Raw genomic sequence first — 72,089 nt, forward strand, 5'->3', positions numbered from 1 at the left:
GGCGTAATGAAACACTCGTCATTACTCCCGTCCCGTGCAGTCTGCTTCTTGTTTATTCGGCAGGTCGCTCTGCGCTGCGGTCCAACATGTCTGCTGTGAGTTAGCGGCTGCTTGCAAGCAGCAGTGGGCGGTTTTTCTATACAACCTATCTGTGTAATGAGCTGGTGGGCCGGAGCAGCGTGACTACACTTCTTTTTTTTGAGGGGTGGGGGGGCATAGTGGTGTCGAAGTTTCCAAAGATTGTGGAGATTATCAAATTGCTTATTGCAGTCAGGGTGGCCTTTTCATCGGGTTTCAGCGCAAGGTGGCTGTCATCTAATCCTCTTCACCGCAAACAATAGCACCAGCCGGCGTCGGGTAACGCCGATACACAGGAAACACTGTTACAAAAGTAGGTTTTTTTTATTATTAAAAACATACACAGACATAAATAAAAAAAGGACATAAAAAAACACTGAATGGAAAAAGGAGTCTATCAGATGAAGGTCTTACAGGTATGCTACAATCTTGTAGAAGAAACAATATATCCATATTGCTTTTGGCTAGGCAAGTGCACACAGAATTGTCAAAATCAAGATACATAAATATGGAATTTAAAATGAAGCCCCTGTGTTTTTATTACAAAAAAAAGCGTGTCTACTATTTCCTCTAAGTGCTGCATAATGAATGTCACACAGACATAAAATATAAATGTTTTTTCATACAGCCGAAAGGTCACTTTAACAATAACCCGTCTCTGTACTTCTATAGCTAATAAATAAATATTTAGTGCATATTCCCATTTACCTCACTGAAGAGCCAAATGAAAAACAAAATTTAAGTTAAAAGACGAACCAAACTCAATTCGGTTCCTCTAGTTAAAGAAGACAAGCGTCTATTCGTGTAATTTATGGTCAGACAGTCCAGCTATCTGCATCGTTTTGTTGATCGTCATAAACATAACAAACAGATGTCATTCCCTCTCTCGGTTTTGAAATGACATCGTCGCGTAGTCGCCTTCAGTGACGCGGGCCGCTCTCAGGTTTCGGTGAGTTGAGTTTTTGGAGCACACACACACACACATACACACACACAACCTTCTTCTTAAGCGGCTTTTGTTGCTTTAAGAAACAACGTCGGAGTCAAAGTGAATCTTGAGTTATGTACTGGTGAGGCTGCCTCGTTCACGCCCTCGAAACCTTTCAGGAAAACATTTGTGCGTTCACCGCCGTGGGTCAGAGGCAGACCTGGGAGTTATTTTTATTCTGTGATAATCTGCTAAACACAAGCAGATGCTTCTCTGTGGACCCGACATTGATAAATCCCTCCTCACTGCACTTCTTGCACAACACACTTGCTTCCTAAGTTGCTCCCTTGTGATTTGTTTAATTATTGCAACACATGTCTGTGCTTAAGTCGAAATGTTGTAATATGAACTGAAGTGTATTGACGCAATACTTAAAAAAATAATTAGAAACATTATTTTTCCTCATATATGAATCGGCAATTTGGTGAAGAGCGATGTAAAAAACAAACAACAAAAAAACACGTGAACAAGACAGAACAAAACTTTTTTGGTAAGTCGCTAACAGTGGTTGTTTGGCGTATCGAATGTTCAGTAGCAATGTCCGCTCCCCCACGTGTTTCATTTTTCAGTTACCCAACTTTATGGCGCCAAAATACGTCCCTTCTCCCTCCGGGTCCAGCATCCACGCATTGGACACTTTGACGGACAAGGCGTCCCCCTTGTCCAGCCGGACCCCTCGGCCCTGCTGGGCGCAGTACATGTTATAGGTCGTGATGTTCCAGCGCATGGTGCTGCCCGTCTTCATCAGCACCGCCGCCTTGCTGTTCTGTTTGATGCTCTCGTGGTAGACGTACTGGATGAGCTGGGTGTTGCTCACGTCCACCGGCGGGAGCCCGGCCGAACTGCTCTCCTCCGGTCTGTAGTAGCGGAAGCAGGTCTTGGCGTAAATGTAGTAGAAGCCCGACTCCATCACCATCAGTTTCCCCCTCTGGTAGCCCATCCTGTTGCGGTATCCGTGCACCTCGTCCCAGTCGATGGTGATGGCCTTCGTTAGACCTGGCAACAAAGAGCAGCAAGTTTTGGTGGATCTCTTCATTATTTTTTGTGTGGTTTATCATACACCAAAAGAACATATTTGTAGCGCTGTCCAGTCAAGAAGCAAACAGGAAGTAGCTGTAGCATCACAAGCTAGTAAATAACATCCATAAGTATCAGTTAGAGGTGGTCAAATGTGGCCTTTAACCTTATAAATATAACTATTTTGTTTATAAGTGAATTCATGGCGAGTTAATATTCATGCAGTCTAGGATGAGTGAGTGTCACATTATGTGAGCCTAGCTGAGGTTAATAAATAATTAATAAGCAGCTTTTAATCATGTGTTAGTTAGCGAGGTCACGTTGGTTCAGTTCGATGCAGCTTACTGCTTATGAATATGTATTCTGAATTCTGAATAATATGCACTGGTATTGTTTCCAGTGCAATAGCGCGTGGACTCACTCTTTGAGTACTCCTTGGTCTCTCCGATCGGTAGATGAGCCGACGGCAGGCTCTCTTTGGAGCTTTTGCACCGCTCTTTTTTCCTCGTGTCTCTCAGCGCGTTCAGCACCGGCTCCGTCTGTACTTCCTGGAGAAGAGGAACACCGAAAGAAAACTGTTGAACAAACACTGAAGAACAAAAAACATTAAAAAAAAACATCACTTTCTTTTCACGTGTGTGGTATCCTTCTCTGAAACTTACACCCACAATTAAAAATCAAGCTGTGCACGGTACCCACAAACAACTTTATGTTTTACCACAGTTTTTCCCCCCCAGCTGTCTCTTTGGATATCCATGGGTTTGTGTGGGATCTTGTGAAGGGATGCTCGTCCGCTCACTGCCTGCCTGTGTGTATCATCCATCCTGCTAACTTCTCATTACGGCCGCGGTTGTACTCGGGGGGTGAGTGTAACCTTTCAGATAGATTGCGCTTCTCACGGATTTGGCACAAATAGTATCTGGACTGCGTTCAGCTGATTCTATTCAAGGCCGCTGATGCCGCCATGCGCAGCCTGAGCTGGGCTGTCCTCCTCGGAGCGTATACACACACACACACACACACACACTCAAGGAAAACATGGTTTCCTAGCAAGTAAACAGTTACTGCAGCGGAGCTGCCAACTCTCTCACACATCTGGCGTGAGATTAAAATGTCAGGTCGTTTTGTTTTCTGCCTCCACGTATAATCGTTCACTCACATAAGTGACATGATCTCTTTAAAGTTGTACGGCTTTGGGAGGAAAAAAAAGGCCTTGCAATATTTCAAGTAAGACACAATTTTGGATGCAACTAGTACGTCTTTAATTTAAGTGCGCATGCATACGTACAGCAGAGGCAAATACATATGTTGTGGATATGACTTTTATGGTTTCATACATTTCCTCTGATCCAATAATCTCAGGCATTCTGGCAATATCATCTCACCCTAACTCTGAGCCAACACCGACAAAAAAGAAAGAGACAGGAGAAATGGAAAGTGTTGTTTAAAACACTTTAAAAAAAAAAAAAAACCACACACACCCACACGGTGCCCTTGAGCTGAAGCTGCTGCAACAAACTGCACTGCAGGGCCAGTCCCACCAAAAGCATCAACAGGGTTTTGCCACGCTGCACCTGCGCTGTGCTAATAATACGACTGTGTGTGAAGTATGCATTCGCAGGCCAAGTCCAGACAAATCTGCACGCCTCTCAGACTAAGATTAGCACCGTCGATCCTCCAAAAACAATTTGCTGCACAAACACGTTTATAGCGCCGCGTCCTGGAACGAGACGCGGGTAAACATCGCCCTGCCAAGGGCTGCAAAGTGATTGTGATCGCGCTCCCAATTGGGCCCTACATTGTGGGATCTATCTTGATTTGTGGCGAGACCGCGTCAGACCTCCTCCGCCAGAGAGACGAGATTATTTAGACAAAGTCGCTGCAGCTTGGCAGCTTCCTGGTCTAAGTGTGATCTAGAATTAAATTGTGACAACCGCCCCGCACCAGACGGAGCTGCTGCACGAAGGACATCTGTGTGTGTGTGTGTGTGTGTGTGTGTGTGTGTGTGTGTGTGTGTGACTTGTCTTCACATGCTCGCCCCGTGAACACCACAGGCCTCGGTGCAGGCCTTTAACTACCGTACCGCACCGCATGCATCCTTCAACATCTCCATTATGTTGATGAGTGGTTTCTGAGAGGAGAACACACACAAAAAAAAGGCCCTCTCACCACTCGAGGCTCGGCCACCAAAGCAGATCGTCCCTTTGTGCTCAGCCGAGACCTCCTTCTGACGCGGACCTGGACCCCGCGTTCTCGTAGGCCAGGCACCGGCACATTCTGTCTCACATCAAAGCCGGACTGCAGAGCTGACAGCTGACCACTGAGGCCCTGCTATCTAGCAAAAAAAACCCTGAACCGCCGGCGGTCTCCGGGCTGACCCTAACACAACACAGCGGCGTGCCAAGTGGGCCTGTCGCCCCGACACCTCGTAAAAGATCCCAGCAAGTCTCCCTGCGCTCCATGGGAAACAGCCGGAGGGAGGGGGAGGGGGGGGGGGGGTAACGACACAATGAGATCCTCAGTCCAGGACCCGGCTGGGTGGTTTGTGGAAGCGCCTCCATCAGGGATACCCGGAGCAAACACAAATGCATAATATGAGAAGGGGATTAAAGCATTATGGGAAACCAAACACCAGCGGAGCACAGCAGTCCCGTTGTTTCACTTCCTGGTTCCATGGTTGTTGTTGTTTTTTTTGCATTAGCTCGGCAAAACCTGTGCCAAAAAATGGGCGGCAACTTCCAAAAAAGGGATTGGAAACAAACTACATGCCTCCAACGATCAAGCATTCCTGTTTTATAACTCCTGATCCTCGAAGGAAGGAACACTCTGCAGCCGCTGTCGCCAATGGGTGACTCACCAATAGCGGATGCAGTAAACTACTTTCTGTGCACAGTGTCAGGAAGCGATGAGGCTCGTTTTGGCAAAGGAGCTAATTGCCTCCATAACAAAAAGGCAGAAAGGTGTTTTTTTCTGCTGTGGTCGGACCTCTTTCCCAGCCTGTGTGACCACCACCTGGGGTTTTGGTGCTCTGCAGAAGCTGCGGTGTGTGTGTGCTGCAAAGGCACCCGCGGGGAAATCAAGGCTTCTGTCAGATGATTATGTTGTTTATTTTATGATGTTTCGACGCTTCTCTTTCCGAAAAACAAAGCCGCGTTGTTGCACGAACTGTACTTTCCCCTCGCCAGAGGAAATACCTGTACGTTTCAAAACATCCATAAAGCAGATTGCTGTCGGCCTCCGAGATGTTTAGTTTGGCTCCGCGACTTTGTTTAGTTTCAGGGACGCGTCAGCGACTCCATCAATCAAAAGGCTGCTCGCATCGAGTTTGTCCTGCTATTAATATCAAAGACCTCAGGTGTGTGTGTGTGTGTGTGTGTGTGTGTGTGTGTGTGTGTGTCATAGCAGGAAGAGAAAACTTTTAAAATGTAATCTATCTGAGTGGACTGTGTGTCAGAGGGCGTGTTGTGCTGCGGTGTTGCCTGGGGTCAACCAGAGGTCACACTCACCTCTATTGGCCGATGTGGGGCTGAGGACAAATCCACCTGGAGACAGAAACACACAGGAGCCCAGGTTAGAGAGGTCCATGTGGAGAATAACACCATCAAGACATCCCAAACCAGCACTGTCCCCTCCTGACAGGTGTGGGTGGGAGGGAGGAATATTTAACAACATTTATAGAAAGACATTTCAGTTTGGATGTGTGTGCGTGTGTGTGTGTGTGTGTGTGTGTGTGTGTGTGTGTGTGTGTGTGTGTGGGGGAGGGAGGCTAAGTTATTTTCCACATGCATTCGACCGCAGCAGATTTGGAAGCCGAGCACTGGTTCTCATTTGCCGGTCTGTTATCTCTGCGTAATTTAACAGCTGATTTGATTTGAGAAAGAAAGAAAAAAAATGGCCGCGTTATTTGTTTTAAACCCGATCAGCACATTCCTATGAAGACGAGGCGCTGTGCCGATTCCAGCTCTCTCCTCCACCATCTCCAGGAAGTTCTACAGGTGGTGAAGGGGGGGCAGATGAGGGTCCGGTGCCAAGCACAAACACACATTGACACACACACACACACACACAACCACTGACTCATGCTGAAAGTGCTGCCACATGCAAGGGCTACCAGTTAATCCGGGTATTCGAAGAACACTTTGATCGCATCCCTCTCATCGCTCGATCAGATAAAACTCACATGTTATGACACAAATACAAATAGAGCCATGACATGTCTCTCTTTACGGTTTTACTCTTTTGCCTCCCCTCCCTTTTTGCTTCGTTTCCCCCCCTGCTCTGGCTCACATCCAGGACATAACTCGCCACTACCACACTTGCAGGGTGTTTATACCAAAGACAAGCCAAAGAAATTCAACACACTGGGAGAGAGACAGAAAGTGAGAGAGATGCTCCCCAGGTGAACCTCCAGCATCCAGACAGAGCAAAAGATGTGGTCTGCTCTCTCGGCTTGTTGAAACACGACAATGATTCAACTCCGGCCCGCCATAAAAGTAACACAAACATTTGTGGCAGAACATAGGTTTTATTTTGCCTAAAAGATGGCAAAAGATGAGCTGAGGGGAAGGAGGATCGTTTGTATTTCTGCGTTGGCTCCTTGAGCTTTGCCAGACAGCCTCTGCCTCCAAACTCCTTGGAAACAGCTCTGCTTACGCTCGAAAGTTTACAACTTGTGACAAGTATAAATTACAAATACACGTCCCCGATGGCATGTAAACATGCGGGAGAAGCAGCTTCAAGTGAAAACATCTGCATTTCTGCAAACATGACATCTCGCAGAGGAGATGTTATCGATGCTTTGACTCCGAGCTCTCTTGCTGAAATAAGTAATCTTTGGAACATGTCACGCGGGCTTTTGGAGATGTTATCTGGAGGTGTTTGGAGACGTGTGTTCACTGCCTGCGTCTTCAAAGAGACGCCAAAAAAAAAGTTGTGCGCGGAATCTTGGCGCACAAAATCTGCAGAAGTGGCTCATGGCTTCTTCTTGTTTTTTTTTCTTCTTTTCTTTTCTCCTCTTTCACTTTGTGCACATTACACCTTCTTTACTTCTAAAGGCGCACGCCGCCAACTTTACATAGAGATAAGGAAACGTACTTTATGGCATTGTAAAAAAAATAAAAAATTGCGCAAGTGTCGCTGCACTGTTTCAACTCGCTCGTAGCCCAGCAGATAACTGTTGACAGCGTTTTGCAGATCAATATTTACACGCGGAACCAAAGCTTAAGTAAAAAAAAAAAAGCTCAAAGCGCACGCGTGGGAAACCCAGCATGCAAACCCGGCCAACGCAGTGCCACATGGAGCCTACCTCTTGCAGGTAACCCGTCAGGTGCAATAAGATCGCCACGCTGGAAGCCACCTGAAGCAATCCCATAACAGCGAGGGTCCCGAATAGCAGCGGCCGGTACGTGTGCTCCGAGCTCTGCCCCGGGTGGAAGCGGTGCTGCCCCGCCTCGATGTCCACGGTGTTCCGCAGGTAGCCTCTGTACTCGCTGTGGGTAGCTGCCATGGTGCTGTGTGTGTGTATGTGTGTGTGTATGTGTGCGCGCGCGCCGATCAGCCCCGGGGCCAGGTCCCAGACTCAATGCAAAGGCAGGAAAGAGAGAAGTCTGCAAGAGTCCCTATAATCAGCGGTGGGTGGGCTGGAGAGAGCGCGTTCTCCTGCGTGCAGCCAATCAGAGGGCTCCTGGAGAGAGAGAGAGTGAGAGAGTGAGAGAGCGAGAGAGCGCGAGAGAGAGAGAGAGCGACTGGAACGAGACGAGACTGGCAACCGGGCCGACCTGAGCGCACGACAGGTAAAGCGGGCCCTTTATGGCAAATCACGGGGCCCTGCAGGAGCGCGCGACACGTGATCCACCCCTTCTGCCCCCTCCCCTGGTGACACACTCCCTGGAGTAAGGCGGCATAACTGGGATGCATTGTGTTTAATACCTCTTATCAGTATTTCATTTACAGCCTATGAACATTATAACAAGTTTACAACCTTGAAAAAAAGAAAGTGCTATAATTATTAACCAGGTATTATTTTCATAAACAACTTAAATAATAAGCTTATTCTTTTCCCCCTCACAAACACAAAATAAACCGATGAACTTCAAACATTTAAAAATCAACTTTGCTCAGTGCAAAATACAGATTGTATGAATATGGAAATATTGTTCATGACAGCAGTAAAACTCTCCATCCAAGTGAAAACACATTTTAGAGCAGAGGGGGACTTCAAGCATAAGTTAGACACATAAAGCTTTGCAATGTAAACGCGTGCATCTCAATAACATTGAATATGGATTCCGTCACACTGGCAGTTGGTCGCATACCTATCATTGTTTGCTCCTCCTTGCTATCATTGTTTTTGGATGGCTAACTCATTCCACGTGCTGGTGTGGCAGCTTGGAGCTCCAGAGGCGATGCTACGTTGTTCCCTGTGAAGCTGTGAGTCAAACAGACAAAACCGGAATTCTGATCAATTAAAGTGCAATTTCACTGATTGTAAGCATATTTTTCCATTAGCCTCTATTGTTTGTCATGTCATTTAAGAAAGCATGTTGTGTTTTAATGGCTGCCTCAGTCCAGACCAGCACAGCTACATCAAACCCCTCCTATCTACTAATAGCTGGAAAGAGGTAATTATGCACTTTTCACATCGTAATGTTCTCTAAACTGGACTTGGCAGAAAAAAAGTCCCTGGCAGCCGTCCAGTGGAGCTGCAGACACGGAAGCTTATCATTCCACACCTCACACTCCTCCCATCACTTCTTGTAAATGTTGGGATGGACTACATTTTTTGGGATTACATCTCTGCTAGTCAGGGGATTTTTTTTTTTTGACAGAGATGGAAAATAATATTCATGTTTTCATTTGTGCGTAATCACCTGAAGCTAAGAATATGTGTGCTTTCCTTAGCTTCAGTTTATATCTTCGGGAGCGGGTCCTCTTCGTGAAGTCCGCCATGCATGTTGCACCACCGTGTTCCTACTGTAGCCCAGAGCGGACAAAATAAAACACTGGCTCCAGGAGAGACTTTGAGTTGTTACGTTACCTGAAGGCCACTGTAGTTCTCCAACACACTTGTGAAGGGAGAGATGAGCTCAGATCAAAATGTGAATTTAGCCCTTTATAGTCTACTTAAAATATATTCAGATGTGTCTTATTTATAGTTTTGCTATTAAATATATGAACATTGATACAGTTTTTTTCTCCTGTTCCCTTCTTGACACGCTCTTAACATGAAGCTTCAGTCATCTCAATTAGTCAAATGTCAAGCTTACAAGTCTGTAAAAACCTTTATTTGATTTCCATTTCAACAAAAGTGTGTATCTTTTAACTTAATAATAATAATAATACAATAACTTGTGCTAAAAATGGCTCAAATAGAATTACAAATGCAACTCCTTTTTACACACAGTCCCCATAACAGGCCAATCTTAAAAGTATGAACCCGACCTGCATATGAACCCGTCCTCTGTCAGTCTCTTTGCACATCAGTGATGCTCTCCAAAGTGGAAATCATCATTCTCAGTGGTAAAGTGGTTGAAAAAACCCCACCCCTATAGAGTAGTAGTTTCAACTTTAGCCTAACCAAGTGCATGAAATAGCATCTGCCAAAGACATTAAGCACATTACTTAATTTCTGATTTTAATTTCTGATTTTAAGATACTGAAAAAAAAGTCCACTATTAACAAAAAGTGAAGAAACCGTAACAGACCCTGAGAACACAAAACGTCATGCTGAGTCATTATTGTGTGCGCGTCCGTCTGACCACAAATTTCCCATGAACACACATGTTATTTCCTCTCACCTTCAGTAATTCATTCATGATGTGAAGCTGCATCTTACCTCAGTGTTCTGCATACATATAAGCCCATTGTTAAGCGAGGTTACATCTTTTAGTTGCGTTATACAGTATTGACCTCGATTGCCCAAAGTGTTGCGCAATAAAAAAAACTTTCTTCCACCATGATAACAAGTTTCAGTGTTGTAAGATCTCAATGTATGACTGCTGTTTGTTTGATGACGTCAATTAATCCGTGTTCATTGTTGAGTGCATTTACGGAGTTCTGAAAATGTTCCCTATCTACTAGTTCTCCTGTATGTAATTGCAGTGTTTTATCCTTTAATATGATTTCTATCTTACTTTTTGCACATTTATTTTTATTTCTTTTTAAGAATTGTTGGGCCGGGAAAATCGCACAAAACTCGCACAAAAGCGAAACAACGCAGCGAAACAACGCAGCGAAACAACGCTGCGAAACAACGTAGCGAAACAACGTAGCGAAACAACGTAGCGAAACAACGTAGCGAAACAACGTAGCGAAACAACGTAGCGAAACAACGTAGCGAAACAACGTAGCGAAACAACGTAGCGAAACAATGTTGCGAAACAACATAGCGAAACAATGTTGCGAAACAATGTTGCGAAACAATGTTGCGAAACAATGTTGCGAAACAATGTTGCGAAACAACGTCAGAATCAGAATCAGAAACCGTTTATTTACCAGGAATGTTTACACAAACAAGTAATTTTTCTAGGCGGAAGGTGCATACATTAGATATGAGACGTTAGACGAGACAAACAATGATCAACAACAATAACAACAGTGCAATAGGTATTAAATTAAGTATAATTTAATAAGTATAACGTAGCATGACAACGTAGCGTGACAGCATAGCGTGACAGCATAGCGTGACAGCGTAGCGTGACAACGTAGCGTGACAACGTAGCGTGACAACGTAGCGTGACAACGTAGCGTGACAATGTAGCGTGACAACGTAGCGTGACAACGTAGCGTGACAACGTAGCGGGACAACGTAGCGGGACAATGTAGCGTGACAACGTAGCGTGACAACGTAGCGTGACAACGTAGCGTGACAACGTAGCGTGACAACGTAGCGTGACAATGTAGCGTGACAACGTCAGAACAGCTTCGGCCACGTCCCTAAAAATAGTAAAGACAACAACAACATGATGCTATTAATTCCTTCACATCTCCTATTATAATCCACTTACACTTGTGTTTTTCCAAAACAGGCGGTCCAGCGGTCACACATCGCGGCTGTTGCAGCATCTAAACATGGCTCCTGTTAGCCCAGAGAGTGACCTCCCTAACCTCTGCATTTTTCCCCGCTGCCAGCAGAACAACAGTGTAGTATTTGTAAACTCCAGCAGAAAAGCAGCCCCCTTTAGGAACGGGAGTTATTTTAGGCAGAAGCAGTGACAATGGAAAGGAGGGGTGGATGTAGTAGGTTAAGTGAGTTTGCGAAATCCAATCGAAATTTCTGGGTGCCAGAGGAGTTCATGGGAGAAAGCTGGCCCTCTAAATATGCCCCTCCCCCTGCCTAAAACCATCAAACCTCATGGCGCTACAATCATTTAATACTCCGTCATTATGGGCATTCTAACTTCATAAAACCACACATATGATTTTGGTTACGTTGTACAACCACATTCCCCTAACCCCCTAACCCTCTTACTATTACTCGTGTTTTTACCACGCTCGTTTAGAGCAGCCTCTGTTGATGTTTTGCTTCTGAGACATAGCACAAGGACCGGAGTCTGTGCCCGGCCAGAAGCTTCTCCTGACGATGTTTCGGAGCGAATATTTCCTCCGGCCCTGGCTCCGGCCCTGGCTCCGGCCCTGGCTCCGGCCCTGGCTCCGGCTCTGGATGTGGTGCTAAGAAGTGCTCTTCTCTCGGTCAGAGGTTGTTAATACACCATGAGAAACTGTGTTTGGCTGCGGGTTTCCTGGCCCCTCAGCAGTTTCCTCAAGGAGTCAGGAGTGCGGCGCTGCGGCAGGGAAGAGCGGAGAGCGGAGGCCTGGTTTGGGCTGATATTCAGGTTAACGCTTTTTTGTTTTGTTTGGGTTGTATATCGCACACACTCACAAAGTGTGCATGTGTGTGCGTGTATGAGGGTGTGAGAGAGGAAGGGTGTTTTGGACGGTCTCCATGCCCCTTTTGTTTTGCTTTGGTCCGCCTGCCAGGGAGTGGAACCCGATGCTCCCTCGGATGATGACAGACAGCCAAAAGCCCTGTAGCTGTAGTGAGATGAAGAAGAGGAAAGAAATTGAGATGAAGCATGAATGAGAGAGAAAGGGTGAAAAGAGGTAAAGTGAGAGGGGGAGAGATAGCGGCGTGCAGAGATAGCACTTGAGACAGGGCGTGTACACCTTTGCCACTGGTCAACTCCTGCATTGTTACGAGCATTATCTCTGGTTTTTAAGAGCATTCCTAGCTAACCACGCCCTCGCACTCACCCCGCCGCTAAACTCAGCAACCTCTCGCTCATCCGGTGGACTCTGACATCGGCAGTTTGCGCCGACTGAGGTATCGGGGGGTCCGGGGTGAAGGTTCAGGGTTCACAGGCAGACTGTGGAGTCACAGTCTGGCTCTGCCCGTGGGCTATTTCAGGCTTCAAAGCAAACCAGAATGATTCCACTGGATTCAGCCTGTTTTAGAAAACCAGAAAAGGGGTCGAGATGCATGAATTTCGAGAAGCCAAATATGAGGAAATGGTCGAGCTGCTGCCCGGCATGAGCACGCGATGGCACGGATCCTGGGCACCGCTGTTGTGTTCGCAATTTGGTTAAGTGAGCGCTTTGAAAAACGATAGCAGGCCTTCTCCAGATTCCTCCAGCGTGAGAAGGACATCGAACACCGATGGTATAGCATGCCCGGATCTTGCCACTGTTTATTATTGCACTCTTTTATCTGATTGAAAGGCTGCTGTTAAGACTCGCGGCGTGAGGAGCAGAGGATTGTCTCTCTCTCCTCACTCCCACATCCTCTGCGGTGAGAAGGTCACTCAAAGTCTGCAAAACACACACACACACACAGACACACACACACGCTGCCTTTTCTTGCCCCTCGTTCAAAACTTCTTTCGCTGCCGCCTCCATAGCAACTCCAATGTTTACACCCGACTCCCCTCCTCCTCCTCCTCCTCCTCCTCTCCTGTCACATCACACCGGCCCTGCGGTTTTATCAAGACTGCGCATTTGAAAAGAAAATTGGGATGATGATCGGCCCAAACAGGGATATTCCAGACCATTAGGCAGATCTCATTTCAGTTGATGTGTGGGAGAGTCAGGCTGAACACTGAGCAGACTGTCTGTAGCTGTGTGGAGGGACGACGACAAGTGGCACTGCTTTCTTGTTTATCTTCAAGTAATTAGCCGGCTGTTGCTCTGGAGCGGCGGCACGTGGTTGACGGGGTCACATGACCACGAGCGGAGAGGAAGAGGATGCCCTCGGAGCGGCAGAAAGCGGTGATGCAAGGTCAAGACCACCTAACTAGAGTGTAGTGAGGCCGAGGCTTTGAGGGGGTTGAGACGGAGTCAAGGCCAGAGCGGGGCGAGCCCCACACTGCAGGATGCACTGAGGAAATGTGGAACATGCAAAGCATGGTCACTCCTCAAACTGATCTGAGAGATCCTCATTCCCACAAAAAAACACCCACAGAGTGAAGGATAGAATTCTCTTCACTCACCTCTTTTTGTTGGCCTTTTATACTGCATATATGTGTGTGAATCTAAGTGTACAAAGAGGAAAAGACATTGCAAAGGTTCCTTTGCTTGAGCAGTCAAAGTTCAGAGATCCCCGCTTCAGCTGTGGTCTTGACCGGTCTTGAGATCAAATCCACGATTCGCGGTCTGAGGCCGAGACCTTCAGAAGGTGCTCTCGAGACCAAACCCGATCACGACTACGACAACACTGGTAGAAGGTAGTTTATGTAAAAGGATCAATAAAATATGGCAGTTTCAAGGAAATAAAGTGAAGAGAACTACACATAATGCAAATAGATTTAAACCGTAAGACTGCTTAAAATCAGTTTACACAGGAAACAAAGGGTTTTATTCACATAGAATACATTTATAACAATGATGAACGCCTCATGAAGATAAACATGCTGGTGGCTCTGTGAGGCTTTACTTGGGATTCTTGTGATGAGGCTCAAGATAAAAAAGTGTTCAATTCATCCTGAATGTGGAATCTGAACTACATTTCACACAAAACCTCATGGCGGCGCCAGCAGGTGTGAAGTCAAAGGGGAACGCCACAGTCATGAGGCTCGGGAAACATGGGAACCTTTTCCAAATTTTGAACGTCAATCCGCTCCAATCGTTGTTGAGCTGTCTCGGTCTGGACCAAAGTGATCGACCCCATGCCCCGACGGCTACAGAGATGCAGAAAAAGACTCAAAAGAATGACGGTCTTTTGCCAGTTTAAACACACATGTCGCTCTCCCACTCGGCGCCCTAAACACTCGATCTGTCAGCGCTCCCCCCCCCGGTGCGCCGACTTCCCCCTCGCCCTCGGCTCCTTCCTCTTCGCTCCCTCGTTTCCTTTCCTCCTCTCGCCTCTCCATCTTACATCACATTGCAAACTGTGTTTTCTGACCAAAACAAGCGGTCCTTAACATTTCACCCGGAGAGAGGAAAGAGCTTCCAGTGACACAGCAAAATAGCTGGAAGAATCCCACGCTCTATTTTGTATTTTTTTTTTTGGGATGGTAACCTGGAATTAGGGTCTCACGGACTCTTTAAAACCATCAGTGAAGACGTTGGAGCATCTTTAGCTAAGTTAAGCTAAATATATGAGTGCTACACAGTGACAAGAGCGGTTTAAATCCATTTTAGCACACACAATTGGATGGATATCATGATATTATTGACCACTTTTTGAAAAAAAGATGATTGGATTTTGACATTAGAAGACACTTTTTTTCTTTTCTTGTGCACATTGGTGAACTAAAAAGGTTAAAGCGTCATCTTTTCCCTTTCTTCTCGACTTTAATACTGACGCCTTAAAGGGCCGGGTGTGGTTTTGTCCAGCTGGACGCACGTGAGCAGATCAGTGAAGCATGCTGTGTAAATTCGACGGCTTGGACGACCTCTCGCTCTTAAGTTCGTCTCTGAAACCGCATCTCTCTCGTGAAGCATTCATTCCTCCAACAGGGAATCCATTGCCAGGTCGACTGCCATCGAACCGGTGTGGGAAGACGAGGAGGCGGATGAAGATGGAGGAGGAAAAGGAAAAAACCCCAGGGGCAGGACCGACCATGACATCAGCAGATATCTCTTATTCAGTTAGCCGTGTCAGGATCTCCCGGGCTTCGACCTCTGCTTCCTCTCTGCGGTCGCATCAAAGCGGCCGGGCCCCTCGGGGGCCCCCGAAGACACAGGCCGCGCTGTCATCGTCCGAGGTGGGCGTGAGCGCGGAGGAAGCGCCCCTGAGGTCATCGAGAATCACCATTTGTCAAGATGTTTCCTCATCCATGGGCCGCCCGAAGCTAACGCACGCACCTGAGTCAATAGAGCCGTGGGTGGAAGCCGACTGGCGGCGAGCGGAGACACAAACAGTGGATGGAGCGAACGGTGAAAGCGCGGCCCTCCGCTGTGGTCTCGGCCCCTCCGGGGTGGGAGCAGCGGAGCGAGGTGTGCTAGCTGGTTGCTTTTGTGAGTCAGACAGGCTCACGACTCATTTTCACAGATAACACCTCGTGTTATTTACCGCGTTGCGGAGCTCCGTCTGCTGCTTTTAATCACCAGAGAGTCAAAACAGAGTCGTCACCAGCAGCCCCTCTTGACCAGGATGTTCCCCCTCCGCCCACGGCCTTCTCTCTCTCTCTCTCTCTCTCTCTCTCTCTCTCTCTCTTTCTGCTCCCTTACAATCCTTTTCAGACAAACTCTCGTAATTGCATCGTGATTCAGCCGTTCCCCGCTCATCTCCATCTATTCTCCCTCGACCTTTCACCGCCGTCTCCCACGCCGATAGATTTCATTGTGCCGAGGTCTGAGTGTCCCTGGAAGGTTACACACACACACACACACACACACACACACGATGTGGTCACTCCTGGAAACAAGCAGACAATAGCAGGGAAATGTCACTGGTCACCTCACGTTTTGAAAGTGTTTCCAGCTCAGCCGGTGACTCCGTGGGACCTTTCATTAGTCGTGACCTCACTCGGGGAAATAAACAGGATTAAGGAAGTCCGCCATCATTTCTGTTGCCATGACATCAGATAAAGCATCACAGAAGGGTATGTTTGGTTTGCATCGTGTACTACCTTGTCATTTGCAAATGACTTCATCATTTCAAATGTTGATTGTAGAAATGTACTTGGTCTGGGATCCAGGATCTTTCTTTCTTCTTTCTTCTCTTCATTTGTGAGCCTGAAGACTCGACATGTCTTGTGAGTCGCTTCATAGATAAGGACGACAGCTCCAGGCAATGAAAACAATTCTATATTTTTTAAGCAAACCCCATCGTTTCTTTAAATATGGGCCTCTACCAAACGGAATGAAAACTGTGAAATTGGTAATATTACAAATACTAGTATTTATTTAGTATTTAATGTGTTTATTCTAGATATTTATATATTTACATGGCTTTGAAAACATCTCTGAAATGGTGAAACATCTTACAGATTTTTTCATCAAATACATAATAGAATAACAGTAAATGTATGATAGCCTATTAATAACAGTGAATGTTTATAATCTACATTATATATATATATATATATATTAACTTCTTTAATGAGCTTCTCGTGTCATATATATTTATATATATATTTTTTTATATATGTAAATATATAAAACAGGTTGAAAGCTGCGTTCTCGACACGAGAAGCTAATTCAAGAAGTTTAGAATAAACAAAGTCACAAAACATTTTAAATCCCTTTCAAGATGCAGGTGGTGTCATTGCAAAACGTAAAACTTAAACACTCCCTTCTTCCATTAAGCCAGTGGGTAAAAACACATTTAAACTGACTCCATCCACCTTTTCACAATTACTGTTGGATCTGGAAGTTTTTGGACTGCAACCTAAAAACAATTTATCACCACAAGTTCCAGGAGAAACCTAATTTCCGAATGAGCTTGTATTTCAAAACCTCTGGAAGTGCCTCACTGCTGTGCATGCTGCAGTACAGTAGGTCATCCAGAGTGACCTCAGACCCACCTCCGTGAGTCAGTCCCTCGGCCCATTAACCGCTCACACCTTTGACTTCATGGTGATGAAACAAAGAGCAGATACAGATACAAAACCCCAAAACAAAGAATATGTTCTTCAAGCTGCAGTAAACAAAAGCCTTAGCAGAGATGATGTAGCTGGTTTTCCCCTTCCCAACACAAAGCCCAGTACAGTAGAACATGGATTCCATGGGCTTGACTCAACCCCCCCCCCCCCTTATCCAGTGGACTCTCCCAACAACCCGACCGTTTGTTGCTGTTGGGAGGGAAGTGATGTCAGTGACTCACACATCGACACGGCGGGGGGATGCACCAACAGAGCCAGGACCCAGCCTATCTGATGTCAGAGTGTGTGTGTGTGTGTGTGTGTGTGTGTGTGTGTGTGTAACAGACTGATGGTGGTATGCTATTGGGCTCCTGTCTGTCTCTCCATATCGCTGACTGATCATTTTCCGCACAAAAGCAGCTATACATCGCCTGCTGTGCCGACTGTGCGTCTGCTGTGTCCGTGCACACACACACACACACACACACACACACACACACACAGCTTTTGGTAATCTGCCCGTCAGAGCAGATTACCAAATGCATCCGATGCCCCTGCAGCCTGATGTTGCGTCTGACTGACGTTCCTGTGGCTTCACTTCTGTGAAGCTGTTGCAATCTCCCATTAGGGTTTCTGTGGTCGTGTTTCAGTGTCATCCCGGCTACTCACATCCACAGTAACGCGCTGGCTCTGTGTCACTCGTATCGCTTTATCGCAGAGATTAACATTCCTACTGCTTACGCTGCCAAGAAGAGAAAGAAAGGGTTTTACATGTCAGAATAATAATAATAATCATCTTAAATCATCAATATGAAGATATCGTGAGCCGATTGGAAACCGGTTTTCAATGGAGAGGCCTTCATGGCTTTCAAAATGGAGTCAATGTCCATTGTTATCATCACTATGTATTTTTTCTTGTTAAATGAATTTAGACTCAACCTGTATTATCAGACTTGATCAGCACAATCAACGCAAGTTTATTTTATTTGTGTGATTCGGCTGAAAGCTCTGGAAAAAAACTAGTAAGTGGGTCTTTAGTTGGGGTTGTTGAGTCAAAAAAACTCCCACGGTCAAGAATAAAAACCGTTAAGCCGATCCTAAAAGTGGATGAAACCCTAATTGCATGTGAACAAATCCATCTTCGTGAAAACTGGGCAAACTCGATGGGTTCATGAAGACGGCCAGAAGAAGGAAAGCGAGTAAGTGGACCTTGAGTTGGGATTGTTAGTTCCTAAAACCTCTATATCTGTAGAACAGAGGACTTCTGTAAAACGGCCTTATTATACTTCCACTTTGTAGCCATATATCAATAAGAAAAAACAAATCACACCCATAATTGTTTAATCTAATTTAATCATGACGTTTATTTTGTTCAATAAACTGGGAAATAGTACACGCTGACATGTTTGTTTTCGGTCCGTTGGTGACGGGACTTTCCCCAATTTATTTGTATTTTTTTCTATGCTGGACTCACTTGCCCAGATAGAACCGACCCAGCCATTAAAATATAGGCGTTGTAAACAATATGCACAAAGAATGAAACATCACAAACTCATCGCGCTGGTTTTTAATATGTGGTTTTATTATACGTTCCTTATGTCTTCCTGGCTTCTTCTGTGCTGTGTGATTAAAACTGTGCGGCGGCATTGAACTTTGAACTTTGCCGCAGGAACGAACGTCCCAAAAATGGCGGAATATCGACTTGACTTGGAACAGGAAATGCGCTCCAATCTTGTCCGTTTTCTGCGTTGCTTTTCCTCCCCAAGAGGGGACAGCAATTTGCAGAGATTCACATCTCCGTCCCCCCCACCCCCGCCAACGCCCCCGCCCTAATTTGAGGCCTGCTGTCGATGACTTCACTCAGCCAGGTCGCCCACATGCCGAGCCAAACCATACCCTTGTATGGCCTCTCGCTTCCCGCCGCTCAAAAGATCAGAGGTGTGCTCGTCATGACACATTCCTCGCCTCCCGTATCACTGCACATCCTGCAATTAGCTACTCCCACCTTCTCTCTTTTCTGCCTTTCTTCTTTTCTCCCCCTCCGTGTCAGACAGACAACCCCATTCATCCTCTGCACTGGGAGCCGTCCCTGACAGGTACTGTCCATTGTAGCGAGCGTTACCTAATTATACATGTTGTGTGTGTGTGTGTGTGTGTGTGTGTGTGTGTGTGGCACGGTCTAATCACAGAGCAACAATGGCTGGTGTTGTGCAGCTGTATCCAGGCAAAGCCCGAGAAGTGCAGCGCTGTCATTGAGACCCGCTCTGACAGACACACATCCCTCCTGTTTCTCTTGGCACCTGCAGCATGCTAACCGTAAGGAGGCGGGGCAGTAAAGGAGGCAGCCGTGTAGTAAATATAGGTGTGTGTGTGTGGAGGACACACACCAGGAATAAGTGTTCTTCATGATGGAGGGTTAACAAGCAGAGACGAGAGACTGGCTGACGTCAAAGGGTTGAAGCTGCTTCAGACAGAATAAATGCTTCGACGGGGTTGTTGCTGATGCGGTGCATCATTTACTGTCACGTTGAGTTATGTCTGACCCAACTGGAGCATTTCTTTTTGGATGTAATGTTTATTAACATTTTTAAAGTGTGAGGATACCAAAGGGGGAAGAAGCACTTGGATCCTTTACTTAGTAGTAAAAGTAGCGATTACACAGCGCAGAAATACTTAGTCCCATGTTGAAAGTTTGACTTAGTACAGAAATATTAAAAGCTAAATTGACTGTGTTTGATTATTATCAAAATACTGCAGTGTGTAAGCAGCATTTTGATGTTGCAGTGCATAGGAGGAAAATATTGACTATTAGAATAGATTAATATCAAAAATGAGATTGTGTTAAATCTTAACCTGCAAAGTAGCTTCAGCTGTCAAGTACAATAAGGTACATTATACTACTATATTCCCTTTTCACATGCAGTGGAGTTAAAGTATAGATTCAAATGATTTATTAGTTAATTGCTGATTCACTTTCTGTTTATCTAAACTAATCTATTTCCCCCTTTAACACTAATTATTGGATTTTCCTTCATCGAGCAAAAGGCTTGAACTAAATGAATGTTTCCGTGTTTGGAACATGATAAACTTTATCAGCAATGCTACGCTTTGTAAACAACAATATCACAACGACAAAGACAATAAATATGAGCACATGAAAAAAAGCTTTATTGTCACACCAAGCTTCAAACAAACACATTTAGAGTTTTTGACTTCAAGCTTAGCATGTGCAAACTATTCATCAATGACTCTAGGAGAACAAGTAGTGAACTCACTGATATATAACTTACATAATTTATTAAATATCTTCATTTGGCAGGGTTTTACAAGGAAGCAGGACAAATACAGAGGTGAGTGGAGGTGAGGTACATCTCTCTTTTTTTATTTGATATTTTATTGTTTTTCCATTTTCCTGCCGGTGGTCAGAAAGTAACACTGGGAACGACGGGAGCAAAACAGAGTCACGGCATCGGCTTCTAAATAAGGAGTCTTTTTGCAAATACACATTCAGCTTTCACAAACACAACAGTATAGAGCGACGGGTCATGTGGGATGCACAGGAATGTAAAGTAGATCAAAGAAAGCATCCAAAAAAAAAAAAAAAAAAAAAAGGGCTGAACAATGACAATGAAATGAAAAAACCTGGGAAAGTCCTACTTCAATAACTACACATTCACACTGGGAGAGGATTTGTACACTGATGCGCTCTCTCTCTTCGTGAGTGATGACTTAATACATTCCTTTAATGTAAACCAAGATATATAAGCACTCTTGCTTCTCAGGTTAATACTTGACAGTCTTCTTTTCCACTATCATCATCATATAAATAGTAGGTATCACTTTGGGTTTGAATCTTTTAAAAAATAGTGGATTTTGTGATGTAAACAAATCATACAGGACGAACACCTTTAAGATTATACGACCATTTGGCAGCCTGCAGATCACGCAGTAACAGCCCGAAGCGGAGCGCCAAGGCAGTGTGGACACGAGTCAGGAATCACTGCAGCTCCATTAGTGTGAGCCAATACATCAAGAACGCTCAGCAGAAAAAAAGGCCAAAGAAGACTCAGCCATGCAGGTCGAGCACCAACAACACTTATAGTTTAGAATTAATAAGAGATGGGAGCCTGTGGTATAGTACAGTGTTTCAAACTCAAGAGGGGAGAGTCCTGATATCGCGTTCTCGGGTCCTTCGTTAAAGAATAAATAAACAGCAACCGTATTATTGATGTATCCCAACTATCTCTTCTGTGCATGTACGTTAACCAGGAGAGGTCTGAGGGCGGGGCAGGAAATGACCAGTCTCTCATCGGACAAATCCCGAAAAATGTAAAAAGTGCATCTCAGCTAGTAGTGCTGTGCGTGTGGACGCACACGTATGGGGGAGGCTGGTGAGTAACAAGTGTGTGTGTGTGTGCGTGCGTGGAAGTTTTGGTACCCGAGTTCCTCATTCCAAGCTCGAGTTACGCACACGCTGCTAGTTTGTGGTTTCGGAGGTGCAGACCAGAGGAATGTCTTTAATTACTAAAAGATCCATCATCTGCGTCACTGGATCTTCCCCTGGAGCTGGACCGGACCACAGATGACCGGGGGATCGGTCAGTAGGGGAGGAGAGAGGCGCGTCTCCTTGTAAGCTACGTGTGGCAACGTTAAGCTCAATATCATGGCTTTTTTTTTTTTTTCCTTTCTTTCTTCATAGCTTTGAGCAGCATTTCACGTTTACACTCTTACATTCAAAAAATACATACTTTTTGATTCCAACCGTCACAGTAAACATCATCCACTCCAAGACTTTTATCTTTTTTTTTTTTTTTTACTAAGTTTGACAACCAAGGAGATTGAGGCTCGGCAAGCAGCGCTACAGTTATTAGATACAGCAGGAACACCGGTAATGGCAAGAGGCAACTTCATCAAGTGCTAAATGTCTGGCCCATTTGATCATCAACGCAGAATGACACTTTACTAAAGATATGGGGTTTTACAAATGTTAACAATGACTTGTCAATCTGTATGTGTGGCAGCATTGTCCGTCAAATGTGACGAGTCATTCGATCCAAATCTAATTTAACCAGAACTTCGGAAAAGAAAAACATCACGAAAGCAACTGAATGACTGGATCAATACAACAATGGAATACTACTGAGGGATATCTGTGTTGTTTTATCAGAGGGAACCCAAGATACACCAAGGGTGTGGTGTGTGTGTGTGTGTGTGTGCAGCTGGTCTCTAACATGTGGAAACACCACAGAGGTGAGCTGTGGCTGTGATGACATCATCCGACCAGCAGCTATGGGGATTCCCTAACAAAAAAATAATACATTCTCTTTCTCTCAACTCACTTTTCTGTCTGGAACAGATGGGATGTGTCTCACTCTCTTTTGCGTCTTATTTTGTGTAGCTCAAGCACTATGGCAGCAAGGTGTGTGAAGGCTTCAATTCAGACGTGAAGGTGGGCGGGAGAGACAGCTCATTGAATCAACACGAAACCCGATAAATAATACATCTGAAACAACAAAAACAGAGGGCGGAAAGGAAAATAAAACACGACAAGAGCTTGGTCACTGCATGCAAATGCAAAAACGCACGCCGCCCACATTCATCGGAGTAAGATAGATTAGTTGATTTTGTATGGCGCCCTCTAGGGGCCGCGGAGTTTGCAAAGCCCTGTTTGGAAACCGGGGAGAGGGGAGAGGGAAGAGGAGAGGAGAGGGGAGAGGGAAGAGGAGAGGAGAGGGGAGAGGGAAGAGGAGAGGAGAGGGGAGAGGGAAGAGGAGAGGAGAGGGGAGAGGGAAGAGGAGAGGAGAGGGGAGAGGAGAGAGGAGGGGAGAGGGCAGAGGGGAGAGGAGAGAGGGGAGAGGAGGGGAGAGGGGAGAGGAGGGTAGAGGAGAGGAGAGGAGAGGGGAGAGGAGGGGAGAGGAGAGAGGGGAGAGGAGAGTGAGGAGTAGAGGGTAGAGAGAAGAGAGGAGAGAAGGTAGAGGAGAGAAGGTAGAGAGTAAAGGAGAGAAGGTAGAGAGTAAAGAAGAGAAGGTAGAGGAGAGAAGGTAGAGAGTAAAGGAGAGAAGGTAGAGAGTAAAGGAGAGAAGGTAGAGAGTAAAGGAGAGAAGGTAGAGGAGAGAAGGTAGAGAGTAAAGGAGAGAAGGTAGAGAGTAAAGGAGAGAAGGTAGAGGAGAGAAGGTAGAGGTAGAGGAGAGAAGGTAGAGAGTAAAGGAGAGAAGGTAGAAGAGAGAAGGTAGAGGTAGAGGAGAAAAGGTAGAGGGTAGAGGAGAGTTGAGAGGGGGAGAGAAGAGAGGGTAGAGGAGAGAGAGGGTAGAGGAGAGGAGACGAGGACCTAGGCGTGCTCCAGCAGCCACTGGAAGAGGGGGATGCGGTGCGGCTCCCAGCCCGCCTGCAGAGCCTCCTCCCTGGCTTGGGGCTGGCTGTGCGCCTGGCCCTCCTCGCAGTAGCGCAGCAGCGTGTGCAGCAGCTCTCCCGCCCTCCACTTCTTCTCCCGAAGCCTTTGGACCACCGCCGGGAGCTGAAAGGGCACACGGTTATCGTTCACTCCGATGATCAAAAGGGAGGCCGCGTCGGACTTATCAATTCTAGGCATTGAGTCACGTCTCATAAAGCAGAGATGGGAGAGAGCAGTGTAGCCGCCGGAAAGGCTAATGATCTTTAATCGGGACAGAGCACAATTGTCCTTTGTCAAGAGAGGTTTCGGCTATGTGTTCTCTATCCGATTAAATATAAATATGGCCAAACAAAGACGTCTATAGAGTCAAAAGGAGGTTTGGAATAAGCCAGAGCTCAGAAACAACATGTGTATGTTAAATGTAATGCAGAGAGGGCAGAGGTCCCTGTGTGCTCACCTAGGAACTGGCAGCTTGGTATATTTGAGATATAAAAAGGTATTTCTGAAGAGCAGCTTTTATGTTTTTTTACTTTTTTTTTTACTTTCTGTGTTGTTAAAGATGAATTTAATTGTGTGTTCAATGCCCGGACAAAATGGAGTGAAGTACCGGCATAAAAGCACCCTGAAGGTTATATGTCGAGTTGGCCTGAAGATGTTTGAAATTGAGACACTATGCGTCATATTGAAACATTTCTGTAATTGAAATTAAATTCAATATTTCCTCTTTTTGTATTAGTGAAACTGTATATTATGATTTGTCATGGCAGTAATTAAAGGTGTAGACTAGCAGGTAATTGACTGCAGTTGCCAAAAAGTAAATGACAACTAGTTTGATAAATACAATGTAAGAAACTGGATTATGACACATTATATAACTTGTTTTACTTAATCAAAGCTAGCTGAAGAGGAAACCAGGACACCACTACACAAGATTGCTAACCTTTCAAACCCAACATCAACAACCACAGAACGAGTCTTTCATCGGAGCGGTGTGACTCGGGAGGAAAGTGCCGATGTTTGCTAACAAACACCGGTACGGGGCGAGGGGGCAATCACCTGCTGCAGCTCTCTGTCGGGACACAGCTGGATCTGGGGGACGTCGGCCATGGATGCCGCCACCCACTGCAGCATGCTCCTCAGCTGGGGGTCGAGGCTCGCGTGTTGGGGGCCGCGCCCCAACTCCCTGACGTCCGAGTTCAAGACGACCAGTGCGGCCCTGGGAGCCTGCGCCTGAGTCTTGTCCGCGCACAGAGTCCCTGCAGCGCAGACAAAAAGGGGGTCAATTCAAGACGAGTCATCGCTGCATTTCTTCCTACAGAGAGTTTTAGTTTTTTTTTTTTAGAGACCGCCTCACTGAAGCACATTAGTCTACTGTACTTTAGTGTGTTCTGCTCTTCTGCAGGACACCTCAAAGACAGACGGATACACTGAGTCTTATATGTAGCGTCCCTTTGCTCTCTTAGCCCCCTCACTGGAGGCTTCTCTGGTTTCTCACACAGACACACACACACACAGACACACACACAGACATAACGTAGAACGTCTGAGAGGAGTGGCTGAATGAGCATTAGTGTGTCTGAATACGGGGGTGGTAAAATCCCCGGCTACAACACACTCAGACAGGCAGACAGACGCACACAGCCGGCCGGAATCAACGCCAACTGTTCTGAATCTCAGAGAGTGGAAAGAGCGAGACCTCAAATTAGGAAAGAAGGGGTGGGTTGTCTTTCCCCTATATCCATCTGCTCTCCAAAAAGCTACGTAAACATATTCCATCTGCATTTTAAGGAGCATCTTGTTCACGATGGCTGTTGTTGAATTAGAAAAGCCAGCGTTTAACGGCTGAGGTCGCAGCAGCAAAACATCCTTACCGCTGGATTCCTCTTTGACCTCAGTGTCCTTGTCCTCTGTGTGGTCACTGTAGGATGGGGGAAAGGTCACACAGGTTAGGGAGGAGAAAGAAGAGGCCGGGGACATGAGGGTCGCATGCAAGGAGGCACAAATGTCAACAAGCGTAATGTGATATAAGCAGAGCAGGGTATGGGAACATGTGCTGCAGTCAAAGCAATCTTGATCAAGAGACTTCTTACACACGCTGTCAATGTTTGTTTGTTTTTCTTCTTCTGCATTCACAGTGACTAAGAGCACTTGTGAAAGTAGATCCCACCCCCCCCCCACCCCACCCCATTCTGTATTCTCAATATCTATCTGTTAATTGAGCAAATGTTTGCTTTGGTGACGTCCGACAGGTAAACAGTCATTGCTCTACTTTTATAAGATGGGTAATCGCGGTGCTGTTGACACAGCCCACGGCTACAGACATGCGGACTCTATGCTCCTTCCAGGAGGAAGACGCCTGCGGAGGCTTTTCTCTGTTTTTATTAATTGGATCATAAAAGGAGCCGGACTGAAAACTAAGAGACATGGCAGCCACTACAAAGTCATGCAATAAAGGACACTAGCAGAGTCGTATATATCATTTATGGCCATTCATGGCAGGGCCTGAAGAGTGCAAGCCCAGTAGTGTATTTGATGCAACTGGAAACTAACAGCAAATGTTTTGTTGTTCTAATCAAAGTTAAATAAAACCAGCTCACGGTGACATACTAGAGCCTTAACTAGCACAACCCCTTTTATACAGAACAATTTTTTGTCCCGTTCTCAATATATTTTGAATTCCCATGTTTAGTAATTAAATAATGTGAGAAACCTGCCCCCTATTGGCAGGCTCTGACCTGACCGACTGTTTCTGATCCTATAGGACGCTCTCCTGTGATTGGAGGCTTGTGATACAGTACTTTATGTATTAAATCCTCTGCTACTAACTTACTATACTGTATTTTTTGTGTGAAATGATTATGCAGTTGTACGGCACTGATTGCCTCGTTGGTGCGTTCAGGTGTCCAGAGGAAGCGCCGACATCCGAGAACTGAATTCACCGGTAATCAAAAATAAAGCCCAGAACACATTGCTGCTTAATAAGTTGCGTAATGGCGTGTAATGCCGAGCCAACCGCTCCAAAAGGACTAGGGGGCAGCGTTTCACCTCTACAACTGGGAACTAACTTTTCAAGATCTTGCACATTGCACCTTTAAAAAAGGCTCACGCTACTGTGGAAGCTCTTTGCATTGAAAAGATTGCCGTTCAGTGGCGTCCTCTCAAACTCAAACGGTTTCCTACAAACACACGTGGATGAACATGCCGATTCAAAGTCCTGCGCTGCCATGAGCCCAAACAAGCGGCTGCACGGATGGAAGCAAAAAACACACCGACAGCCTGAGAAGACAATGGGATTTGTATAAATGTATAAATGGCTGGCAGTGAGGATTCCTGTGTCAATGTTGCAGCAGCTCTCCAAGTATGTTTTATTATAATTACATTGAAGCCTATTAGTGGGTTTGAACAGTTGAATCGAATTAATGTAAAAGAGGACACGGCCCCAGAAATAAAAAAAAATAAAAAAAAAGCACTACAAATTATTCCATTAAGCGACAACAATGACAGGAAAAGCAAAAGCAGAACCGGCAACACAATGCATGCGGACACTAGCGTCAACAAGCACATGCCGTGTCAAGCCTATTTATGTTTACAGCTTTGTGCGGTCATGCAAGTGGCTGGTGGTTCCTAGAATGAGACAAAGTAGAAATCACAATGCCATCGTTCAATCTTCTAAATCATTTTCATATGATGAAGCGATTCCCTGGTTCCGATTCGGTTTTTCCCACTGATGATGGATTAGGTTAAATTGGCTTCACAGTAAATGCGATGACTCGGCCATCTCTTTTGTCCCATTCTCGGTGAACCCTCAGGTCTTTTTTTTTTATTTTATTTATTTTCTTAAAAAAAAAAGGTTGCTGACCAACCTGTCAGAGGGAGAGAAGGAAATGCGCTCCTCACACGCCTCCCCCTCCAGGCCCAGACTGCTCCAGCTACTGCTGTTCCCATTGCTGCTGGAGAGAGAAGGCAGGTAACGCACCACTGCAACAGCACCGGCTCATGAGCGCTACCCCAAAATGGAGCAAATATGAGGACGTTAGACATTGCAGCAGTTTCATCCCGTTAGCTAGAAGTGAACACATCTACCCCGGGGCTTCAACAAACAATACTCAGGTTGACGACATTCATTTGAATCCTTTTCAAACCCAATATGACAGGTGAGGTGCAGATTTCCACACATTCTTGTCCTCGCGTATTACGGTTAATCCTGCGGGTTCTGCCAGGACAACCAGCTGGCAACAGAAGCACAACAACAACATACACACCATCTGTAATTAGTCAATGATCAGCCTGCTGGCTGAGACCTGCACACTGTGGCGTGCGGCGCTCTTCAGTGAGGAACATCTCTGACACCTAAAAATACCTTCTGCTAATTTGCATTACCTCACCGACCGCTTTCTCTCTGCGGTTTGAGTGAATGACACGTGGTGAGCGTTTGTTCATTTAGTCAATCATCGTGCTCCGTGTCTGGATAAGACCTTCTAGGTGTTTGTTTTTGAAGTGGGCCTTTGAAGAGTCTAATGAACTGCATATTGGGTACTTTGTTCCTGTAGAGAAACGCTGCCTGAAGTGATGCGAGCACTCAAAGACACACCTTGAGAAAACATTATGATGTATTCACTTAAAATAACTACATGCTCACACATTGTGCTCCTGGGAAAGAATCTCAAATGTTTGCTTCCATAGAGATATCAAACCTTTCCCAGAAATGGCGTCAGACCTGTATGATTATCAAGTCCCTCACTCTGTCTCGCTCACATCCACACAAATAGTGACAACGTCCATAAAGAAAACACAAGGCCCATTCTGTCACAACTGCTCCTTGGTGCTGATCCCTGTGGTGTATTTCACAAACATTCTGAGGACAACTTGGCGGCAGAGACCGCTGCATTAAATCTTCAACAACATATCCGCTAGGGCTCACATAAAATGCAACAATTGCACAAATTAGAGAGAATTTGCGTTTTGGCAGTGCAGTCCAGATGAGGTTCGCTAACAATACACCGTGTCCCGCGCTGACCTTGGCAAGCCTCCCATGGAGACGCGACCACAGGAGACTCCTGCTGGCCAACAGCAGCGAGAATGGAGCGTTTCTGTCCTGAGATGAACAGCACAGCGCGACTGAAGTGATAACCTCGTCCTTTAAGTCCCGAGTCCATGACCGCACAGGAATACATTCTACTGCCTCTGAAATGTTTAGCCCACGTCTGCATTTTCCCCACAAAGAATTTCAACTTTGCCATAACCACAGCTTGTGGCTTGTATTTACCATATAACCTATGTTATCTTATCTTACTGCATCTTAGTGTAAACCTTGTTTATAGAGCCCACGATTTAAATAAAGAACCAAATGAAGAAAAACAATAGTGGCTGAGACATGTTGGGAAAAGCTACCTTATTGCCAACGAAACAACGGGAAGACACAACTGCACCCAGTCCACAGAGGGGCTTTCAATAACTCCCACTTTGCTCATGTATTAGTACTCGTGTTAAACCACATTGTGGATGGCTTATTGTCACCAATAAAAGTGCAAGAGGGAAGGACTGCGAGAGCTAAAAATGAATCAAGAATCAATTTCTCCTGTCATCTAACTGACAGTCAGCACACAGGCCATTACTAGTCGATAACCATTTCATAAATAAAAAATGACATGCATTTAACATTATGGTATGCATTAAATAAGTTATTATTACTGCAAACCAGAAGTGTAATAGAAGTCATATCACAGCATTTGCTCTGCCCACACACGTATACATTTTTATCAGATGCATGGTTCAGTGTCTGGTAATCGGCAAAGTGTATTCATTATGTATTACTACAGTGGAATATTGACAGAAGATAACAGCAGCGTGCTCTACAGTTAACCGGATATTGGGTACGCTATGTATGAGAAGGCCAGCGCTCGTATACCTGTCACTGAGGTGGAGGAAGCTGCTGTTGTCGTCCGGGTGCTCGTCCTCAAAGCTCAGGTTGGACCAGCTGCCCAGACTGTCGTCTCCTACACTCAGCTGCTGGGACACGGAGGACTCGGTAGCTTCCCTCCCTGGGAAGCTGAACGCACGGACAGATGAAAGGAGACAAAAAGCAGAGGGCTTCAAAAAAAATGCTCTCAGTGTATTAAAATCACGGGTTAGAAGTAGTAGCAGCTTTAAAGTACCATCCAAAGGCATTTAAACCAAGTTGCATACATGCTACAATAAGTGTGCATGGAATATGACTACTACTACTAATGTGAATCTGGGTGTGGTTACCTGATGTTTCCGGTCTGGCAGACGTTGGACAGGGCCGACGTCATGATTTCAGCAGTTAGGCTATCGGCGTAGCTGGTTCCATCGTGGCCGATGCCGCTGTCGGCGTTGAGGCTGGCGTTGCTCAGCTCGCGTTTAGCCGTGTCCATGGCCATGGACACCATCTCCTGTGCGAACACCGCCCTGTGGTCCAGGTCGATGTGGATCTTGGGAATCTCCAGGCTGGAGAGCCGCTCGGCCTTTGCCTGGCCTTCTGGCCCCCGTTTGCCCCTCTGTAACACGGGCTGGTGTTGGTGCCTGCTGTGTTTGGTGCAGTACGGGCACTCCTGGACCTGACAGTAACGGCACGTCCTCTCCGCCATTGCTTGGCCCAGCGTCGGCCCCTCAGACAACCTCTGGGTGCGAGGGTGTCGGTCCTGGCCTTGGGCCCTCTGGTGCTCCCGGGATGAATGGCCGACCGACGCCAGGCTCATCTTCAGAGTGTCGTCAACTATTTTCCTGGCATAATGCTCGATGACCTGCATCACCTGACCCCTGTAGCCTCCGTCACACAGGCTTCCTGTACTGTGGTAATAATGCCTGCTCTTACCCTCCTTGGTCAACAGGGGGCAAGAGAAGGAGTTCCTGATGAGATTCTCTGCCATGTCTTCCAGTTTGGATTTCTGATACAGGCAGGAGTCAGTGAGAGACTTGGGCAGTCGCGCAGAGGACAGATGCAGCTTGCGTGTCACGTCACAGGTGATGTTGTAGGCCAAAGACTCTGCGAAGTTGAGCAGATCTATGTACTCCCTCTGACTCTGCTCTTCAGAGTCCTTGCAACTGCACTGAGCGTCCTTGCCTGAGGGACACCCCACCGACGCTTCGCAACCGGAGGCTTTCCATTCGTCTGGCAGCGACTTGGACGAGTGGAGGCGGGTGCTGGAGGATCTCTGCTTGATCTTGCGACTGGCGTGAGCCAAGCCCAGTTTTATGGAGCGGTAGGCCAACCGGCTCGCATACTGGTCCAGGACCAACTCCCTACTGCCGCCCTCCTTTTTCAGCACCCTGATGAGGTAGCCAGCATACTCGTCTGTCACACTCTCACAGCTGGGGTACTCAGAGGACATGCCAGAGCTGGTGCTGGTGCTCGAAATGGAGGTGGAGGCGGGGGACCGGAAGACGGAGGCCATCAGGTCATTAGACCATTGCTCAGCCGACCTCCCTACCCTGCAGTCTCTGTTCTGGTCCGTACCGGGTTGAGACTGGTGATGGTGGTGGTGGTGGTGGTGCAAACATTCAGAACTAGATCTGTCAAAGCTTCGTCTTCTGAGATCTCTGTGATGTGGACACTGCTGTGCAGAGCTCACCATCCTCTTCACATCATTGATGACCTCTCCCGCCACCTCCCCGGCATAGACCCACAAGGTGTTCAGGGTCTGCTCCGAGAACTGAGCCACGCTGTCTCTCCTCCCGCCGCCGCCCTTGCTCACCTCTCCCTCCTCCTCCGCAACTCCCAGGGTGTCCATCTCTGTTGCCATGGAGACAATGTGGCAAGCCAGCCGCTCGGCATAGTGGAGCGCTTCCTTGTTGGACATCCTGCGAGCGGACATCTGGTTCAGCTCGTGCCGGCCACCCCCCGACTCTGAACATCTGTTGGTGCCGCCGACGCGTCCCTCTTCTGCCAACTCTTCCTCCTCTTCATCCTCATTGCCATCTGCCTCCTCAGAGAGAGACCTCATCAGTTTCAGCATAAACTCAGCCTTGTCGGCCTCGGGGGTTACGTCTTTTGGGCCCGGGCCGGGCTCGGGCTGATAGTGAGGAGTGGGTGGCGGGGTAGCGGGGGAAAACTCCTTCGCCAGCTTGCTTTTCAGCTTCTTGGAGAACCGTTTGATCTGCTTCTCCTTGGACACCTCACTGGGCTGCTGAGGCGTAGAAGGGGGAGTGCCAGGAGTCCCACCGGATTTTTGCCCGGAGCTTGGGGCCGAGTCATCCCCAGAAACAGAGATCCTCCTTTGCCCACCCATCTCGGTACCCGGCACATCGAGAGTATCCATCATCACCGGATGCATTTCAGCCACACCTCTGGTCCTGAGGTCTACCTCACAGCTGGGTCTCCCCTGGCTTTGAGAGCCTGCCTGAAAAGAGACGTGAGGAATGCTATGCTCCGTTGCTGCGTCAACAGGTGCGCCCATCCGGACATAGCCAGAATCTCTACAGTCATATCTGAAGCCAGCTGCCTGCTTTGAAGGGGAATCTGGAGCCTCATAATTACCCGTCTCTTGCTGAGAAGAAGAGTCCCTTCTGCTTCGGATTGATTTGGTAAAGAAATCTGCACAGTCGCCAAAACTCTTCTTCATCTTCGATGCAGTCATTAGCTCACAGGCCTCCGTTACGATCATGTCCACCATGTTGCCAGAGAAGTTTTGGAATGGAGACTTTCCTTGGGAGGGGTCTTCTCCAGGAGTGGGGGTCTGCGTTCCCTGACTGTCAAGGTACGTTTGGGTAGACGTGGTGGTGTCGGAGGAGGATACAGTTACTTTTTGGGGGCTGGCCTGTGGGATATCTGACAAGCTAGACACAGACTGACCGGTCTCCTCAGAATCCTGGAGGTGGGACAGGGCTTGGCCTGCTTGGGGCACAGGAATACAGCTGGCCATGCCTGATACTGTAAACAGGGCTTTCTTTACCGTGCAGGTAGCATCCTCTCCTGACGGCCCAGGAACTGCTGCAGCTGAGCTGGCACTTAAAACCTGCTGGTTAGCAAAGGTACTGCAGGTTTGAGCGCTACTGTTCTCTGCACTGACATAACAGATGTTGTCCAGAGACACACTAATAGCCGCTTGGCTAGTGAAGGCAACATCAGCCTGAGACAGCTCTATGAAGGCCTCTTGGATAACAGACTCAGACAAGTCTGAAGCATAGGAGGAAACCACCTCCTCCTCTTCCTCCTCATCATCATCCTCCACTTGCCCGTGGCCAAAGGACCAATCACTCGGGGTGAGAGGGGTTGAGGGGTGGGAGAACTGACACACTTCCATAATGCCTTCAAACACGAGCTCTTCAGCCAGATCAGCAGCAAAACATGTCACAGTGTTGTGGAACATCTGCTTTTTCACCGTCAGGAAATCCTTCAGCGCCCCAGACACAGCCTCTCCGACCAGGAAGCCAGCTAATCCATTGATTGCTCGTTCTTTTAACACGAAGGCGTGGCGCATGCCGATCTCATGGAAGGCCATTTGAAACACCGAGGAGGTGAGCCTGGCAGCGAGGTGACACAAGGTGGTGGTGCAGGAGGACACACCTTTTTGGAGGTCTCGCAAGGCGCTTCCCAAGCTCATCTCCACCAGGTCAGTGGCAAACCTCTGAATGCCATCCTTCAGAGACTGGGACTTCTTCTGCAGCGTGGCCACTGTTACAGTCTCTTGTATTTCGGAGAGCTTCATCAGGTAGCCCGATGGGTTCTGAAACTCCTTGTGGCAGACGCAGCTGAGATTCTTGTTGTCACTGATGTCAACAGCGGACTGGTAGCCACACACAGATCCCAGAATTTCTTTGGAGAGACTGCTCGCAAAGTCCGAGTATGTCTTATACAGAGAGCAGAGATCCTGGGGTTTGCGTAGCTCTGAGCTGTCCTGTCCCTCCTCATCTGCCTTCCAGAAGTATTCCAGCGTCCCACTCGAGTCCACCAGGGGGCTGAAGGCGGAGGAGCTGACGGGACTAAAGAGTGGGCCGCCGTTCTCCTCAGAGGGGGTCTGCACTGGTCGAGGGGAGTCAGGCACCTCAGAGTGAAGTGAGTAGGGAGAGCCTGGCTTCAGAGGTGTGGGTTTTTTCACATTGGCGGGGAGAGTGGGATGGTCAAAGCGGTGAGGATTCATTCCCTTGGTTGAGCAGCCCCTAGAAACATATTTGGATGCTGACCAACCGGCCTGCTTCTGCGTGTTTGGGGCAGTGATGGCGTCCAGAGGCAGCGCCAGAGAGCAGTTGTCTGAGCTCAGCTCCTCCAGGTCATCAAACTGGTCAAAGCTGTCAAAGAATTCGCTGACTTCGGAGTCAGAGTCTTCCACTCGCTCTCTGGGCCCCCCTGGAACCTGGGGGATGTCCAGCTTGGCCAGCAGGCTCTTCTGGTAGCCCACCTCATCCAGGAAAATGATGGGGCTGGGGCTGGAGCCGTCCGACTCTTCCGAGTCACTGACATTATTCAAAGGCGAGGGGACACGCGCTCTGGGACTGCAGTAAGTCCATTGAGATTCTATGCCCGATGACTTCTGCACTGTGACAGACACATCCGGACCAGACCCCGGTTTGACTAAATTCTTCTTCGAAGATGAGCTTATGATAATGCGGGCGCCTGCCAAATCCTTTTTTCTCTTGTGGGCTGGGACGGTCTGTGACGCCACATCACGCCTCTTAGAATGGCGATATGAAATTGCAGCTGTGGAGTAAACAAATAAATAAAAAAAGTGAACAACAAAAGAAAGCCGACTGAAGACATGCTCATCCATTGTGCCTTTATATATTATATTTTAAAAAAAAGTATAAAGTGCATCCCAACGAGAAAAAAACTAGCAATCTAGCACTGAACTGAATTTTTAAAACAATATCATCTATGGATTATGGTGGTATAAAAAGTAGCCGGTTTAAAATGTACATCTCCATTTTGGATTTTGCCGAAGTATCTATATTCGGTTGATGGCTAACAAGATATTCTACATAGGAGACTTGAGCCGACTAAATTACACCAAGCATTAGATGTTTAACCTACAGGGATGGTTTCCTGTGTCATCCTCCTCCAGATGCTCGAGGGCTGTGACAAAGTCGTCCTCGATTGACGAGACCGACTGGTTGGTGTCGTCCTCCTCTGGCTGACTGGGCTCAGCTGTGCCCCTCTGCAGAGCCTGGAGCTCCAAAGCATAGCGTACGCCTGCCATGTAACACCCGAGCAAGCCCACCAGAGACGCTACGCTGGCTTGGGGGTAGACACTCGTGCTGGGGTTATGCCTCAGCACACACACGGCCTTTAACCAACACTAAAGGAGGAGGGAAACGGCACAGTAAGAGATAAAAGAGGGAAAGAAAGGAGGACAAGGGAGAGAGAAATACGGAAAAGTTAAGCCTGGTGATTTAAATCAAATCACAATGTACACACAGCACCGCACACAAAGGGACATTAAGCCTCTGCATTTAACCCATCCTAGCATGAGGAGCAGTGGGCAGCTGCTACTATACAGCGTCCGGGGAGCAGTTGGGGGTTTAGTGCCCAGGAGGTGAAATGAAACCTTTAAATCAGCTGATTTAGAGAAAACGGACCATCAGGCAGACAGTCTATAAACAGTCAAAGCGGTCATGTCCTGCAATCGGCAGCTGCAGCTGATAATGCGAAAGATTTTGGGGCAAATTAAACTAAATTCACATGGGAATTTCCTGATCCTAATCTGACAGGAGGGTGGAGAAGGACCGGCGGTGTATTGTTATGTCTGTACTCTGATTGCGAGTTGATCTGTTGCATGTGCAGAATGAGTTAGTGCAAGTCCCCTCTTCACTGCAGATAGGTGGGAGGTCTCACGGTCTCAAACGGACGACGACAACACCACAGAGTGAGCTGCAGGGCCCAAACACTGCACACAAGGCCGGGAGGAACGAGGCTGGAAAAAAACAACAACATCTTTGTCCGTCCATCCCACCTGCACTTCTTCAAAAGCCTGAGAACAACTCAGTGTGTCCGTTTACATGAAGGGACAGACAAGGCCATAAATATGGGGAAACCGTTTCGTCAACAAATGCACGAATTTTAGGAAGATACAACAAAAATGCCACAACTAAAAAAAAAGTGATTACGTTTTACTGATGAACGTCAAAAGTAAAATTTGCACAATAAACATCTGCCAAGATTCCTGTCAGATATCTGTCATGTATGTTCTCAAATGTGCATGTTTCTAGTGTAAATAAACGTTTTTTTTCCCAAATAAACTGGCGTTAGCACTTGTTAAGTAATCTAGCTTTAGGGTAAGGCTAATTTTTTAAGATGAATTATCAAAACTGGACCCGAAATCTAGTATTCTCTCTCACAGTCAGAGCTGTTTTAAAAAACAAACAACTTATTGTTAGGATAGATGAGTAGAGTAGCTTATTCTTGCTTCCTCTTAATCTCTCCTCTCACTTCCCCTTTATTCAACATGCTGACTGGGCATGAAGGATCTGTCGCCTACCTGCGGCCCGGCGTCCCTGTGCTCTGCCAGCCTTCGGGAGTCTTTGAGCAGCAGAACCTCGTCATTTTTTAAGCTGTGAACGTGGAGGGACCTCAGAAGCTCACACAGCCCAGCTGGCATGGAAAACAGAGCCTGGGGAGGAGGAGGAGGAGGAAGAAGACACAAAATCACAATTGTACTTCACAAGTGAATGTCTCTGAGCGGGACTTTCCTTCAATGCTTTCTCATAACTCATGAGTCATTATGAAAACGTACCTGTTGGGTGACATCGTCCCCTTCACATTGGCCAGGCAGACACACAAAATGAATCTGAAAGAGCACAGTTGACGGTCAGTGTTACTGCGCCTCGTGTTTGACTTTGTCTGTGCTTTGCATACGTCTGCGCTGCCGTTTGTGTGACAAACCTCCGTCAGCCGCGTGACGTCTCTGGATGGCAGCTCGAGGCCAACGCTGCACAGCTCCTTCTTGTTCCTAAAGAGGCTCTTCGCACACTGCGGCCCGCCGTCACGCACAGTCTGCAAACACGTGCAGCGTTAATAAGCCAGAGTATATGGTGACCCAACAGAAACAATGAAAGATCAATGTGTAACGTGTATCACTGTAGGACGCACAAAGGAGGACAGCACGTTGTGCATCTTTGAGCTTTTACACGACATCAAGATAAGAGCCTGGCTAATCAGATTATACTCAAATTCTCAAAAGCCTATGTCAGATGTCGGGGCTTGAGATCCCCCATTCAACACATGCAGTGCACAACAGAGAGTTTCAGAATAAAATGCAGTGTCCCGGCAGACCGACCTCTTTCCGGGCTGAGGCCCTGGACCTGAAGGGGACTCCTCTAATACGTGCACAGGCATCCATGGCAACAGAGCGCTGCACCTGGCTGGCTGGACTGGCCGCTCACCTGTAAGGAGAAAGGCGCCAAGGGAGATATAATCAGCAAATCCTCAGCAAGCAAAAGAAAACAGCAACGTTGAACGTGAGATCTCGATCGCCGTAGCCCCTCTCGACCCCACAAATCACATGACACAGCAATGACAAGTCCTGGGCTACGAGTGGACAAAGAGACATAGATGGAGAGGCACTGTGTCTCCATCTACTGTGTCTCCATCTACTGTTGCACACCCACGTGCCAAAACAGGACGCATGGTGTGAAAAAGTCCCTGGTTTACATGCAACACAGAGCTACGTCACCGCATCTGAGCCAGTCACTAATTCACTGAACCAACAGCCATCAATGGGATCAAGCCTGTGAGAGGGATTACGAGACATTCCGCCAAAGGAGGCAAGACAGTTAACCTCGCGGTTTGTCTGTCGAATTTTTTGGGGAGATTATACAGCCGACCGTGTAGACCGCATTGTCTTGAAACCTGTGTGAAAATAACCTGAATAAAGCTCTTCAAAGTAGGCCTCGACTTGTCCTGCTGGCGAGGATAAGCTGTAGTAGGCCTCGCTTCTTTCATATTCTTTAAAAACAGTCAGGCCTGCGTCAAAGATCAAACAGCACGGCAAGAGAACAGGGGTGTGTGCTCTGGCTGAGCGGGGGAAACACACTCGGTAAGCAGCATGAGAGAGCGGGTAAAGGAGGCAAAATATTTACAGTGTACAAGAAGCAAAAGTTTCCCAAGAAATCCAAGCCTCTCCTTTGAGGTACGGTCCAAAGCAGCCAGAGGAGTCTAGACACAGGCAGGCGGTCCCATTGATCAGCCCATCCTTCATCCTGAGAACCAGAGGGGTAGAACACATGCCACTGGCTTCTTCTAGTGATCCAGGACCTCCTAGCTTCTCATGGGTGCTTTGGTGGGCTGTACAAGAACAACACGACCAGCTGCTGCTGCCTAACCTCAACTATGCAGTGCATCACGATTCGCTCACAAGACAAGCAGGCACAATGGAGTCGATTATGGCTGCAGCTATCTGGAACAGAGATCAACAACATAAAGTAGTTTTTTTTTTTTTTTGTCCGGAATGTTTTAGTATTCTTGAGAATCAATGCAGTTGGCCTCCATCTCCACCTTGTGCGACTGATGTGGTCATATAATGCCACATGTATTTAGTATTAGTCACATCATGGAAAAACTGCAATTAAGTGGAACTAAGTTTGGGCCTAAACTAATCCTCGAGGGCTGATACATAAAACTAATTATGATCGATTGCACAAAAGATGGAATAAAACTGAGGAGATTCTGCCAAAGGACTCAAACGGGTGTTTGTGATCATCTTAAAAGGGCGACGGCAAAACAACCTGTCAAGGCCAGAAACTGTGTAGTCTAAAAGCTTGTTTGGTTTTCGGAGCTGATGTGGGCCAACTTTTGAGTGTGGGTGGCCGGAAGGATAGATAAACAGAAACGGAGAGAGAGAAAAGCACAGCCTGGAGGACATGAGAAAGACTCGCTCTGAACCCGAATTCCAATTTTTTTTTTTCTTTACGCAAACTAGTCCTTTGTTTGGTTGACCAGCAGAGAGACGGGAATGTGGCGCTGGAGACAAATGTTGGCGCTGGAGATGCTCCAGAGCAGAGTTGCAACTATTTTGAATGATGATTTAAAAGAAAATGCAAGATACAAGACTGGAGAGAGAGAGAGAGAGAGAGAGAATTTGTCCTCTGCCATATATTTACACAGCACGTAGTTGTCTACCGTTATATTAACGCTCTGCATGGTAAAAACAACAAAAATGCAACACATTCACTTGTTCCAGTTTGTAATTACTCCGTCTAATTACATTAATTGCATTCCATCTGATCACGTCTTGGCTCGTCATTGGAGCAACAGCACAGCAGGTGTTACTAATAACATTAACGCTGGCTCTGTTCACTCAGGTGTCCCGTCAGCCACGTCAGGGACAACACCAGGACCCTGAAGCTGAGGCAGCAAAATGGACTAAACCATTCATTTTTTATTATTTACACCAGAGCTTTTTCTACACGCCATACCAAATGTATTCCTGAAAAAAAATGAACATGAATAATTATTTACACCAGTGCTTTTCATGTACTTTTCTTTGTCTTATATGATAGGGCTTCACTATCATTAGGCTTTGGGCTGTCTGGTGTCATGTGTTGCAGTTTGCATTACTTCTCCATAGAGAACACTAGAAGACCCACTTTTGAACAGCACAATGCTAATTCTATTTCCGGGTGGTCCTCCCCCTTTAAGTGTCCCCTCTTTGCGGCGGTCGCTCTGACACCGCTGCTGCAAAAACGGGCTTCCTTCCCTTTAAAAAAAAGAAAAAGAAAGGAGGGCTGGACAACACAAGCCATTTAACATGCAAGACATCCCCTGAACTGAACATTGCGTGCAAATTAACTATTTTGAGATCGGGAACTTCTTCGTCGTTGTAACGTGGAGTTAAACACAACACGACTTGTTGACGTCGACGACATTGCTGCATTCGGCACCTCTAACGGAAAGCGTAAACACGCCCGTTTACGTCACCGAACCTTTTAATACAAAATAAAAACACACACAATGAACTCGCCGGAACAGCAACACGTGCAGATATGTCACAATAAATAAAAAAAATCGGCCAACCGCCGTCAAATCACCCAGCTTGCCCAGTTGACAGGCTGTCAATCATCCGGGTCGAGCAGCAGCAGCGGAACCAGGCCGCGGTCAGCTCGCGCTGTGACGTCACCCTATTTCTTGTCGCTAGCTAACACCCTTCGCCAACGATAACGTTAAAGTAGATTAAGATACCTAACCTTGCGGACAAATCTGTGCTCTCTTTTTGTGTTCTGTATGTTCCCAACATGGCTGTGTGCCGTTATGGAGTCATGTTCGCCTCAACGCTCAGTGTCGGACTCCGGCGGCGGTGACGGTTAGCCGCTGTGTCTTGATGCGCGTTTCGCGGACGATTCGTCCGTTTTGAACTCTTCGCCCACCTTGGTTCCACCCCAACTGATATTACCGCCTTGGTTTTATTCCGGGTTCACAACAAAAAGGTGATGGATCCATGAGTGTTAAGACTAATTAATGCTACATCAATCGAATTGACCAGAAAATTGCTTCATGCATATGCGCTGCAACTGGAAACAGGACAGCAGCATAACCTATTGTCAGCATTTGACCGGGTAAAAATAACTATTTAAATTACTCACAAGTGCTAAACCTACCCGTGAACGTTGGATGAAATCCAGAAGATGTACAGACTTTACCTTGTTGGGGTTCAATTTCACCGGTTCTCAGAAATGATTCGGATTCCTCATAACACCAGTCTTCCCATGAAAACAAGAGTGACGAGGCATCATCAATCGCACGCCGAGAACACGATGCGTGTCGCACTGTCACTGTCGAACTCAGAGCAATCAAACTGCAGGGTGTTTTGTATGGCTGTTTATGTTTGAAAGAATGGCAGTGTATATAAAGACACAAACTGCTACAGCAGTAATGCCAACAATATGATTTATCATTTAATTTATCCAAATCTTGCACTTGAAATGTATTTTAATGCCACACCTGATGCATTCACAGTACAGTGCACATACGTTTTTATTAATTCCATAGCACCCTTTAGGGAGCTACTTGCCACTATTGCATAGCACTCGCCACAGACACAAATTGCTGCTTTTAATTTGTACATTTACACAGCTTTGTCACTTAAAATGCTGACACTATGCTCTTGTACTAGTGATTAGTTCTTTGCATTCTTCATGTATCTGTCCTGTGAGTCAGTTACGTAATCGGTTGTTCAGTCCTTAATATAACATATTTCTTGAAATTGACAACAACAAAAACAATAAACTTGTATATAAAATGTGTACGAGGAAATTACATCTTATAGATTGCCGGTTTAATGGGTTGTTCCACCATTTTATTGATTAATCATATTTTTAGATCATGTTATGGGACTGCAGATATAAAAATTCAGCCTTCTCGGGTGGCTTTCAGGAAGTTTTTGACATCTCGACCATTTGGTCAAGGCTAATCATCAAAACAGTGTGAGCAGATAAAAAGGGATATTGTTTTGTTGTCGTTATTGCCGACAGGAACTAAGAAATGCAATAAAAACTTAAATCTTAAACTTCACTTAAGCCTGGTGTCTGGATGTTAAAAGGGTTCCCATATGCTTTCATTTCCTTACCATCGCAGATGTTTTCAGTTCTCTTATTGTTATTGTCTTAATACATCTGAGCAAAACATGCTCGTCCTGGAAACTTTTGATTACTGTGGGCACATCGACAGTCACAACATATGGAAATAGGAAGAGTTGTTTTGCTTCTAGGTTGAAAAATGTTGAGGTTTTGACAATTTGTAAATCAGAGGTGGAGTAGTGAAAATAAGAACATGTTGCCAGAGATGAAGTGAGATGACAAGAGAAAAAACATTGACTTGAAGAAAAATGATCAACTGAAAACATTACTGGTTGTAAACAAAAAGAAGGACATTACAAGACTGTGAGAGAAGAATAAAAACAGAGAGGATGTGGAGAGAAATGCTCGAGGATGTGGGTGATCCAAAAGAAATTCAAATGTCACAGATGGCCCACAGTCTTAAGTCACAATGAAGCGATTCAACACTTGGTTTGGAAACTTTGAAATGCCACATGCAATCTGTTTGCAGAACTGATTTATCTTATGGCAATTTAGAGAAACTTTGAACAGATTTTTTTTTCTTTCATTTGAGAGAGCTATTAAATATCTATAACTGTCAACTGGAGCCCATTTCATCCCCTGAAGATATGTCACATTTTACTGCGCTGGTTCTTTTTCCTGGAAGTGAAATGGAAACAGAACGAGTCGGAGACACACTGCATATGTATTTGGTTTTATTGAAGAGAGATATGAATAGGTAGCCTGTTTTAAGGCACCTACAAAATGTACAACAAAAGCGGAACCATTTATTTATTCAGAATACAAAAATACACATCTCAGTGACTCCAAATCGTAATAAATAGTTAACCATGCATTCTAACCATAAAAAGGCACAGAAAACAGTCACTTAGTAGTCATACAAATGATCAACTACTTTACCAAAATCATCCAGATAGTAATACAGGTGACAACTGTAACATTATATTCCAAATGTGAAAACACAACACACATCATGTCATTTAACCTTAGGCAATAAATATGCAAATATTGTTTATACCTACATATATATTCTTAAAAATGAAAACTGTGCCATTGTAAACATAATGTAAACAAATGAAACTCACTTTTCTCCCATCACTTCGGGAACCGCGTCAGAGGCTATCATGTCATCCCATCTTTTAGGGTTCCTTGCATGGGTTTAGTTGTTTAGTTTGTTTTTGTTGGGAAACCAGGCAGTGTGCAGCATTATTTACAGACCACTGGGAAACACAGCGAGGGAGAAAGATGGCTACTTCCACTTTGTGTGGAAAGGTCAAGGTCAAGCGTTCTGGAGTCTGGGGCCCAAACGCCGGAGACACTTTGGACACTCGGATAACGGAAACACGGACAGACAGCGCAGGAACTGCAGCGGCGTTAGCGGATCAGCTCGGTGACCGTCAGTGATGGAGATTAAATAAAAAAACATACTGAAAAGGCAGCGTGCAGCGGTTGTAGTAAACCGCCCCATTTAAAGCACATACTAACAGAAAGGCTTCAACTCGGACTAAACCTAAACCTAAACCCAGAGATTCTGGCTATTAGAAGGCCAACGCGCATCAAATAGATCAGAATGAATCTGATCTACGACATGAAAAAAAAGGCAAGGTCACACTCAATAACCATCATTAATAAATACATTGAATTAGTTAATAATGATTTTACTATTAACAAACAATGAAATGGTAATTCATAATGTTGACAAATGAATAATAATAAAACTGTTTATTGTGTACCATTATATATATATTATATGAACACCGTCTTTTAACTTTATATTGATGACGGACGATTATAATACTTTGTTAAGTGGCTAATAAATAACTTGTAAAGCATCTATAAATATTATTTAGACAGATTACTTAGTATATTTTGTCCATGTTTATTAATTGGTTTCTGGTCGGGCTATATCCGGAAGGTTTATAGATGTTTTACAAATAAGTTGGTCATCATTAACAAATACATAATACAGTATTATTATAATATAATATAATAAACATATATATATATAATATAATTTTTACAACGCGTACAACAATAAACTGTTAATAGTGTAATCAGAAAGTAATTGTTATCATCTCTGATCAGCTATGATGCAATACATAAGTAGCATAACTAATAATTAGTCAACATTATTAATACATCGTTCCATTGTTTGACTATTAACTACAGCTCAATTAAGTACAAATTGACCCTTTATTAATGATGGTTATTATAAAGCATTAGCAAAACAAAACAAAAAAAACGTATATTGTGTCTTGAATTTGATTGATAGGCTTATTGATTTCTGCAAGCCACTCAGCAAGGCGGCGGCACACTGAGCACAGGAGCCTGAACGCAACTGATTGTCGGCCTGAGCAAACAGCTCATGTGACTTATTAATATGTGATATTACTTATTAATATGTTATATTAAGGACAGAGCTGTTCGACAGCGCGAGCCAGGGGAGGAGAGAGGTCGCCCCCTGGTGGAACACTAGAGACAACACACGATTCAGCCCCTGACTCACTCACATTCTATTATTATTTAGGATGCGTTGATGGATGATGACAGATGAAAAATGCGAGCGCGTGTTAAAAGGTAAGCACTCGATATTCGGTAAATAGAAGAGAAAAACATTTTTTAAACTAATTTAGACTTATTCCTCTTAAAAGGTGAAAAGGCAGAATTAAAAACCGACACACAAAAGCAACACATTATTCTCAAATTAGTTGGCAATCGTAAGTATACAATTGCTGATAAAAAGGTACAATATGCCACGGCTGTAGAGGACGCGCCCACAACGCGCACAAATACATTGCGATACATATTAGGTGTAAACACAACAGTCGTGTCTGCCCATTCTACTCATTCGCTGACACAGTCCTACTTTAGTGTGTCATCTTGGAAGCACAGAGGAGCAAAACTACAAACTAGTGAACCGCTGGAAGAAATTTGGAGTCCATAAGAAGAAGAAAAAAGCACTCTGACTACGGGGCTTAACTGTTAAAATCGAATCCCCCAAATCTCAGGGGGAAGAGTACATGTACAAAAAAATAATAATCTTTCAACTTTTTTTTGTTTTGTTTGTCCCCCCACCCCACTGATAAACATCATGTCAGAAAGCTGCAGAGACAGTATCAAAACAAGAGATAAAATATTGCACCATCATTAGAAGACAACAGCATCATCATGTACAAGAGATTAGAACCAAAAATTTAACAATACACAATTGTTATGGTGTAATATACACAATCAAATGTGTAAGCTGTTGACAATGCATGCCATGTCAGCAATCTACAAATGCATTAGACTACAACACTTACAAACATGGTTTGCATACACCGGTCTATATATATATACAGTGCATATATGTATATACAAACTTAGCATCACATTTAGAAATATACCCTGTAATGCCACCAGTCTTACAAAGAAACTAACAAGGTAAAAGTAGTGTTCTATCCACGTCTCATCTTGTAATTTGAAGAAAGAAATAAAAAGTAAAGCTGCACTTGCAGGCTGCAGATCAACTGCTCTATGACATTATCCAAAACCGATATCTAACTTATTCTCATTAGTGTTAAATACTGTGTTAAATTGCCCAAAAAGTTAAAAAGTTGAGGTGAACCGTTACTTCTATGTAATGATATGAGTATTTGCACTTGCATGAAGCAAGAAGTAGAAAGTGCCTTTTAAGTGTTCCTTCAAAAAAAAAAAAAAAACTCAGCCACCCTCCTCCAGGTGATGCGGTCAACAATCATCTCCTCCGACCTTAAATGTAATTAAGAGCTAAGACCGACTGGCCGATTTAATTTAAGAGGAGCGACCTGAACAAAGTCATCAATGTTTCCTTAGACATTCACTTTGGTACTGATTTCACATCCACAGAGAACGTGTCATTACAAATATTACTTCCAAATATTCATACCTCATCAACAGCTTTAAAAGAAGAAGAAGAAACAAAAATATATATACACTCCTTATGACTTCTACCAATAAAGCACGTTTTACACTAAATGACTGAAAATATGGCACTTGACACAAACCTTTGACACGTCATTATCATGCAAACAAAATAAATTAAAGCTCGCAAAAAAAACAAAAAAAGTTGGATTTAAAAACCAAAAAGGATGCTTTCAGTAGTAACAAATGGCATCGTAATACTTAAGTCATGTAAAACTTGTTCAAGTGTTATTTTTGCACACGAAAAAAAAAAAAGAAAAGAAAAAAGAATCAAGACACTTATCATGCAGTTAAACACATCTAAAAGACGAGTAAGCACGGCATGCGACGGTAACACGCTGCTTATCGGACGAAGCCGCACCTTCCAGATTACCGGCTACGCTGCGATGTCACACCCTCGTCTTCATCTTCATCCTCCCGAAAAGGCGGCTTCGGGGTGCACCTGCCGCTCTGGGACGTCCAGCACACGCGGTGCCTGAAGCTCACAACCCCGCGCTCATGGAAGTCCTGGTTTTTGCTACTATTGTTATCACAACTCAAACAACAAGTTGACTGTTGCATACCTGATTGTGCGCTATGAATGGTTATTAACTTAGAAATGGCTCTTTTTTTTCTTTGACTTTGTGTGTGTGTGTGTGTGTGTGTGTGTGTGTGAAGATCCATGAAGTCCTCTTGCATTTCAATCCGCTTTCCCGACTGTCATTTTGGCACCGAAGCACAAACGAACACACCGACGTCATCTTGTTAACAACATCACAAAGGCTTTCTCAGCAGAGGGATACAAAATGAAAATAATAAAATTAAAATCCAGCTCTCCTCGAATACCTATCGTCGCCTTCGCTGCCTGCGGTGCTGCCAAACTCTCCCGCCGACGTGAGGGGAACGTCTGCGTCCCCTCTCCGGTTTGTCTGCTTCCCGGGGTTAGAGGTCAACCATAGAGGCCTTGGCCAGGTCTTTAGTTCCCTGGAGAATTCTCTTCATATGACCCACTTTCGATATCCCCAGATCCTGAAAGAAGAAGCCCAGCACATTAAAAACACACTCACGCATTTATGGTGTAACACTACAAATATCGACCACACCAACAGATGGATTTGCAAAGTCCTTTTCCGCAGGCGTCCATGACGCCCAGAGGATCGCACCTTTTCTCTTTGGTTATGAGTGAAATGTCTCAGCGACTATGGGATGGACTGCCAGGACATCCAGATGAACTGTCACATCACTTTTTGCACCACCACCATTGCCAAAGAGGCCAATTACTTTAAGTTTGTCACCAAATACTATCAAATACACATTTTTCACGGGTTTAAATGATAAAATGACAGATTTGCATGTTTCTTTGTCGCGACACTTGAACAGAATAACTGTGAGGAGTCAACAGGGCGTCATCTGAACGAGCTGCTGCCGTTGTTCACGAGACGCTGTGGGAGTCACTCAGTGGCGTCGGTCGCTCTCGCAAAACAGAATGAGCATGTATTTTTTGGTCTGTGGTCAGCAGTGAAACAAACACATTCAAAACATAAAAACATCATTTTCTTTTTCTTTAAAGAAAAAGAAGGTTTATGTGGCACCAGGGTCTGGATTACCAAACACTCGCTCTGCTCTCCTGGTAACCTCAGCACAGTGATGTGCTGAATTAAAAATACATCATTTATATATTCCTTTAGTTAGTAAGTCAACAGAGGTGTCAGTGTTTGTTTAATCGTTTACCCAGAACTTTTTATTATCGACTAATCTGTCCATTCTTTTCTTGATTATTCAATTCATCATTTGGTATAACCATCATTAAACTATACTCAATAAAAAAAAGTTGGCAAATTCAAATGCCTTGTTTAGTTTGACCTATTGAAATTAAAGTAGATACAATTTTACATTCACAGAATACGAAGACAAAAAGCAAATATTCACATGGGAAAACCAGTGAACGTTTGCTTCAAAATGAAAATGAATGCTCGATGAAATGTGAACACGTGTTGGCTTTTGATTTGATGGACTAACGGATGAACTTATTTCTGCCGTACTTTAAATGGTTATGACAAAACGGGAAAGCGACACAGCAAACTGGACGGATGAGACGGCTGACGGTGGAATGAGGGTGCGCGTGGGTGTCACCACACTGACGTCCTGCGGCCCGAGTTTAAGAACCACACCACAGGGCAAACGTCTCATCTCAGGTTTACTGATATCGGCACATATGTCGGTCAATTACTGACAAGAAATCTCGAGGAAATCCAAAGACATTGAACATGAACATGAGTTCATTTAGAAACAGTACCTCCATTTGACCACCAGAGAGCAGCGACAAGTTCAACTGCAAAAGGCCAAGTAAAAAAATGTCCTACTTCACACTTTGTGATCCATACGAGGCGATTTCACTCTGGCAAAGTAATCGTGGACGCGTTTCCTCACAGATGAAAGAGGAGCTTGTTTTTTTCCACTTTTCCAACGGATCGGAACAAACAAAGTGGACGTGTGGGAATTTGTGATCTGTGCATGTTAGTATATTCGTGTAAAAACAAATGACACTGTCTAATTTCATCCTCCTCCTCTCTTTTTTTTTTTTTTTAAAGATTCATTCATATAATACCACAACTAAACTCACTGCCTGACTTTGCACTTTTGGCCCTTCACCAACCAGCCCAGTTTGATCCATCCCATCCCCTCCCAGCTTTCCCCTCTTCAGGACACACACAGAGTTAGTGGGTTACAGCGAAGACTCTTCCACAAAGCAACGACCAGACAGTAAAGAAGCCAAGCAGAGCGATGCAGAGCAGAGGTGGCAAAACAGGGAAGACATCTAACAGGATAAAGAGCATAGGAAGTCCAGTAGACAAGAGAGAAAGAGTTGATTGTGGGTTGGACGAGACGGGTCACACAGATTCACTGAGGGGTCGAGGTGTGTGTGTGTGTGTGTGTGTGTGTGTGTGTGTACCTTCAGGTCCCTTCTCTCCAGGTGCAGCAGCTCCGAGCCTCTGATGTCGTGTCGGATGAAGGTGTCTCTGTACTCGCCCAGACTCAGCTGTTCCAGCCAGACGCCCACCTCCTCTGTGCCCCATCTTTCCACTACACACACACACACACACACACACACACACACACACACACACGGGGCAGAGCAGAGAGGGGCTCAGGGCGCCTCACAGGTACGCACGCACGCACACACACACACACACACACACACACACACACACAAACACACACACCAAAAGCACTCACTCTCGCACTTGTCCCTTTCGTGCACTCTCAGGAATCTGATATTTGCACACACAACCCCCACGAATGGGCACAACTTTTGTGGTGAATCAATCATGGAAGGTGGAATAAAGATGGAGGGAGAGCACCAGAGAGGAAGGGAAGAGGGAGAGCAGTGGCGGCAGCTGGCGGAGGAGTTCGACAAAGGCCAAAGGTTGGTGAGAACAAGGCGGCGGCCGATGCCGTTCCAGGAAGACTGGAGGGAGGAGGGGAGTGGCATGCATATCATCGACCAATATCAGAACACACAGAGAAAGTAGGAAGTAAAGGGAGGCGGTCTGCAGGAAACACAGCTAATCAAGAACCAGCCTGCCACGAGAGGAAGGGCCGACACTGTTTCACCCCTTCTGCCTGCTGACGTGCTCCTATTGGTCACAACATCAACCCACTTAATGCGCAGCAACGCAGAGTCACATTTGGGTCATCTGGAAGCCAGATATAGAACAAAAAGATTGAGATTTTCCGACCGTGTCGTGTTCCCGTGAGATGTTTTTGATCCCTGCAGGCTCTGCGGCCTCGTTCCTCTCCTGACTTTGTGCCTTGTGAAGCCGCGTAGACGGCCAGATGAGAGCATGAATGGAGGGGGTAGGGGGAGGGGGGTGCGAGTTGATGGTTGGAGGTCAGACATGTGGGATGTGACACCTCACACACACACACACACACACACATTCTGCGTGTTCCCTACCAAGCGAGACCATTACGCGTGGACTTGTCGGGAAAAGAACTGAGTTTGTTGAGTGTGCGTGCGCTTGTGTGTGTGTGTGTGTGCGTCTTTAACGTGCAGTGTGTGAGTGTAAACACAGTGGTCATACAGCACTAATGATGACACTCGTCGTCCTGCTCTCCGCCAGTGGACGTATTCAATAATCTACCGTAAAAGTCGGGTTACAAGCCGCTCCTACCTCCGGTCAGTGTCCCGCTGTAGCAAGCTAGGAGCGGCGCTAGCTAGCGCTGCCACTAGCTCCCCGCTCCTGCTGCTAGCTCCCCGCTGCCCAAGTCGGGGCTGGTCCCGCTACCTTCAGTGGTTGTCGGGGAGCTAGCGGAGCGCTAACGGAGTGCTAGCGGAAGTACTAGCATGAGCGCCAGCTGGCTACAGCGGCGAGCAAAGGGGACACTGACCGAAGGTCGTAGCGCCGTGTAACCCGACTAAAGTGTGAAATGAGTTCTGCGGCCTTCGAAGGCGAGGGACGCAGAACGACATAACATGCATTCTTCACTCTGAACTTAAACCTCAAACCAAAATCTTGCTTAGCTTCTCATGAAGATGTATTTGCGCCCTCAGATTAAACGCTGCCGTCCCTTCAAACCAAAGCAGTGACAGCGGTGTAATGAGGCCGACAGAGATGCGGACTCTGACTCCCCCGTCCTTTAAGCCGACCTGCTGTCCGTTCGCTAGAGAGGGAAAAGTGGGCACAGCCCTACCTGACTGAGGGCTCGTCTTCTTGGCGGCCTTCTCCTTCTTGAACTTGGGCACTATGCGAAACATGCTGCTGCGGCTGTTCCTCTTGCCGTAACCCAGAGAGTGGTCCTGGTACATAAGCACAGTCAACCTATAGCCTTTCATTTAGCTACTCAGCTCTCTCGATACACAGAAGACATACACAGCATGCGTGCGGAGGGCTTTTTACGTGATGGTAAAACACAGTGGTGGCATCTTCATATGTGTGTGTGAGTGTGTGTGTGTGTGTGTGTGTGTCCAGAGGAGACTGCTCACCTCCTCGTCGTTGGGCTGCAGGATGTGGTAGAGCCAGGGGATCTCTCCCAGTTTGCCCAGTTCCAGATCCACACTCTGCAGAGCACTGGACAGCTGATCCTCCTCTGGGGGGTCCAGTTGCTGCAAGGGGGAACACAAGAAGACAGCAAATTATATTAAACCAGAATCATCCTTTAATGTGGCGTAAAAGTGAAATAAAGCCAATAGTATCAGGATAAACTCTCCTCCATGACTCACCAGAGAGACTCGGCCCAACAGCAGAGACTCGGTCTCGTTGTACAGAGCCTTGACGGTGCTGGCCACCTCGATGGCCGTGTTTCTGGTCAGACTCTGGAAACGGGACACAACCGGTATTTAGTATAACATAGTGTACTATAACCGCAGCAGTGAAAGCATACTCTATGTTACAATTCTGGCAGCTATTCTCGTTTTGAGCATTTGTCAAATGCCATTGGTTTGTGGCCGACGGTTTGGAAGGCTTGAGTTTGTGCTTTTTGCCCGTTGCCATCTTTTTTTTTGTTTTTTTTAACGAGAAGTGACATGAGAGGGCGGAGCTAAGTGCAACCGTACACAGAATAAGGAGATTTTCGGTGAATAAATGCTACAATAAACTGTCATGAAAAGAAAAGAAAACACAGACAACTCCCAGACCGGAGACCGCTGTGGCAGTGACCTGTCAATCACAAGACATCCCCTGCTTTATGGTCTGTTTGACTCTAAATGACCATAATTTACTAAATGATCATCATGTTGTATTGAAGAAGACTTGAAACTAGAGATTGAGAGATTTAAACTCATGTTTACAATGTTTACTGAGGGAATAAATCAAGAGAGAAGTAGAGTCATTTATATAGACTTCTATACAACCAGAGGAGTCGCCCCCTGGTGGTCAAGAGAGAGAATGTAGCTTTAACACATGAAGCATAGACTTCTATACAACCAGAGGAGTCGCACCCTGGTGGTCAAGAGAGAGAATGTAGCTTTAACACATGAAGCATAGACTTCTATACAACCAGAGGAGTTGCCCCCTGGTGGTTAGGAGAGAGAATGCAGCTTTAACACATGAAGCATAGACTTCTATACAACCAGAGGAGTGGCCCCCTGGTGGTCAGGAGAGAGAATGCAGCTTTAACACATGAAGCATAGACTTCTATACAACCAGAGGAGTGGCCCCCTGGTGGTCAGGAGAGAGAATGCACATTTAAGGCACTTGGTGAGTACTTGCTTGCAATAACTTGGCCTTTTCAGTTTGTCAGGTTACCAAGAATTGTCTTTAAAAAGGGAGGGAAATGTGCCACGCTTTAATCTGTAACAACATACACAGAGAAATATTTAAATGTTTTAAATTTCAATCTAAACTGCGTTGAAACACAAACTGCAGCTTCCCTGGACACGGCACTCACAGGTTCATGAAAACGTGGGTTTAAACCTGACACACAGCGGCATCCCAATGCTCCCCCTAGAGCGGAAAAACACGACGTGCTGTGCGAGTCGTGTCGCTCGCTTACCTCCGGGAACTTGGGGTGTGTTTTGTTGATGGCGTGAGACGAGGCGTTAACGGCGTGAGCCAGCTCCTGCTCCAAAAACCCATTGGTCTTCGCAGCCTCGCATATCCTGTGATCAGTGGGCAGCATTTATAACACAAATAATGACATAAATGACGATTTAACACATCCGTGAAGCCTGCGCGCACGCTTACCTGGTGATGAGCTCCTCGGCAGCTCGGGCGCACATCTGCACCATGGCGGCCTCCTCCTCCGTTGCCAGGTCCACCGACTGCTGCGGGTAGAGGTGAGGCCGCAGAGGAGGCTTGTCGTACTTCAGCTTGTCCTCCCACGACTTCAGCGTGTTCTCAAACGCCTGCGGGAGGGAAATCGGGAAAGGAATGAGCGCGGATCACGAGAAGCAATTCTTGCAAAGCGTCGTCCATCTACCAGAACCCAAACCCCTCTGTCTCACCCGGTCTCTGGTGAGCATCTGAGCTCTGTTCTTGTGCTGGATCTTGATGACGCCGGGCGGCTGGATCCAGGCCTCGCCGTCCACCTGAATGGGAACTCCCTCGTCCCCCAGGATGGTGATCTTCACTGTCCGGCACTGATTTTGGGGCAGAGAGACACACGCATCACATATACACCTCCCTGTATGTGTGTATTTTCTCTTCATGTTGTTTATCGTGCCGTCTCACCTGTGCAATGCGGTGGTGTTGCAGCTTGATGACCCTGGACACGGCCATCTGCATGCTCCCAAACACAGCCACGACCTCCAGGATCTTATCGTCAAACGACGGGGCGCAGAAGATCTGCACGACAGAGTGATGACATCAGCAAGCAACGAAATACCTTCATCCGCTTCTCAAAACGTCTCCACTTCCCAACGCTATCTGAGACACAAATCCTTTTGTTCTTACTGATGATGCACATTGAAAAAAAAGCATTTATAATGCACTAATGTAATATATGTTAACACTTTCTAGGACGCCCATATCCATTATGCATCATAAATATAATTATAATGCAATATAATCTGCATTTGGCATGATATAATTATAGTTATAAGCACTCATAAATATTCATAATGCTTTCATAGTTATAATGCATTATACTGTGATTATAAGTTACTTTAAGTGGTCATGGTTTACTTTCAGGAAAGTATACATTCATTTGATAACTTTTTTGTAATGATATTGCATAGACTTTTTTACACTTTACTTAAAGCATACAGTAGCAACTTATAGTAGTAACTTATAATAACATAACAGTGCCTGTAATTCATTACAAAAAAATATATTAAAACTAAAGGATTTATTATACACTATGATCCTTAAAAAAATGATGAATGAATTCTTCATCAGTGCTTTTAAATATAATTCTACAGCGCAAATTATAACACGTCAAAGAAAGTGTTATCGCATATATTAATAAAACTGAGCTGAAGTTTTTTATAGTAATCTTGATGAGTTGACTGGCTCAATATAATGTAGAGGTAATGTCCAATGAATCACAAATACAGGCCTGGATAATTATTATAAGAAAAAAATACATATAAAAAATGCTGCCACAATATTGATTGTTCGCTTGGGTCTGTTCATGACCTTTGTTGACAGGGAGAGAAACATAAAACCTCCCCATCAGCCTGCTCCTTTAGTGTAATTGTGAGCCCGTATCGCTGTATATTTCCTCTATATCTGTAAAAACAAAGCAGACGGGTCGCCCCGTCAGCTCAGTTCGGCTGCAGCCGGAATGAGAAATGAATTGTTTCTGAAAGGAGAGGCTCTGCTATTGATCTCTGCCCGCAAACTGCCCGTGAAAAGGTCAACGCAATGCCGAGTCAGCATCTGCCCGAGAACATAGAGAGAGGCTCAGTCAAAACAAGTTATTAAAAAAATGTCTGGATACATTTGGCTGAGATAAAACAATCCAACAGCATGATGTGCTGTCATGTGTGGCCCGAGTCACTAGAGGGAAACCAAAACACATTGAGCAAAGCGTCCTGCGTCCACTGCTGGAGCAGATTAAACCACTAAACTAATAGATCTATGTGAGACTAAGACTGATTAAACCCTAACTTAAATTGTAATGTATTAGTGTGTGTGTGTGTGTGTGTGTGTGTGTGTGTGTGTGTGTGTGAGCAATAACTAAATGTCCTCTCCCCGTATCCTCCGCTCCAGCAAAACTGTTACATAACGGCAAATGCACAGACTGTATGTGTGTCCAAGGGTAAACTCTGCAGGGGCTCACTTAGGGGTGTGTGTGTGTGTGTTTGTGTGTGTGTCTGTGTGTGCGTGCAAACTGACTCTAATCCCTCAGCAGCCCTTGTACTCTGGGCCTTAAACAAACAAGCACAAATATCTCTCTAAGCATCCCTCCCCCTGCACCTCCATGCTATCGGGGTCATGCTAACCCAGGATCCAGGCAGTCGTTCCGTATTTAACAACAGAGAAAACGAGTGAGAGGTGGAGCATCGAAAAAAACCCTCCCTTTTTTCCTCCCTAAAGGTGGTCTTATGAGTATCTGGATGGAGCTCCTCTGGTGCAGTGGTACTCACATCGTCCTCCTTGGTGCCGCCCCAGAAGTTGGTCCCGCCTGCGTAGCTGGGAATGTTCAACACTGCGATCCCCTGGAGGCTGGGCAGTGGGATGTACTGGCCGTCACACTGGGGAAGACAGAAGAGAACCGAGCGGACCAGTGAGTGAAGGGAGAAGCTGTGTGTGTCCACAGGGGAGAGCCAGGGAGTCGGCAGGTTTCACGAACATCGGATCTAACAGGGCTGTGCATCTAGCAATAGGATATGTATCATGATTCAGGGGGTTAATTCAATATACGTATATGATATATTGAGTTTTTGTTTTTTATATATATATTTTAAAAGCATACAAAACACGACACCATTCACATAAAAAAATCTGAGTCAAAATAAGTTAGCTTTTGTAGCTTGGGATCCACATGTCCATGTGTCACAGTCCAGCACCACAACACTGTCTGCATGTAAACTATCCATTAATACTGTTTTTATAAATTCAACACAGCATCACAAAAAAATAATATCGCGATACTCAGCATATCAAAATGTGTCATACACCTGTAAAATCTAATATATTTGCTACCTTTTTTTCCACTGTAATCCAATTTCACAGCAAAAGCAAAGAGCCATAAAGCAAAAAAAGACCATTTGTCATTGAACGTAATCAAAAATTTCTGTAGTATAAATGGGCATTTAAGATATTTATGGCATTAAACCTGAATACCCAAATGTTTAAGCAGGTTTCCATATTTGAAACAATTTCATTATTTTCTCTAAAAGGACTTAAATAGTCTCAGCAGACTATTTCAACTTTGTCTTTATTTCCCTGGGACCTGATATTTGGAGGACCTCCCTTCATGACTCTCCTGCACCCGACCAGATGAGCACACCAATCACCGGGCCGCAGGTGTTTTTCTTTTTCTTTGTACATTTCCCGACTGGAGAAGCGCGTCAGCCGCCGGCTGCTCTGGACACGTTGTCTCCCCCGAACGCTCCAAATCAGCCTCCGCATAAATTTAAGGTGAGAAATAAGCCGCGCGGTTGCGGGATCATGCTTCCCCCCTCACAGCCGCAACGCCGCTGCGACACGCGGAGGAGATTAAGCAGCAGCTCAGGAGAGACTCTTGAGAAGTGGCGAGGAACCTCTTCATCTAAATCACTCCCCACCGGTTGCAGATTGCCGCCTCCAGCTGCCCGGGACTACGCGTGTCTAGTAGATTCTAGTAAACACCTGTGTCCTCGCTTTCTCACCTCCAGCTGGACCTTCTGCTCCAGGTTCTTGTAGGTTCTCTGCAGAAGTTCCTTCGTGCCCAGGACGCCGTACCACATCATGTTCTTGGTGCGACTCCTGCGTGGGACGGAGCAGAGGGTGTGGTGAAAAAACAAAAGGCCTTTTCACGGCCGGACAGATGGGAGGAGAGCAGTTATAAAGCACCCAGACACCAGAAAGGGCTTCTCACTTAGTACAATTATTTATGCATTATAAGCATGAGCAGAGGGGATGAACACGGGATTACAGGGATTGTAATACAAGGAAACAAGCAACATCAGCTTGACTAATCATAATAAATGGAGGGCATGAGGCAGAACACACTTTAATCATAAGTAAGGCTTTGTCAATATACAAATGTAACCAATGAAGAACCTTCTTGATTCATTGATGCTGCCTGGTTGGCTAAAGGGATGCCCGGGCGTCTCACCTGCATTTCTCCGGGTGCTCCTCTCGCTTGTTGTTGAACTCCAGGGAGATCTTGGCGTCCAGGCCGATGCCGAAGTAGTTGTTCATCACACACTTCTCCATGTAGCCCTCTCTGGGCGGAGAAACAAGAAGACGAACAGTCAGTAAGCCGTAAGCGCGCTCGCAAATATACCAAGGACAAAATGACGGACGTTGAAACGGTGACGAAGATGGGAGGAGACGCTTACAGTGAGTCGAGGTCGGGGTCGATGAACGGCGTGGCGCCGAAGGGGTCGATGTTAGCCAGCAGCATCTTGCTAATGATGGAGCTGCCGGCGATGGAGGCAGCCAGACCCGCCCGCAATCCTGCACACACACACACACACACACACACACACAGACATCTGTCACACGAGGCTGAGCCGAAATATCCAAGTCCTGTCTTTGTGTGTTTCGTGAAGGTCAGCTGAGGGGAAGGAAATAGAGATTCGGTGCTTACCGGGGCAGATGATGCGGGTGTTGAGCACGGGCAGGTTCTCCTTGCTGGTGGTGAAGGGCGTGATGGTGAAGGAGCTGTAGGACTGGGTGCTGCGGCTCACCCTCCTCTCCGTGGGAGAACAGGGACTCTTGGCGGCTGGAGACGGAAAGAAAGGTTCCTGTCACTCATATCAATGTGTTGCTGTGCTCAAGTTGTTCATAATGTGTGGTTAGCACAATAGAGGGTACACAATTACAGCACTTTTTTCTAAACTTTAAAAAAATGTGATGCCACCCCTCTCATCCCACCAGGGGGCATCCCACAACAAAACTCTCCCCAGCTGCTTTGGGTGCCATATTGGGGAGAAAACTAACTATAATTTAAAAAAGTAGAAGCCGTCTTTGACAATAATTGACAATAGTCCGCATAATCAGGTTGATAATCAAGGTCAGTTGATATTGAAACATTTTATTCATATTCATAACAGTACACATACTGAATATTAGTACTTTTATTCAACCCTTCAGAATAAAAGCAGAGAATGGATAAAAGCAAATAGGTATTAAGAAATGTAATTTTAGAGAAAAAAACTGGCACTGTGATTCTTAAGTTAACAGGAGTATTTTTATAATGTAGGTGTGAAGTTTAAAACATTGTTTTTGTAAGTTTAAATATGTGAAGATGATGCTTTACACTGAAGGCTTTGGGAGATACATTTGTATTGTTGTGCATGTACAAGCTGGATTTGTCAGCCACTAATAAGAAAGATTTTAGATTTTTTTCAATATTTATTGAAGGAAGATAATCAGCTGTGCACATGTGCATACATATACGCAGAAATATGTTCATCCCGTGCAATTTAAGTTCATATTTGTCTCATTCAGAAATGTGCGTGCTTAGTTAGGTAGAGCTTCTCTTCTTTTTAGCTTTCGGCTGTTTTTCCGTGTGAGCGCACGATGACGGCATCCACACATCGCGTGTTCTCCACAGAGCGTCCTCGCTGCTCACGCTGACCCCCACGGGGATACACACACACACACACACACACACACACACACACACACACACACACACACACACACACACACACACACACAAGCACACACGGGTTTGGGACTGAGATTTACTGAAACACGGATTTCACAATCCCTTCTGTTCCCTTCTGATTGTTTTTTTTGATTTGTGTCCAGGTCAGGAAGGAGTAAGGAGGCGAGAGGAGGAAACATAGAGAGGATACAAAGCAGAGGGTGTTGGACTGATACCTCCTCGTCTTCCAGCGGCTGGAAAATGTGTGGAAGGAAGGAAAGAAGGAAGCGGCCTTATGATAAACAGGAAGAACTTCTGCCCCGAAGACAATAACACATCCTGTGGCCGTCGCACACACACACATACACACACATACACACACACACACACTAAGAGGCACAATAGACATTCACACATGCGTGTGCATCCACATACAAGGCTGCCTGAATTACACAGGTTCAGATACGTACATATAAACAGGCACGCGCAGGCTTCATGATTGTCCCGCAGGTTAAATGACTTATTATTATTATTATTAGTATTATTAAGAAGTCCTCCGTTGCTGTTATTACTGTTGCAGAGACTGAAGATGGAGGGATAAACAGCTTGGCCTGGTGCAAGAGATGGAATATGACAGGAGAGCAGGGTTTTCTCTGTGCGCTTTTAGCCCTAATCCTTGAGTTTATGATTTGCGTCAGCAGCACTTTTTTTTTTTTCATTAGCTCTGGTTCTCTGTGGTGCAATATACACAAGGGGGCGACATTTAAATCCTGTGTGATCTCCTGTTGCACCAATTCACTTCCCAAAGTAGAGTAATCTTAAAAGTCTTCTGTTTACAATTAGGAGGAGGGCGATGCTGCGTTATGGAAGTAAATGATGGGAATAGCAATGTTTCCCTCTCTCAGTAGAACAAAGAGGGAAGGAATGCGCTTTAACGCATCAGTTATCTTCTTAAAATAGGCCTCGGACCACTAATTAAATTAAATATCTTTTAAGTGACTGAGAACAATGCCAGCTGGCAAGGCGGGACACTTGGAAATCAAAGAGGCACGGCTGGACAGGTTAAGTGTTTTGGAAAGGGCCCAGGATGGAGGAGCGGGTTCAGAGATTCGAGACTCACATGTCACCGCTTCCAGCTCCTTGGTGTCCTCGTCCTTCTCGCTGTCTCTGTTCTCGTCCTCGCTGTCCTTCCTGAACTCCAGGGGAGACGGCAGCTCGGTGTCCTCCGTGTGGGAGTTCTGCTCGTCCACCACTAAGGAAACGGGCAGTGAGGGTTAAACAGATAATACGGTACGCCGCCACGCATTGTGCAGGACATCCTAAAACAATGGTTGCATGATAAGCATTCATTTATGCCCCTTTTCCCCTCACAAAAACACAGTTTCAAAAACGTAGGACAACATTGGATGGTAGTTAATACACATATATACACATATATATACATATATTATGCACACACAAATCCATTGTTTGTCAGATCACATGTTATGAAATTGAATGATTTGGTATATTAATAATGTACAGAGCTAAAGCAAAGTCACTGCCAGACTGTGTACAAAGGTTTACTGTACAAAAAGCTAAAATAGGGATTAAAAGATGTATTTCTATTGTAGGAGTTAAAGTATGGAACGGTCAACTCATTTTTGGTATTCAAAAGGATTGTTTATAAAACAATTTTTGAGGGTTAGAAGTGTGAATGAAATGTATGTGTACATATATATATATATATATATATATATATATATATATATATATATATATATATATATATATATATATATATATATATATATATATATATGTTTTTTCTATTTATATCAAATTAATTATCTGATTTTATTGATAAGAATTTAGGATAGGAATATATAAGCATTATGCTTCTACCTACACCTTTTCAGTCTTTCTGTTTTGTGTATTAGATTGTGGCTTTACTTATTGTATTGTAACGATTGACTGAATAAAACACATGAAGGTAATATATCTTTATATATATGTAGCTACCTCTCTCGGCCTGCTCTATGATCTGTCGCAGGGCTTTCTTCAGACTGTTGGCCCGCAGCATCATCTGCTCTCTGCTTTTGAACAGCTGGTGCGGCGCCCCTCCGCCTCCTTTCTCCGTCTCCTCCTCCTCCAGCTTCTCCTTCAGCTCCGTCAGGCTCTCCTCGCTGGCCTCCTCCTCCTCCTCTTCCTCCTCCTCCACGATGGGAGGGGTGGAGTGGGCGAGCGACGGCAGCGCCTGGCTCTCGGAGTTGAGCGCCTGGAGGAGGGAGTCCAGTTTCTCGTTCAGGACGGCACACTGGAGGGAACAAACAGACGGGTGGATGTGGCGCCGCGGCGGCGTTCAGAGGAAACGTGATACGGAGGGAGGCCGTGCGATGGATGTCCACTGCTTTGTGCTTGAGGCTTACTTTGAGAGACATGGTGTCGCACTCGTCGGTGTTGTCTGCGCTTTTTTCGTAGGCTTTCCCCACTTTGGAAACAAAATCCTTCACAGTTTCACACAGGATCCTAAACAACGGGAAGAAAACAGTCGTGTTTGGTGCTAAAATGTTATAATGTAGGACAAACTCTTCTTATTTTCAATTCTGCAATCTTTTTATATTCCTTCATGTATCTGATTGTTTTTTTAATTCTTTCTATATTGTTATTTATTGTGTGCATGTTAATATCACTTCCAATACAAATACAAATTGCTGTATACACAGGTATGTATATATATATATATATATATATATATATATATATATATATATATGCACAGTATATATGTCATATGTATATAAAGCAACCTGTTATATTAATCATCCCATACTTATTCCAACACCCTTTTGGACCATTGGACTATTGTCTTACTGATAGATGGATGGATGGATAATAGATAGATAGAGATATGGAGATATAAAGATGAAGATATATATCTATATATATATATATATATATATAGATATATATAGATAGATAGAGATATGGAGATATAAAGATGAAGATATCTATATATATATATATATATATATATATATATATATAGATATATATGTATATATCTATATCTATATATATATATATATATAGATATATATATCTATATATATATATATATATAGATATATATATATATATAGATAGATAGATAGATAGATAGATAGATAGATAGATATATAAATGGATGGACAGACAGACAATGATGCTCTGCTTTGAACAATATATATATATATATATATATATATATATATATATATATATATATATATACAATAAAGTTGAGCACAGTATCACCTATAATATGTCTACCAGCTGTATGTCTGTTCACGTGTATATTGTATTTTATTTAAACAACTGGTGTGTTAAACACGTACTTGGCAGAGGAGATGACCACAGAGTTCTGCTCAGAGTTGAGGATCTTTGTGAGGTGAGCAGCCACTGAGTCTTCATAGGATGAAATGTGAAACTGGAGAGAAGACAAACGTTGAGGATCCTTAAAACATTACAACAATTTAGGAAAAGTATGTCATGAGAAAGGGTTTCGTCTGGGAAATTCCTTTTTCTACCTGGCAGTCGTCGGCTCCCTCGGGCGTGGTGGGGCAGCTGTGTTTGGGCGGGATCTTAATCTCGTAGGTCATGATGCTCCAGCGGTCCAGCATCTTGGTGCTGGCCCTCTCCAACTTCTCCAGGATCTGGGGCAGCTGGGTGTCATCGTCGCACGAAGGGCCCCAGCCCAGCACCCGAGCCAGATCGTTGCCCGTGCCCAAGGGCAGCACCCCCAGCTGGCACTGAAACACGTGCAGAGGGGAATTCATCCCTGCTCCAATCAAAACGAGGTCTGTGTGTGTGTGTGTGTGTCTATAACGAGTGTGTGTCTTTATGTAAGCTGGCCAGGGGCAAAGGCAAAAAAAGCTCAACTGGCACATTGGCCAAAAACACATCTACTTGCAGCTTATTCTGTTCTGGCCAGTTCGACATTTAAAGGAGGATCATCTACCTAATGTGTGTTTCCATAGACGGCACTCGGGAATTTATTTAGAACGACCGTCATGCAAAGTTCTCACGATACTTGAGTTCACTGCGCTACCTGTTTGTGGAGGTTGAGTTTGTCGATCTCTGAGAGGACCCAGCCCACGCTCCCGTCGCCGCCACACACCAGGATGCGGAAGTTGTCGAACTTCTGGAACAGGCGCAGACTGACAAACACACACACACACACATTTATTCACGTAACCTATAGGACTTATAGTCAGGGTTCATACACATTTTGACCAATACATTTCCATGACTTTAAACCAAATTTCCATGACCAAACATTTTGTGAAATCTGGGTGTAAACATGAAAAAGTGAGTAAATGTAGTGTTTAAACTAACAATGAGAATTCCAAAGCAGCAAATATATAACACAAATTAATGAGAGACAATAGTTTGATTAAAAGAATACACATTTATATAGATGCCTGTTTATATTTTGAGCGTCTTTCTTTTAAAAGCATATTAATTATTTCAAACTCAGCGTAAATGAACGTCATGAACACATGAATATAACACCTTTACATGACTTCTACGAAACATTTGGGATTTCACTTTTTTCAAGGACTCCATGAGTTTTCCATGACCGTAAGAACCCTGCTTCTGGCCCGCGGGCCGTGCATGAGTTTGTTTGGCTCACCCGAGGTGCGGCCCGCCGTTGACCAGGTCGAACACCTGAGCCGGGTTGAGGAGCTGCTTGAAGCGGCGCAGGAATTTCACCCCCTGGTTGTCGCCACTTTTGGAGTTGACGAAGACTAGGAGGGGACTGGCACAGGACGGGGGGCAGGTGGCCTTCCAGAAGCCTGAGGGGAAACAGGGGAAACTAACTCAGCTTCATACGACTCAAACGACCAGAAGGTGTAATGTCATTATATTTGATTTTTTGCACGTCTGTCTGAGTTTTTAAAGTGAGACGATTAATTCTTACTCAAATCGAGGCTGGTGGCCAAACTGCTACCACAGCCGTTTTTTTTTTATAAACTAGTATATGCCTTAAGCATATTTAGAATGAATATCTAATAAATGTACATTGCACATTTTTGTTTAAACAGTATATGTCAACTAAATTGTGTGACATTATATATGTATGTATATATATATATATATATATATATATATATATATATATATATATATATATATATATATGTTTATTGTCATGCACCAAGCCAAATTCCTTACATGTGCAACGTACTTGACAATAAACCATTTCTGATTCTGATTATGTATATATGTATATTCTACATTTCCTGCCTGATCTGTTTGTTACATTTTACTATTAGATTAACAGATTTACATGTTGGGTTTACATCGTAATCTTTAGCTCTTACGCCATGAACAGACACCAATATTTGGCAATTTCTGCCTGATTAAACTTGACTTATTTACAGATTTACACATAACATAATTATATTTGGACACTAACAGATACATTGTATTAGATAGAGTTTAAACATATTGAATTCATTTAAATTAAATTCAGAGCAGCTGATATGAAAGTACTTACTATAATATGAACACAACAAACGACTGTAATGCCAAACATTCAAATGTTTGATATTTACTTTAGAAAATGCATTGATATTACTGAATCTAGAAACACAGATTTTCGTAATTTGTTGGAAACATTTCACTGTTGTTTGGCTCGTGACCCACAACCTCAAAGCTACACAACCTCATCGCTACACAACCTCATCTCTACACAACCTCATCGCTACACAACCTCATCGCTACACAACCTCATCTCTACACAACCTCATCTCTACACAACCTCATCGATACACAACCTCATCTCTACACAACCTCATCTCTACACAACCTCATCTCTACACAACCACAAAGCTACACAACCTCATCGCTACACAACCTCATCGCTACACAACCTCATCTCTACACAACTTCAAAGCTACACAACCTCAAAGCTACACAACCTCATCGCTACACAACCTCATTGCTACACAACCTCATCGCTACACAACTTCATCTCTACACAACCTCAAAGCTACACAACCTCATCTCTACACAACCTCATCTCTACACAACCTCAAAGCTACACAACCTCATCTCTACACAACCTCATCGCTACACAACCTCATCTCTACACAACCTCATCTCTACACAACCTCATCGATACACAACCTCATCTCTACACAACCTCAAAGCTACACAACCTCATCTCTACACAACCTCAAAGCTACACAACCTCATCGCTACACAACATCATCTCTATACAACCTCATCTCTACACAACCTCATCTCTACACAACCTCAAAGCTACACAACCTCATCTCTACACAACCTCATCTCTACACAACCTCATCTCTACACAACATCATCTCTACACAACCTCATCGCTACACAACCTCATCTCTACACAACATCATCTCTATACAACCTCATCTCTACACAACCTCATCTCTACACAACCTCAAAGCTACACAACCTCATCTCTACACAACCTCATCGCTACACAACCTCATCGCTACACAACCTCATCGATACACAACCTCATCTTTACACAACCTCATCTCTACACAACCTCAAAGCTACACAACCTCATCTTTACATAACCTCATCTCTACACAACCTCATTTTTACACAACCTCAAAGCTACACAACCTCATCTCTACACAACCTCAAAGCTACACAACCTCATCGCTACACAACCTCATCGATACACAACCTCATCGCTACACAACCTCATCGCTACACAACCTCATCTCTACACAACCTCAAAGCTACACAACCTCATCTCTACACAACCTCATCTCTACACAACCTCATCGCTACACAACCTCATCTCTACACAACCTCATCGCTACACAACCTCATCTCTACACAACCTCATCGCTACACAACCTCATCTCTACACAACCTCATCGCTACACAACCTCATCTGTATACAACCTCATTTCTACACAACCTCAAAGCTACACAACCTCATCTCTACACAACCTCATCGCTACACAACCTCATCTCTACACAACCTCAAAGCTACACAACCTCATCTCTACACAACCTCATCGCTACACAACCTCATCTCTACACAACCTCATCGCTACACAACCTCATCTCTACACAACCTCAAAGCTACACAACCTCATCGCTACACAACCTCATCGCGACACAACATCATTGCTACACAACCTCATCTCGCTGCGTGCTCAGACTGAGCGTAATAATGCATGGGAGCGCAGCACATGCCAAAAACACGTGTTTTGCTCCCTTGCAGAGCGCGAACGCACACACACACACACACACACACACACACACACACACACACACACACACACACACACACACACACACACTCACAGACTAATCGGTGGGAGGTAATGCAACAAGAGGTTTCTGCGCTCGCAGCATAATCTGTGCACCCCACTGCGTTGACAGCTCCGTGCATATGGGGGCTTCCACCATGTGTGTGTCTGTGTGTGTGTGTGTGTGTGTGTGTGTGTGTGTGTGTGTGTGCGTGTGAGTGGCACTTCTATCAACTCCTACCACTCCCTCCTTCCCTTCTCCCCCCCGCATCCTCCTTCACGTCTTCCTTCTGCTCCCTAATCTCTCTGTCTACCCTCTTCGATTTTTCTCTCTCTTTCCTCTCTCTCTCTCTCTCTCTCTGGGATGTTGTTGTCAGTAACGGATGGATTGAGGGAGGGTGGGTGGAGGAGAAGAAGAGGGGAAGGGAGGGGAGTCACAGCGCTCCAGCACGTGCTAGAGTCTGCCCGTCAGCCAATTACAACCAAACGCCCCCTCTTGCCAGCCTGCATTTGGGCAGAGGGGGCACTGGAACGTGAGGAGAGAGAGAGAGAGAGAGAGAGAGAGAGAGAGAGAGAGAGAGAGAGAGAGAGAGAGAGAGAGAGAGAGAGAGGAAGGATATGTCTCTTTTTTCTTTGCCTTTTTTCCTTCTTCTGTTTTTTTCTTGTCCTCCTCCTGTCATCTGGATTCCCCGTCCTCCCTTTCTCTGCCTCCCTTTTATCCACCTCCCAATTAGCCGATGCCAGCTTTTCACAGGCTCTGTGTGTACTGTGTGTGTGTGCATGTGTGTGTGTGTGTGTGTGTGTGTGCGTGAGACCCATTCATTGACTTCCGCAACAGTAATTCAATCACACACGCTTATCCGAGTCTGTCTCGCAGGTGCTGATCTCCATCTAAAATGGGTTTAATGCAGGCTCTGGTAGGCACACACACACACACACACACACACACACACACACACACACACAAACAGACTTATATATGGAGAAAGACAGAGTCGTCATGTATGAACAAAGCAAAACCGACGACGCACACAGACTTTGCTGAACAGGGAACCTGGAGGGGTTTACAGCCATCTGCACAGCTCCTCTTGCATGCTTTTATGAAATATCACATGATGACGAATGTGTGTGTCCATTTTGACAGCAAGTTAGGATTTATCTTATTATGATTCCTCTCTCACACACATCTTGCCTGGAGATGATTTATTTTAAGCCTTCAGAGAGGTGTGTGCCATCCTGTCACATCGGGCTATTTTTAACCACCTCGCCACGAAACAAGAAATTGGCAATTTCCCGGAACAAATACCAGCGGCCGGTCCTTCGCTCTAATACGACCAGCAGGAAGTTGGGAAGAAAGTATGGATTTGTTGGTGAGACACATAATACAAAGAAAGAATAATAAAAGTGTCTTTTTTCTTCTTCTCTGCTCTCCAGCGGACGAATCATCACATTGTCCCTCTCTTCCCTCCTGCCAGCGCCCGTCCATGTGACAGGGCGGAAGGTCAAAGTTCAGGAGGAAGACATCGGTCGACTAAATGGGGTGAAATCCCATTTTTTCGAAATGTAACGATTGCTCAGCCTCTGACCCTTTGAGTGAGTCAGCGCCATTGCGTCATGTGTGTGTGAGGGGGGCCTACCATCGGAGTCGATGCTGTTGAGTGCCGTCGGGGGGATGATGGAGACTTTGCACTGACCAAGAGGACACTTGCGAGGGTACAGGTCCATGCAGGCGGTGTGCACCTAGAAGAACAGCAAAAAGTGACTAATCTTTTCTCTCATGTACATGCACAACAACAATGATGTAATTCCCTCGAGATACAATGATGTAAAAAAAAAAACATACAGATAAATAAATCATTTTTCATGTTGTTCTACCCTTTAGATGTCTGCTTTGTTGTTATTGTAATGGTTAATTTAACAATTTAACATCTGGCTGTTTTTTTTTTAATGCTCCATCCATTTGTTTGCTGCTTATCTCGGTGCAGCTCATAGGTTAAGAGCTTCTCTCAAAGGCAGAGCTGGAAGAAGTTACTCAATAAGGAGCGAAAAATGTTTTCCCGATGACTGAAAAGCAATAATGCAGCGTTCCAGCTGCTTTGTGAAATGTTGGGTCCTGATTTTGGGTTGCTAGCGTGCTAAACGATGAGCTGCAGTTCCAGGCTAACAAGCTGCAAACAATTCATCATTTTAAAGTACGAGGCTATCAACAAGCTGCGTTCAATGCCGAGACGGTGCTCTTTGTTGTCCTAAATGTTTTCATCGCGATTCAAACAGTCGAGCTTCTTGTTGCATTCTTAATTAATCCTGTTTCAACGTGATCCAGCTGGAGGCAAATTAAGCATCGCCGTACGCGCCACAGATGTCTTACCATAGCTTTGCACCAGAGGCAGCGCCAGTCCTGCAGCCTCAGCACGCTGCCACACGTCTTATCGCACACAGCACACTTGGCACTGACGGGCAGGTTGCCCTCCAACCACTGGTGAGGCATGGCAATCTGTGGGTTGAACACAGCACGCGGGTAAAGAACTGGGGAAGCCTTCACGCGGTCTACTTTCATCTTTCTGGCCCTCCTAGGGAGCACTTTTATCCAAATCTCTCTGCTTTTTCCGACACTGAAGACTCCATGAGCATGAACAAGTTGAGTCAAAGCGCTCTCATTATAACACATTTTGCATTATTATGTAACAGAAGATAAAAATGCCTTTCTTGTGTTTCAGTATTTCCCTTAAAAGCCTCCAGAATATCATTTTAAACCATCATGGGTAACAAAACAAAGCAATGTTTCTCCACAGTTTTTCCCCAGTTAGCAGCTCCTAAAGGAATGTCAAGATAATTCTTAACATGCAAACTCACCCCATCCTCATCCTCAATGATATCCTTCCCTATGGAAGCCAGGGTTGTCCATTTACAGTTGTTAGTGGCTCTGACAGCACAGCGCTTGTGGGCCTTGAATTTGCACACTGAAAAACACAAAAAGTCACGTACTGTCAGTCTGTTGACATGTCCCACCTTACATTGACTCAGCAGCTTCATATTGGAGCACTTCATTAGACGAGACTGTGAAAAAACATTAATACTTGAGTATTGTGATGTCTTTGTATTGTGTGTATCGATTGATTTTGAGTTAACGGCTTACATGCAGAGATTTGTGGCAGACAGCGTTTCAGATTTGGTGTTTTACGGTGACAGTTTTACGGAGATTTGACCCCAAAAAAATCAAGATACAACATTGTATTGTCAGGTTCTTCCCAATACACAGACCTGACATTATATGTATGCAGATGAAGAGTGAAAGATCATTTGTATGACAGTAAATGGCTACCAAATGTTCTAAGATTCGTTGTACCTAAAATGTCATATATTTCTACATTTTCTTTCCTTCAAACGCAGTAAACCCCTGGACACTGATGCATTATTCAGAAACGGACACACCCCACAACGTTCTAATGAATCAAGCCGTAATGGCATGTCAGTGGGTGTAATTACTAACCTCCCTGAACCCTTACATATCTGACAGGTAGAAGCAAAGCGTAGCTCCACGTCACAGTTCTCAACCCTCGCCTACAGGCCGAGCTAAAACCTAAACCCTGGACCCCACAGCAGACAGTACAGGAAGCTGTACTGTCTGGATTACTGTGTTAAAACCACACAATACACGTACATGCATGTGCTTCGTTGAACAGGGGAAACTAAATGCCTGCTATACATGTAATCAGCTCCACCAATTGCTGCCTAGTAAGCCATCTATATTCCAATAGTCAGAAAGCTAGAATTAACATTGTGTTTTGGTTTGGCGCCTATTCAAAAGTTGAATGTTAAGAGTGTATAAGGGCTTAGAACATCATGAAGTATATGATTGCCATTTCAGTGATCAAATGCCTCCTCTGTTTTTGCAGCAATTTTTGGGTTGATACCATTTACTAAGCCAGACGTGATACACAATTTTACCATTTTGACTCCGTGAAAATCGATAAAAATGGTTAAAAATCCCTTCAAAATATCAAGCTAAGCTAAGCTAAGCTAGGCGTCTCCTTGCTCCTGCTTGGTATTTAACAGGCAGAAGAGTCAATCTTCTCATCTAACTCTAAACAAGACAGCAGGTAAATGCGTATTTCTCCAAACATTTAACTTTAAAAAGGTTGAAGTAAGAGAATAACAACAAAGACAAAAATCCTGCTGCACCTCAGTTAGTAACAAAGTGACTTATAGCACCATGAATATCTGTCCATCTGTCGTGTGTGTGTGTGTGTGTTAGCACGAGGAGCTACAGCCACTGCAACGCCAGGAAAAGCACTTAAAACATTTCACACATTTGACTTTAATGTAGTTAATGCAGCTTGCTCTGAATAAGAAACGAACAGCTCCTATGAAGATGTATAGGCAGATGGAGATTGCTCTCGCCCTATTTTTCTCCATTAAGGATGAGGCACTTAGCAGACTCATGAATAATGTCTGTGCTCTGGGGAACTTTGCTTCCACCCAACCCACCCATACGCTCTCACACAGCACTGACACACACACACACACACGCAATATTGTCATTAGGAAGTCCGCGCAGATATACAAACTAAATCAGAGTCATATCCGGGAGCAACAATTGATGTTTCAATTTAGTCGACCGCTAAATGCTGTTAGGGAGCATTAGCAGAGCATTAAGAGAATTCAGAGGACATGATACCAAGGCCTGGTAATGGACAGGCCCTACCCTGGGCGTTTACACAGCCAGACTGGGGGGGGGGGGGGGGGTGGGAGCCGGCCGCCATGCGCAGGAAATCGAAGGGAAATTTAAGCCTCGTAATTGCTGCGAAACTGGCTGCTCTCCACATTTAATAGAGAAGCTCAACCGCCGGCTCCATTCCACTCTCTTTTCTTCTCTCCCTTCTTTGTGCCATTCTCACAGACCGCCTCTCGTTCTCACGGGCGATCACCTCCTCCTCACACCGTCCGGAGTCAGACGTCGGGACTGAGCAACTCCGGTGACGAGCGTGCTGATGCACTCAATGTTTTTGGCACATTGCTTTAGAAAAACTACGTATCGGGACATACTCAAATATAGTGCTTTGGGTGACCTTTGGCCCTACATACACAACGCTGTGCGTCGAACATCCCGCCACCACATGTCTAAAATAATACTCTAATCTAATCAAAATTAACTATCAACTGATGCATCTAAAGGGAATCTTTACGAGGCCAATAGAGAGCGAGTGTCCGCTGTAAACCACGACTCCGTGTTTTGTTTTTTTTTTGGGGATGAAAGGCCCCGCGATCTCAGTTGCATCTTGTTTGTTGAAAGTGGTGCGTGGAGCGGGATGAGCCGATTTAGATCACAAGGGTTTGATGCCGCTCTAATGACTCTCCATCGCTCTCTGTCTTCTCTCTTTTGTTCTCCGTCCTGGACGTGAGAGGGCCGCGTTGTAGAGGATAATGAGCCCTGAGTGGAGTGGCTCTTACTGCCTTACACACACACACACACACACACACACACACACAGGAATGGGCTGTCTGAGACGCGCGCTCACGGGGGAACATTAGCTAAATTAGAACGAGAGGATATGCAGATGGTGCTCATTAAGGTCTGCTGCCTGTCACTGACACTTTACATCAGCTCAAAGAAAGCGAGGAAAAAAAAGAAAAGAAGTGTCAAACCCCGACCACTTCGCACTCCACTTCAGCGTTCTTTCACAGGCGAGGTGAGGAGATGTGTCGTCATTCACAGAAGCCATTATCAGTCTTTCTTTCTCCACTTGGGGATATATGCGAGAAATTAAATTCAAATGACGTGAGTCAACGCCTTATCTAACACACGGTACGACACTGAAGCATATGGCTAGAGCCCGCGCCAGCGTCAATGGCGGTTCACCACTCCCTCCACTTCACTCCCTCCACTTCAAGCCAACAGTTTGATGGGCATCCAACTCTGGAACCGAGAGCGTTTCAAAGGCTGGCTCCGGTATATCCGCTCCGCTCTGCTTAGACGGGCATTCGAACAAAGACTTTTCTCACTTCAGTGACTCACAAGTCCTTACGCAATGTAGTCATACACCTTCCTATAGACCCGCCAACGCGGCTCGCAGTGCCACATTAGTCCGTCTGATCTTTAGAGAGAAGGTGTAGAACAGTGTGTGTGTTTGTGTGCCACCTACCTTCGCAAGAGAGGCCGTGGGACGTGACCCCAGACAAGCTGTCTTTGCAGACGTTGCAGAAGGTGGGCCGTGCGTGGGAGCAGGCGTACCAGTTGTGCATCCCTGAGAAATGTTCCACATTAAACTGTGCCGTCTGGCAAAGGAGAGGTTAAAACAGGTTGGCAGCGCTGGGATGACAGTCACAGAAAAAAGGCAAGCACAGTGCACTACATCATCAAGAAAAGAACAACAATACAACGGCATAGCTAGTGTGCAGCAGGGCTCAGGCCCGGGGGCGAGTAAAGCGCCCGAGTTGTTATCACAGCTAGTAAAAATCAAGTAGATTTGTGAATTCTTTCATTTTTTATTGGCCTGACCGGGCAAAAAACATTAACATTGATCCCTGCTGTGGGCCGCATAACAAACGACTGCATATTTTCATTGTAATTACAAGCAGAAAGAAACCAACAAAATTCAACATGAAATATAAGAACGAGGAGACACCTTTCCACACTCAGCCCATTCGTCCCCTTGCGTATTAGCTTTCCCCTTATCATAATAATTCCCCCCCCTCGGGTCTCGGCGCTATAAAAGGATCCCCGTGACGGCGCTACCTGTCTGGCATTAAGAGAGCACGCAGCAGGACATGCACCAGGACTCCGCGGGGATAAAAACCCGCCTCTGCTAGCCGACAGTCATTAGTGTGACTCTGCCGCTCCATGATTTTTACAAAAGCAGCACCTGCTCGCGGGGGAAATTGGATGCTTCTATACATTAGTGCGTGAGGAGAGCCCCGCTGTGGAGCGGTGAGCGTGGGCGCCCTGCGTTTAGAGGCGGCCGTTTCCTAACTAGGAATCCTAACAGGTGCTCCTGGACCGGGACCTCTCTCGGGTGCTGCACGAGAGGAACCGGTTATTAAATGCCGGCTCCTCGGCTCGGGTGTGTGCGCGCGTTGGTGTGTGTGCACACACACGTGTGTGTACCCAGAGAGCTCTGAGTGAGGGGGGCTGCTGCTGCATTGCAGTGCAGTAAAGGGGTGAGGGATGGGGTCTTATATAAGATTTCCCTCCCAAATCAAAGCCATTAAAATGCAGCAACTGCTGTCTTCCCCCCTTGGGATGCTGATGATACTGTATGTGTGTGTGTGTGTGTGTGTGCGTGTTCTTCACTGTATCTCTATGTATGTCCGCTGGTGCTTTGTGTGCTTCTGAATCTCCAACATTAGAGCGTGTTGCTTCTGCATTAACAACTTCTTGGCTCTGCAGGTGCCTTCGGCGTCATGACGTGCAACTCCTATTCGCGCTACTCTTTACACACATCGATCTGGGGCTCGTCACCTTTTTCCTTTCACGCAACGCTAGCAAGGATGCGGTCACTTGGAGGAGCATCCTCAGGTGGGAATATTTGGTCCAAAAAAAAAAAAACTAAACAGAAACATCACTGGCAAAAATCTCCAAAAGAGGATACGCCTGAAAACAGATTTATTGCTCGTGGCGCACCATCGCTCTCCTCCTCCCTGCCACACACACACACACCCACACACACACACACACACACACACACACACACACACTCGTGGATCTGTTG

General features: G+C 45.4%; 3 protein-coding genes across 3 annotated transcripts in view; all 3 read right to left on the reverse strand.

The window, feature by feature from the left end:
* Positions 1 to 1,453: 1,453 nt before the first annotated feature.
* tnfsf11 (TNF superfamily member 11) lies at positions 1,454 to 7,589 on the reverse strand (the record flags this gene model as incomplete). Its single annotated transcript, XM_079231069.1, has 4 exons — positions 1,454 to 2,062; positions 2,505 to 2,631; positions 5,590 to 5,625; positions 7,389 to 7,589. 4 exons carry the CDS (start codon positions 7,587 to 7,589, stop codon positions 1,632 to 1,634), a joined length of 795 nt encoding a protein of 264 aa, XP_079087195.1. The 3' UTR covers positions 1,454 to 1,631.
* A 15,842-nt stretch (positions 7,590 to 23,431) lies between these two features.
* akap11 (A kinase (PRKA) anchor protein 11) lies at positions 23,432 to 36,786 on the reverse strand (the record flags this gene model as incomplete). The annotated part of the gene is made up of 11 exons (XM_079231369.1): positions 23,432 to 23,617; positions 24,551 to 24,750; positions 25,366 to 25,412; positions 27,358 to 27,444; positions 29,403 to 29,543; positions 29,744 to 34,151; positions 34,482 to 34,746; positions 35,926 to 36,057; positions 36,181 to 36,234; positions 36,330 to 36,440; positions 36,724 to 36,786. The coding sequence occupies 11 exons, from the start codon at positions 36,784 to 36,786 to the stop codon at positions 23,432 to 23,434; spliced, it is 5,694 nt and encodes a 1,897-aa protein (XP_079087495.1).
* Positions 36,787 to 45,859: 9,073 nt separating this feature from the next.
* The window catches only part of dgkh (diacylglycerol kinase, eta), a gene marked incomplete at both ends in the record, with an annotated part of 52,303 nt that continues 26,073 nt past the window's right edge, over positions 45,860 to 72,089 (reverse strand). The window contains 25 exons of the mRNA XM_079231342.1: positions 45,860 to 45,946; positions 47,871 to 48,001; positions 49,613 to 49,718; positions 49,905 to 50,024; positions 50,142 to 50,234; positions 51,413 to 51,518; positions 51,604 to 51,764; positions 51,864 to 51,998; positions 52,090 to 52,203; positions 53,949 to 54,056; positions 55,176 to 55,272; positions 55,625 to 55,735; positions 55,851 to 55,968; positions 56,102 to 56,236; positions 58,227 to 58,358; positions 59,108 to 59,402; positions 59,515 to 59,614; positions 60,463 to 60,554; positions 60,655 to 60,876; positions 61,176 to 61,284; positions 61,761 to 61,923; positions 66,018 to 66,120; positions 66,749 to 66,874; positions 67,234 to 67,340; positions 70,524 to 70,656. Coding sequence (XP_079087468.1) covers positions 45,860 to 45,946; positions 47,871 to 48,001; positions 49,613 to 49,718; positions 49,905 to 50,024; positions 50,142 to 50,234; positions 51,413 to 51,518; positions 51,604 to 51,764; positions 51,864 to 51,998; positions 52,090 to 52,203; positions 53,949 to 54,056; positions 55,176 to 55,272; positions 55,625 to 55,735; positions 55,851 to 55,968; positions 56,102 to 56,236; positions 58,227 to 58,358; positions 59,108 to 59,402; positions 59,515 to 59,614; positions 60,463 to 60,554; positions 60,655 to 60,876; positions 61,176 to 61,284; positions 61,761 to 61,923; positions 66,018 to 66,120; positions 66,749 to 66,874; positions 67,234 to 67,340; positions 70,524 to 70,656 — 3,204 coding nt within the window. The remainder of the gene's footprint in view (positions 45,947 to 47,870; positions 48,002 to 49,612; positions 49,719 to 49,904; positions 50,025 to 50,141; positions 50,235 to 51,412; positions 51,519 to 51,603; positions 51,765 to 51,863; positions 51,999 to 52,089; positions 52,204 to 53,948; positions 54,057 to 55,175; positions 55,273 to 55,624; positions 55,736 to 55,850; positions 55,969 to 56,101; positions 56,237 to 58,226; positions 58,359 to 59,107; positions 59,403 to 59,514; positions 59,615 to 60,462; positions 60,555 to 60,654; positions 60,877 to 61,175; positions 61,285 to 61,760; positions 61,924 to 66,017; positions 66,121 to 66,748; positions 66,875 to 67,233; positions 67,341 to 70,523; positions 70,657 to 72,089) is intronic.

Source organism: Taurulus bubalis (genome assembly GCF_910589615.1).
Source record: "Taurulus bubalis genome assembly, chromosome: 15".
NCBI classification, from domain to species: domain Eukaryota; kingdom Metazoa; phylum Chordata; class Actinopteri; order Perciformes; family Cottidae; genus Taurulus; species Taurulus bubalis.